This window comes from Megascapheus bottae, unplaced genomic scaffold, assembly GCF_031878675.1.
Source record: "Megascapheus bottae isolate mThoBot1 unplaced genomic scaffold, mThoBot2.hap1 HAP1_SCAFFOLD_401, whole genome shotgun sequence".
Classification (NCBI taxonomy): Eukaryota; Metazoa; Chordata; class Mammalia; order Rodentia; family Geomyidae; genus Megascapheus; species Megascapheus bottae.
The window spans coordinates 3,241-74,274 of record NW_028327806.1 but is presented as its reverse complement, the minus strand read 5'-3'; the positions used below and the strand labels follow the sequence as shown (position 1 = coordinate 74,274).

Below are 71,034 nucleotides of genomic sequence, written 5' to 3'. Positions count from 1 at the left end.
CACTATCTCATCATTTCTGTTTGGTAGGCAGGAGGCTCAAGGAAGAGCTGGAAGCATGAGGGGGCCAAGGCCAGAAGGCCCTGGAGGCATGCTGCACCGCAGGAGTCCTGGTGAGCGGGGCCCGGCACAGGAAGCCGCAGACCCAGCCCCACCCCCGCGGAGGGCGCAAGGGGCGTGGCCCGGGGAAGGGGCGTGGTCTGGGAGTCCCGGGGTGGGGGAGCCCGGGAATTCCCTCCTCCTGAAGTCGGGCTTCTGCTCCGCCTGCTGCCCCCTCTCTGTCCGGGCTGGAGCCGCGGCCACAGCGACCCGAGCGAGCGCAGCTGGAGGGCAGGTAAGGACCCCGGCATGGCCCCGCGGGCGCTGATGGCCAACCCCGCTCCCGGCGGCGCTAGGCCCGGGCGCCCTGCTCTGGGAAGGCGACTCCGCGATCACCGCACTCCACCGGCCCGGAGTCGGGAAGTTGGGGAGAAACTTCTCCCCTCCCCGGCCCGGCGGGCGCGTGTCTTCTTCCAGCGCTCCCTGCTCGCCGCGGCCAAGGTCCCCGCCCCACCCCGGGCTTCCCGGTCCCCGCCCGCGTCCTCCGGGGCGTCGTGTGCCCACCCCGCCCCCGACGAGGTGTGCGTGTGGGTGGGGGAGGGAGGTTGGGTGGGCAATGTGTGGTGTGAGTGGGGGGCGTTGAGCCTTCATTCGGATCCCCGAGCCCGATCAGGGGTCGCGGGGAGCGGCTCCTTTCTGCCCTGGAGAGTGGACGGAGGTCCGCGGGCCGCCGGGCTCAGGGGGCCGCGGAGCCGGGCTGGGAGGACCTGGGCGCGGGGACGAGCGGGGGTGGGGGGAGCTCCGGGCGGCCCGGGTTGGATAGAAAACCGCCACCTGTGTCAAGTGTTCCTTTGTTTTGCCTGGGGGTGGGGAGATCCACCCTTCCGCGGCCACTCGAGCGGCACTGGGCCGCTCTGCCGCCTCCCCTTGCGTTCGGTGTCGGTCCACATGGGCTCCAGGAAATTTTGTGTTGAAAGTGTGTGTGTTTTCTTCTTGATAACTGCTTCCAGCTTTTGCTTTATTGGGCAGAGGTGTTGTAAGGAGCTCCTGGAAAATCGTGTCTGGTGTGGAGGGATTGCTTTAGTGTGTGTGTTGTGAGTGGAGTGGACGCGGCAGTTCAGCCTGGGTCATTCTCTCAAAATCCATGGAACCAGTCATGGAATGACGTGCAGTCTGGTCACCTTGTAAGCTGCTCAGTGAAAAGTCTTCTGGTAGCACTGAAGCTAGCACATGCATGCCGTTTTAGTTCGTCTGCTGATGGGGAGGTTGTCATAGGTAATTTCAAGAATGTATGCCGTGGTCATATAGACGTGCATGGTGGTGCTCCAAGTGTTTATACCATTCACTTCCGAAGAGTTAAATTACACACTTAGGAAAATACTGCTCAATGTGTGCATGTGACTGCATTTGCGAGAAAATACGTATTAAATCTAGGATATCCACCACCACAGTGCCTTGGCACCCAGCAGACAGGAACCATTTTGAGTGGAATAGATAATAAAGGAATGTCTTGAACTAGAAGCCAGGGTTCCACTGTTCTTCACATACATTCGTACATTATACTTTGAGACAAAGTTACATTTCACCAAGGCCAAGTTTTTAAAAAAAAATTATGTGCGAACCCTGCCATATCAACATTTAGTTTTATCAGAATTTTTAGACACTAGCTGAACCTCAGTGAAAAATTGATATGCTTGTTGAGGACACAGAGGGTCCTAAATTTAGAAAAAAAATAAAACCCCAACCAATTGCTTTTGGTCGCAATTGTAAACACAAGACTGTTCATATACATGTTTCAAGGATAAAAGATGAAAGGGCTCCTAAAATATGTACTTAGTTATAACTACCGTAATGTTATAATAGCTTTAATTATCCAGTTAGTTTTGCTGCCTTCATAAACCACAAAATGGACTCCTTTCTGTTTGACCGAAAGTGAAATTACAGCTTTTATCTGTCTTCCTGGGATAGGTGGAATTTGTCTTATGGTTAGAGTATATATAATATTAATACATTGTTGGGGGAAAATGTCTAGTTCAGGAATCCTGTAACTGAAAAAAAAATCAGTGTTTATATAAATGAATTTGTATCTTATTATATGTAGTAGTAAAAGAATAAATATACTAAAAGAAAAGCAGTGACTGAATAAGAAACTTATTACCAATCCAACTTGTTTATTCATGGTTCATTTTCGTGGATCTTAAGTTATACATACTTTTTATATGAGTAATTTTTTTCCTTAAAAATATAATTAGCTCTTACGTTGGGCACTGGTAGTGTAAGCCTTTGGTCCTAGCTAGTCAGAAGGATGAGACCTGAGGATCAGAGTTCAAAGCCAGCCAAGGCAGGAAATTCTGAGCAGACTCTTATCTCCAGTTAACCAGTAAAAGCAAGAAGTGGAGGCATGGTTCAAAAGGTAGAACACTAGTCTTGAGTGAAAAAGCCAAGTGAGACCTTGCCCTGAATTCAAGCCCTAGGAAAAAAACCCAAAAAACCCACACAAATATATTTAGGTCTTAATCTAGTCAATCAGTTCCGTGGACATCCCTTATTAGTCCAGTTAAGAAAGAAGCCTAGTAAAACATTTTGAAAAGCATCGTTAAGATTTGCTGTCTAGGAATATACATCTGTCTGTTAAGAGATACAATTTCAATGAAATTATGCCTTTATAAGTTAAATATTTGCTGTCTTGGAATGCAAACTTGGGTGGCAAGACTACATTAAGAAAAAAAAATCTGCAGGAAACTTATTTCATTAAAAGATAGGTTAGGAAGAAGAAGGCTGTGATTGCTATGTTGTTTCTGAAGTGGCAGGGTGTTTTTGTTTTTCCACTGTTTGTTTTTTAACCTAGTTGTGGTGCAGTGGAGTTGGCCTTTGTGTAATGCATTAAGCCGAATACGTCTTATGTGTGCTTTTCTGTATCTGGGCTTTATTTTAGGTGGAAGTTTTCTTTAAAGAATGTGTGTAATGTATATAAGATACTTGGATTAAGAACTAAGTGTTTGGTGATTGGATTTAGAACTTTGGTGGGGCTTTATTTTGCCTTAGGGGTAGACTTAAAAAAAAATGTTGTCCTTAATGTACTATGTTGTCTCTTATCTCCTTTGCTGTCCCTTGGTTATCTCATATTGGTATAGTATCTCACTTTGTTATCTGATATATTGAATTTATTTGTATTTGCATATTTGAAATTTGATAGGGAAGGGGGGAAAACCAAGACGAGTGGGGGGTGTGGGGGGGGGGAGGGAAATGGGTACCAAGACATGTGAAAGGGTATCAATGTATGTGATTTAATGCACCTTCTATCTGGCAAATATCATGTAACCCTTTTACTAATTACAATAAAAAAACTGAAAAAAAAGATTGAATCCAAAAAAAAATGGTTGGGATGGGGTAATGTATTGAGGGGTTACAGTTATGCCCGGCAGGTAGTGGGTATATTACTTTTTGAATTTTGATACCTCTTCTCATGCTTTTCTCCCTCTTTTGCTCCCCAACCCCCTCCAAGTCATCTTGTTTTTCCCCCTTTCTTCCCTATTTCAAATAAATGCATACAGTAACAACAGGTAGGGTTAGGTTTATTTAATGTTAATTTTTATATACCATTTAATGTGTATAATTGCCTTGAAAATGCTATGTACTCACTTCCAAATGTATAATAATTAGAGAATTTCAGACAAGATATTTGCAATAAAGTTCTGGGTTCTTTTAGGATGATAATTCTTTGACTATTTTGAGAGTAGACACTAGGTTTACTTACTTTAAATGTATGTGAAAAATAAAATAAATACTGTTGTGTTGTCAAATACCCTGTTTTTCAGAAAACTGGTCAATATATCAACATGGCATTTTGGCATCACGGGAGTAATTTTTTTTTTTACTTTGGTCCATTTTTAATTTTCTAGAGCAGAATGCTTTTAGACCAATAAATCCAGCCTTACATTTGACATTTGACATTGATTGTTGGAAATTCTGTGAAAAATAAGTTGTCATTACTTAAATTTTATGAAAGTGTATATCAGCGCAAGGAAGATATGCATCTTCCTTCAAGGGATATGTTTCAGAAGGAAGCAAATGACTGGTGTTAGAGTTTCAGAAATGCAGATGGAAAGACTTAGAAAAAATCATATTAAGTGAAGTAAGCTAGACTCAAAGGAACTTAGGCTCAATGGTTTCCCTCATTCGTCATAATCAGTAGAAACCTTGGGCTCTCCTAGCAGAGATCTGCAATAGAGCAAAATCTTGATACATAAGGCCATAGAATGTGAAGCTAATTGAAAGGACCTCCAGGATAGTGAAACAAAAGCCATATAATGAATGATTGTTGTCTTTTTCTTTCTTTTTTCATATTTTTATTACAATTAATAGAAGGGTTACATTATATTCACCAGATAGAAGGTGCATTACTTCACAGACATGGATACCCTTTGTCATGTCTTGGTCCCCATTTCACTCCCCCCACCCCCATTCCTTCTCTTTTTAATGGTTGTTTAATGGTTGCTTAAGAAGTTTGGGCCTACTGTCAGGCCACAAAGATGGTTTGAGTTTATTCAAAGAGCTTGATTATCTTACTACTTCACTCTGGTACTAGGGCTTAAACTCAGGGCTAGAGCTTTCATTTGGCTTTTAAACATTTTTTTTATTGTTATTATTAAGGTCATGTACAGAGGGATATCTCACGTGTGTGTGTGTGTGTGTGTGTGTGTGTGTGTGTGTGTGTGTGTGTGCGTGTGTGCATATGCATGCGTATGCTGGTAGTGGAGTTTGAACTCAGGGTCTTGGCATGTCCACTAGCATTTTTGCTTAAGGCTGTGTAGGGAGCACAATAATGATACAGATAAGCTGAGATGCATAAAGGTGTTTATTTCTCCAGTGCTAGTTCCATAGTATCTTATTCCATTACCATCCAGTAGGCGGCGCACCTCACCCACCCAATGCAAGGCTACCTAGCCTCCTCCTACCTGCCTGTCCCAGCCAGGGCCACTCACTTGGTCCCACAGGTGGGCCTGCTACCACTTGATCCACAGCTTCACTTCTGGGTTTTTGCTGGTTAAGAGGAGATAAGAGTTTTATGGACTTTTCTGTGTGGGCTGGCTTTGACCTTGAATCCTCAGATCTCAGGCTCCTGAGTAGTTTAGGATGAGAGGCAGGAGCCATTGGTGCCCAGCTCAGAATTGAATACTTTGGAGTAGTTTTAAGTTCACAGTAAAATTAAAAGAAAATGACAGGTACTTCTTATGTCCCTACACAGGCCCAGTCTCCCCCACAACCAACATTCCCTACAGAGGGGTACACTGTGAGAATCAGTGACACACACCTCCCACTGGCACCCATGTCTCCAGAGACTGCAGAGTGTGGCTTATTTGCCCTGTTGTGTCATATGTGCACTGTGGTCCTGGGCCCAGGCACAATGTCCTGTGTCAGTCGTGTTATGTTTCATCAGGAGTAATGCCAATGTTATACAATCCTTTTCTCCAATATAGATTTGGCCTAATGTCTCTAGATTTTGTTCTATTTTAAATCTCTGCTAGGAGAGTCCAAGGTTTCTACTGATTATGACAAATGAGGGAGACTATTGGGCCTATGTTCCTTGGTGTCTGGCTTACTTCACTTAATAGGATTTTTTCTAAGTCTTTCCATTTCCTTAGAATGGGGTGATGTCGTTCTTTCTGACAGCAGCATAGGATTCCATTGTGTATAAATACCACATCTTGTTGAGCCACTCATCAACTGAGGGATATCTGGGTTGGTTCCATAGCTTTGGTACGGTACATACTGCTGCAATGAATATCATTGTGCTGTTGGATTTAGTATGCCCTTGTTTCTGGATGGTTGGGTAAATGCCAAGTAGTGGGATTGCTGGGTTATAGGGGAGCTCTATGTTTAGTCTTTTGAGGAACTGCCATACTGCTTTCCACTCCCACCAACAGTGTAGTAGTGATCCCTCCTGGCCATATCCCCTCCAGCATCTGTTGTTATTAGTTTTCTTGATCCTGGCCATTCTAACTGGAGTGAGGTGGAATCTTAGAGATGTTTTGATTTGCATTTCTTTTATGATCAGAGATTTCGAGTATTTCTTCATGTGTCTCTAGGCCATTTTTGTTTCTTCTTCAGAGAAGACTCTCTTTAAGTCTTTGGCCTATCTAATTGTTACAACTGAGGGAAACCATGGAGCTCATTTTTCTTTGGGTCTGGGTTACTTCACTTAATATGATTTTTTTCCAAGTCTTTCCATTTCCTTACAACTGGGATGATGTCATTAGTTGCTCACACTTTATGAATGAATGAATGAAGGAAGGAAACACTTTCCCCTAATGACCTACAATACATAGTACCATGAAAGAGAGGTGCATCAGAACATCCCTGTCATTCAGCTCACCTTTTTCTTAGAAACATTTCATAAAGATGTCCATGTAGTTGAGGGTTGATCCTTCTGCAATAATATTGCTGGCCTCTGCAGACCAAATCAAGGGTATTCTGGATGCTCTGCCACTGACTTGATACAGGTAGCCATGTTAGCAAAAGGGTAGCACTCCAACATGACTCAGATTTCCTGTACCTGCCCATCTTGAATTCCCTTTGCTAGTTCAAGCCTATTTACTGAGACGGGAACCTGTGGAGTGTGAGATGGTATGGTATGTGAGTGGTGGTGGGTGGAAGACTAGCGTGGGAGGAGCAGGAAATTGGAGATCCTGGGGATGAGATTGTAGCATTTTCAGTTCCAAAGGTGTGCAGCCAGGATAGCTTTGTGAGCTCTGTGGGTGAACTCTATTCTCTGGTTCTTCCTGGAAAATCCCTGTAGTTACAGAGCTGGCAGAGCAGCTCTTCCACCATTATTAAAGAGGCCAGAATTAAATCTGTGTGTATGTGTGTGTGTTCCTCACATTAGTCACTGGTGAATGCTAACGGTCTTTCCAGTCTCAGGCTTTCAGAGAGGGGGTACACATGTGTTTCTTGGTGACCCTTAGCAGTGTGGTAATCTAAGTGGTGGTGGGTCCTTTCTTGTCTCATGAGAATGTCCATCACTGGATGACTTGCAGTTGTTGGAAGCATCATTTAAATGATGATATATAAGGAATTATTACTATTTTGGGGTGTGTGTATGTGGCAATCTTGGGGCTTACTCAGGGTCAGAACAGTTTTCCTTAGTTTTATTTTTTTTTTCACCCAAAGGCTAGTGTCCTAACAACTAAGGCAGTCCTCTTCTCCTGTTTTTTTTCCATATATTTTTATTGTAATTAATAGAAGGGTTACATTATATTCTCCAGATAGAAGGTACATTACTTCACAAATATTGATACCCTTTCTCATGTCATGGTTCTCCTGGGTTTTTAATTGGAGCTAAGATTCTCATGAACTTTTCTGTCCAGACTGACTTTGAATCCTGCTTCTCAGATCTCAGACTCCTGAGGACGTAGAATTCCAGGCATGAGCCACCAGTGTGCCTGGATTAAGACTTGTTATTAACCACATTAGAAATGAGCTCCTCAGCCCTCTTCTCCAGGTGAGAATGAGTTATGGAACAGGAAGCTTTCAGAGGCTGCAGGGAATTATACCCTGGTTTGAGGTTGAGAGGTCACCAGAAAGCAGGGCTATCAGAGGTAAAGGAAGGTGGATCACATTTCTCAGCAGAAATACAAATTTAGTTACACCACATTCTTGACTTCAGTGTATTTATATATACTGGACATTTAGAGTTTCAGTTAATAACATTGATTTGACATCTCTCATGGAACAGGAGAATGGGGTTGTAAAGGCTAATGAAGCTAGAGGACAACTGAACAGTAGGCCACCTACCTCATCTAGATGATTCATTGCATTGCAGTAAGGTAAATAAGTACCTGTAAGTAAGTACTGAAGCTCCTGGGATTTCTGCACCTGGCTCTGCCTTCTGCTGGTTTGCAGCGCAGTGTCCTCTCACTGCCCTCACGTTAAGGGTTAGACTACACTGGATCCTTGCAATTCAATGCTTGGAGCATCTGATATCCTGATCAGAGGCCACTGGTGACCAATACCTGTTCTGCAATTTACTGTTTCTGGGTCTCCAGTAAAGTGAAACGGCTGAGAAGCAGGCCACGGGACAGCTGACCTGAGGTGTTGCCAGCACCAAATGACAGCTTTCTAGAGAGGGTAGTGGTAATGCTGCATCTGGAAAGTTCTCAGCTGAATTTCAGCTGAACAGATGCCAAAGACCAGCCAGTTGCTGGATGTCCTCTGGGAAAAGGGCAGGCAGTAAAATTATAAAGACGAGACAGGGCATGAATGAGCACAAACAAGAGTAAGCCATTTCCACGAAGTCAGGGGGATGCCAAGAGAATAGAAAAAATGGTGTTGGGGGCAGAAGGCATGGAACTGAGTCTCATAGGCTTTCCTTATCCTTGGCTGGCTTCGAACTGCAGTGCTCATATCACAGCTTCCTGCTTAGCAAGGATTACATGTGTGAGCCACTGGTGCCTGCTTTACTTTGTATTGTCTATTAAATGCTCTAAGTGGCTTTTCTCATGTCTTCATTTTTCCAGTTCATGCATGTTTGGCTCTGTTTATCCTATATCCTCTACTAAGGTGTCATTGATATGTTGGTCAAAGGGAGTAATAAAGACAGATGAGAGGATTTTTTTAAACCAAACTTTCAGGCACCCAAGGGTTCTCATATTTCCTCAGTCTTCATAGGTGAGAGGGGAGGACCGAGGAATAGGAAGGGATGGTGGCCTGTCCACTTCACTGTAGGCAATCATAGAAGAGACACTCTAACTCTGTGAGCAGGGTCCAGTCAGTGAGTGCTCCCATAATTGACATGGGCCAGAGGGCAGAATAGTCAAGGAGGGAGAGGATTATAGACTTTCAGCCAACTTCCTAACAAAAAAGTTCTGGATTTCCTCACCTAGGGGAGGGGCTCTGAATCATGAGAAAGCTTCTGTCCCACAAAGCTCTTCCCTATGTGTCTGTGCCCTGGCAGAAATCTTTCTCTATGCATCTGGGTGGGGAGTTCCCCAGATATACTGTAGTGGATAAGCGGGTCAAGGCATTGAGGAGTGCAATCTGTAGCCCTTCCCACTGAGGCTTCTGGAATCGTGTGTGAAGGAGCTCAGTATGTTGGAATGTAGAGGTAGATACATCTTTTCCTTTCTTGATTTGTGTGAGTGACTGTCTGAACGACTACTTCACTTGGGGGGTTTCATGGTTCAGTCTCAAGGTTTGGGCTCGCAGTCATGTCCAGCTGAGATTTCAGGGCTGAGTGAGCAGTGCCTGGCCTCCCTTGTCAAGAAAATCCCCAGCCACCTTCAGTTCCCCTGTCTAGTCATTCTCTGTGTTTGTATGGTGGTGAGCAGCATCTGATCTAGGGAGAGCACAGAGAGACACAGTTCCTTCAGGTAGACATCCTCGGCCTGAATGTTAAGATCCCAAACAAGTGTGTACTATGTCTGGTTGGCTCCAAGGACAGTTGTGAAATATCCCATGGCAGAGCAACTCACTCCTGATCAGTGCAGGTGACTTACATACCAGGTACTCAAGAGCCTGAGATCGGAGGATCCCAGTTCAAACCACAGTCACTGAGTCTGTGAATTACAATCAACTCCAAACGTGGAGTGGGCTTGTGACTGAAAATGAAGAGCACTGAGTATTAAAAACTGTGGACAACAGCCATGCCCTGAGTTCAAGATCGAGAATGGAGAAAAAAAAAACGGGAAAGCATTTCTTTTTGGAACTGGATCCCACTTTTGCCTTCTTAGCCCTGTTCTTTCTGACCCCTTTCTCTCTACCTGAAAGAGTAGCACTTTGGTCCGGAAGTAAGAGCATGAAGGAGAAACGATCTCTGAGAGTTTCTGGTATATCTGCATGCTGTCTCTGTAGGAGGGACAGAGAGAAGTGACAAATGGGAAAGTGAGAGAGAAGGGAGACAGGCTTGGTTTTGTTTTAGAGTCAGGCCTGCAAGTTGTCTGAACAGGAGGTTTTCAAATGATTGCATGAAGCTCCAAGGAGCCTGGAGCTGGAAGCAATTTCTTCTTCCTGTCCCAGTGGCGTCCAGCCCAGTTGTATTAGACAACTGTGCTTGGATTTCCATTGGACAGAAATGTAGAATTACCACAGAAACCCTGGACAGCTCCTCTGGGTCTCTGTCCAGCTTCAGTGAGACATTGAACTGAACATTTGCCGATGCATGAACAGGCATAATGCAGGCACTGTCCCTGTTTTCCTGGCTAGCAGCCCAGGTCATACAGGCTTGGCTCTGGGGCTGGTGGTGAAGCTGGCTAGTCCCTGTGTGTGCACAGCTTCTGTGGAGAGAGGGACCCACCTGGAGACCACTTGCCATGTGCTGTCTAGGCGCTGGATGGCGCTGCTGTGCAGAGCAGAGAGGATGGCATGGAGGGAGGAGAAGTTCCTGAGGACTCTGCATTCCTTCATAGGAAGGGGGTGTGAGCCTTGCATGCTACTGCTGCCACCTGATGCCTTGCTGGCTGGGCTAAGCCAGGGTCAGTACAAGGATTCTGGGGAGCTGACCAGGCCTGGGTGCAGTTGCCTCTGGGTCGTGAGTGTGAGGAAGGAGTGAGCACCATTGCATGTGTGGTATGTGGGAGTCCAGACAAGATGGCCTTGGGCAGGAGGGCCTGGAGTCCACACAGGGCTCTGAGCACATTGCCACACCTCAGAATACAAGAGCCTGAAGGGAGAGTCTCTAGGCAGCAGCTGTGTCTTACTATGGCCACCAAGATCCAATGCTCTAGCACTCTTGCCCTGGAGCAGGGCTGCATGCTGTGGTCCCCTAAGCAGGTGGTGAGCACACAGGAGAACACCTGGTCAAGCTGTGTGAAGGTGGCCCGGATGGTGGGGGCCAAGTTCTCCATGTCGTGTCTGTCCTACTGGGAAATGGCAGAATGCAGGCAGTGGTTGGGCACCACCTTCAGGAACAGCTCCTGCCAAAGGAAGGAGTGTTTCCTTGCCTGGCACACAGCACAGTGCCCCGCCCCAGATTGGGTCCCTTAGATGCTCTGAGAACTCAGGCTGTGTAGGGGTGGGTGAGGGTTTGTAGGCATGTCATGCCACTTTGCAACCCTGGAGTACACCTGAGTGTCCCTACCTCATGTCAGGGTCTGCTGTGCAATGTGACTCTTCCTCCTTGACCTAGCCCGAATTTCTGCCCTCCCCAAGTCACCCCATGCCTGTCCTTTGGTTCATATCCACAGATGCTGCTTCTGTAGCACTTTCTGTTTTCTAAACTAGGCTCTGGCACACACACCAGAATCCTCATAATTGCTTGGGCTCATGTGGTCCTTGCCGAATGCGGAGGAGCTGGGATTCTGGCTGCACCTCTCCACGCATAGCTCCTGGGACACACAGAGGTGTCATGTGCACTTTAGTGTCTGCACTTAAGAGAGTGATGCTAGGAAGCGTGAGCCAAGGTGAAGCTCAGGCTGGATGAAAGCTTGGGCTCTAGGGGAAGGAGAAGGATGAGAATGCAGCCATGCACAGAAGGAAGCCTCATGCACACTTCACTGCCCAGGGCCCCACCAAGTCCATCCTGGTGAGCTGCTCGGCCACCAACAGGGGAGGGAAATCCAAGACCTCCTTCTTCTCCTGGTTCAGTCCCTCCCCTGTGCTTCCTGAAGAAGGATGGGAAGATCCTGTGAGGAAAGCATGCCGGGTCCTATTTCGATTCTCCATAAATTAAGGGATCCCACCCAAGCTGTGGACCAGGTGCCAGGTTGTTGGTTCCCTTGGGAGTCTGCCATGAGGCCAAGTTTCGAACTGGCTCCCAATCGACAGAGCAAAGGAGGCTGGTACTGCATGTGACATAGCCTCAGTGTCCCGGGAAGACATGGCTGCCCCCCACACCTGATGCTGCTGCTCCCATCTCATGGTACAGTAGAGTCAAGGCTGACTTTGGGTGTTGGTCTAATCCTGGTAATGTTCCTGTAATTAGGCTGCATGCCAGAGCTTGGAGCTCAATGCTGCCCTCTTCTTCTACTTAGACAAACACTGGGTTAATGCTAGAGCTACAGGAGAAGACAAGGCCCTCTCCATGGAGGATTTGTCCTGAGTCTTTGAAAAGAGAATAAAGACCCTCTTCCCTTTGACTTCCCAACCTGGATCCCTCTACACATCCTCATTTTCAAATTCTCTGCAGAGTCTCTATGTTCCAGCATCTTTCTTCTTCATGGCAGAAGGCCTATCTTAGAGCCTTCGCCACCCTCTGATGGCCCACATTCATCCCACCTCTTTCCTTGGCCTTCCCACCCAGTTTCCACACCATCAGGCTGTGTCTGGCTGGGCTCTTGGGCCTCCATCTGAGCCAGGAGCAGTTGTGCACGGCTCTCCACGTGTGATCCAGTCATGTGCCTCTTCAGGTGAGCCAGCAACTGCTTGAGGCAGGCAAAGTGTGCAGGCTGGCAGAAGTCCTCCCAGTACTCGTCCAGCCACATGTCCAGGATAGAAGAGATGGCACTAGGGGCAGATGGGGGGCAGCAGAGTCAGAAACCTGGCCAGCGGCTACCCCAGACACTCTCAGCACTCATTTGAAACATGGACATCAGTATCTCCCCAAGCCAAGCTTCTTTGGTGGTGGAGGTAGTGACAGTCCTCAGGAACCAAGGAGGGATTGAAGAGAATTCCAGGGAGCCAGCACCCAATCAAGGGATGAGCAACTCTGCCCTCTCCAGGGAGCTCCCCATACTCCTGCAGCTCTCCAATCCCTCCCCACTGCATGGAGTCTCCATGGGGTCTGTTGTATGCCTGGCATGAACTGGCTGCTGGTTCACATCCACTGGTGACTCTGCTGCCTCAATTCCAAGAGCCACACGTGGGCTATCTCCCCACCTCACTGTTCTCTTGGTGACCCAGCCAGACCTTCTACTCTGCCAGCCTTCCTAGGGTCAGTAGAATCCTAAAACACTACATCAATGCTCTACTCCTGTTTGCAAGGCCATGGTAAGGACAGGCAAGGCTGGGCATCAGGGGCTGTGGAGAGGATGGGTTGGCACAGGTATTTTTTAGGCTATTTGTATAATCTAGCAGTGGATCATTGTTGGAGAATGTTCTGTGTGCAGCTTCTTGAATGTGAGGTTCATGGTCATCTGGTGACATACTCCTTTGAGGCCTATTAGCCTCATTGGCATTATTTGAATTCAGAAATATGTTTGTCCATTTTCTGCAGTGAAATCACTTTTCTAGCAATTATTGGACTGCATAGAAGTCAGCATTACAGGACATCATGAGACATGGAACATCTGTACAAGAATGAAGCTTCTTTAACAGTGGAAGGGCCTACACACTGAGGAGAGTCATTAGATCTAGGGATGCTGGAACTCTCGACTACATAGAGCAGTTGCTTTCTATCTCCACTATGTTACATCATACCCTTGAGTTTCTTGAGAGATCACACACACTCACACACACACAAACACACACACACACACACTTCTATATACTTATATGTTTGTGCATCTCTCTCTTCTATGGATATATGCAAGTAATTCTCAGAAGCCTTGACTGAATTGCCAAATATAATTTTGCTTTTCTTTTACCAGTCTGGATATCTTTAAATCTATGCTTGAGAGCTGTCCTTAAACTTCATTTTTTCCTATACTAGTGCAGTAGCATTTGAGCCACAGGGTCACTGCCTACTTTTTTGGAGTAGTTGTTTGTGGGTTGGTGTTTCCTAGAGATTCTGGCCAAGGCTCTACCTCTTGTTTCTCAGCGCCTCTTGCAGGTTTTCCTGTTTCTGTTGTACTGAGGAGTTGAACCTAGGGATTTGTGCATGCATGGCAAGCACTCTACCCCTGGGCCACATTCCCGGCCCTGTGCATTTAAATGGAATAACCTGTGATATAAGTCCAGTGTATGTTCTCTGCAATTCCAGTCACATTTTCTATGAGAGGCTGCAGTCCTGCGTGGGTGGGTGACCACGGGTCTCTTGAACCTCATGCCTATGGGATGACCACCGTTCATAGGGAGGATTGGATCAAGGTACTCTTTTCCCATTTAGTATCTTCCATACTCAAACAATGCACTAACGAGGAGTCCACGTATTGAAAAATGAACGGTGATTAAGGTTTACAGGCCCATGGGCTTGTCTCTCTTACAAATAAGGTCTCAAGTTCGATGCATAACTGGAAAACAAACAAGCAAACAAACAATCCAAAAATCAACCGTCCTGTCATGCTTTGATTCATTCCTTTTCTAAGATGAAAGAAACAAGCTCAGTGACAGTGGCTCATGCCTGAACTCTAGCTACTCTGGACTCTGAGATGTGAAGGAGATTCAAAGGCAGCCTATGGAGGAAATCCTGTGAGAGTTAAATGTCCAAGTAACCAAGTGCCATAGGAACGTGTGTCGCATGCACTATAGTACTAACCTGAGAAAGGAAAGCTGAGGGGACTCTAGCAAAAAGAACTTAGCCCTTGGCAATGTTTGTGTTTTCTTACGATGACTTTCACCTGGCCTTCCCTTTTGAGAGCAAGCATATTCCTTATGTTTCATCCTGAGTAGTGTGTCATCACATGTTTACAGGAGTGTGGATTAGCCAGAGAGTCAACGAATATGAGTACACATCTCTGATTTTTGGTTGTCATTCATTTAGTACGCATGCACATGACTATTGACAAAGCATACTTAATAGCTCTATGCTAAAAAAAAGGTACATGGAATACACAAACATAGGGTCAGGTGAATTACTTAAAGAATTATTAACCACACATACACACAAGCACACACACACACACACAGACACACAGACACACACAAACACGCACACACACACACACACACATAAGGAGAAGAGACCCGTTAATGAACATGAAATTACGTATGTTCAGCTACCCAGACTCTCACTGCCCTGAACCTCCCCATGTCACTTGTTGGGTCCAATAACAACATCTCCAGAAGTGTCCATGGCCAGGTCTGGCCTGCACCCTCTGTGCTGGGCCAGGCACCCTCTGTGCTCTTCCATGAGGCCCGAGCCTGAACGTCTGCAAGCCACACAAGTGAGCAGTTGGGGGCTTGTGTTGACTGTGGGTGCCGGGATACCAAGGTTCTAAGTTCCACTGTGAAGGAAGTGAGGTTATCTCTGGAGGTCCTTTCAGTTGAGCCCTTCCTTCTGACACACCCTCCCCAGATGACCCCTTTTCTCACCACTTGCTCGTCCTGAGCATGACCTCATCCATTCATTGTTTCAGCAACAGTTCAATACTACTCTCCCCAGGTAGACCTGGGTGCCTCAGCCATACCACCTTAGAGGAGATACAGATGGGCTCTGTGCCTCCTGGTGCCCAGTCCTGTATACCTCTTACTACAATTTCCAGTGTACTAAGCTGGTGACTCCGCAGAGATAGAACAGGGCAATGGAAATTTGAGGAACCATAAAGATTCTATGGGATGCCCAGTGGACAGGCCTCAGGGCTAAAGCTCCACCATGTCCCAAGCTGCAAACCGAAAAGCACTGAGGCTCAGCCCAATATATTCTGGCCACTGACATAGATTCTCTCACTCTACAACCACAAGCCAGTTCTCATATGGCCCTGAGATTGAGGCCTGGCTAAAGCATGTCTGTCTGATGGAGTTAGGAAAATTTTATTTCCTCCAAATGAGTGGCTATCCCCAGTGGGTTAGGGGACACTGTATTTCAGCTTGGAAAGGTGATGTCATTTCCAGGCCCTATGATACACCTTGGACACCTGTCCCTTCATGTCCCCTCATCCACATTGACCTCTGGACTGGGATGCTCCTATTTATGCCTCCAATGGAGCTTGGAAGACAGATATGAAGTGGTTAATGTTTGTGTTCTTTCCTGGTGCCAGTTCTGAGGCTTACATTCTGGATCTGGGCACTGTCCTTGAGCTTCTTTGCTCCAGGCTGGTACTCTGTCACTTCAGCCACTCTTCCACTTTTGACCTTTGGGTGTCAGGAACTTTTCTTCTGGAGACAGCATGGAATCTCTGTCTCCACATATCAGCCCCTGAGAAGCTATTAGTACAGTGGTTCCTCATTGGCGCCTGGTTTCTATAATGAATTTTCACTGTTGTGTATCACATCTCCTTTTCCTTTCAACTGCTGGACCCACTGTTGTTGTCGTGACCTTCCTGACAGGCCAATATCTGAAGGTCCTTTCTCGGACTCTATGTCACAGACCTTCGCATGGCCTGCCGAGGAAAATGCAAGCAGTGATGATGCCATTCCACTCCCTAGGATTCGCCTCTCTGTTGTTGTTATGAGCCTGAGTCAGGTCTGGAATACTTTTCCTCTCTACGTCCATGACGGGACCTGATATAGCCCATCAGCAGATGGTATTAAGTTTTTCCAATGCTTTCTTGGATGTTTGAACTCAGGTCTATGTTCTTCCACTGGTCCTCAGTACTGGGGTAATTGAGGAGTGAGGGAAGAAATTAGGTCACTGGGAGTGTGCCCTTAAACGGGATATTGGGATGAGGGGGTCTTGTGTGTCTGTCTCTGTCTCTGTCCCTGTCTCACTTTCTCCCCCCCCTCTCTCTCTGTCTCTCTCTCTCTTTCTCTGTGTCTCTCTCTTTCTCTCTCTCTGTATCTCTTCCAGACCCTGTGAGGTACATAGGCCTCCACTTTTAATTGTATTCTAATGTCTGGGAGATGGATGGGGGATTGCAGTTACGTTCATCACACATTGGGTACATAACTTCTCGAACACTGATTCCCCTTCCTATGTTGTTTTCTCATTTTTCTTCCCGCAACCCCTACTCAATCATTTGTGTTTCCCCATTCCTTCTCTATTTCAATTAAACAAGTAAAGTATATACCATATACCATAGGCCTCTTTTTCAACTCTCTTGATGTACTGTGCCAGAGCAATATAGCCAACAGATATGTTTGGACAGGAAACATGAGGCAATATAAACCACTTTTCCTTTTCAGTGGGTGTTCTCCATTGTTTGGGGACAGGTATCTGATCTCCAGGTGAAGTGAGTTTTCCATTGACATTCCTACAGGAAGCTTTCAGGATACCAATCAGACAAGATCAGGAAAAAGAAGGACTAGATACTCTATATTTCAAACACTGAATATATACAATATGGAATATGAAAATTACAAGAGACAAACTGAAAGAAACATGGGAACATCATTTCATATTAATAAAGAAAATGATTTCTTAAGAAGAGGTAACAATTTTCACACATGTAGCTCTCCTGTTGGCGCATCTAAACTAATGAAGCAAACAGCACTGCATTTGCTAGTGCAGATGGAGTCCAACCTAGTGTTACTGGGGTGCTGTGATACCTCAGTCTCCAACAGGAAGGATACCCATACCATTCCTGCCCTCAAAAACATGAACCAAGAATCATCAGAATTGAATGGCACTATCAACCAAATGGACTTAATGGACAAATACAGGCTATTTTATGCAGCATCTGCACAATACAATCTTCCCAGGTATTCATGGAACATTTTCAAAATTGATAGGGTTTTGGGATAAGAAGGAAGCATGAACAAATAGACTGGAATAGAAATAATTTCCTTTTTCCTTCTGATCATAAAGCAATAAAACTTGATGTCAATGAAAGAAAAGTACAGAAACTACTCAAGTTCATAGAAATTCAGCATGTATCCTTAAATATGAAGAAGAAATAGTGTGGCAATCACGAAATTTCAAGAATCCGATGAAAATGAAAGCATCACTTACAAGGACCTCTGGGATACAGCAAAGGCGGTGGGAAGAGAAATGTTTCTAGTGATGAGGACCTTCATATATAAAGAGGGATTTCAATGAAATAACATAGGATAGGAGAATAGGCAGAAATTGATGATGAAGATTAGGGCAGACATTAATGAATGACTAAAATAATATAAAAAATCAATGAAACTAAAACTTGGTTCCTTGCAGAATAAGTAAGATAGACAAATCTTGTCAAGCACCCACCAAAACGAGGAAAAAGACTCTAGTTAAAATACATGTAAAAATGGAGAAAATGAATACCAGTGTACATTGAATGCTATGTTCTAAGACACTGAAAAATAAAGACAAATGTGATACATTTCTAGATTTCCATTGAACTTCCAAGGCTAAATTAACGGCAGAGAAACCATTTAAGCAGAGAGAACAATGAAATTGTAATAGCGATACTCATTCAAGCAATCAAAGCACAGGTTTAGAAAAATTCAACACCTAAATCAACCAGAACATTAAAGAAGAGCTAATATGAATGCTTTTCAAAGTATTCCAAAAAATGGAAGAGCAGAATCAAGCTCACTCTAGAAGTCAATCTTTCCCTGATGTATAAGTTTCAGAAGATTGGAACAGATAAAGGAATCATGTCCAATTTCCTTGCTGAATATAGAAAAAATGTTCTCAATAAAATATGTACAAACAGAATCCAACAGTACATTCAATAGACTACATACCACAATCTAGTTGGATTCCTACGACAGATTCCAGGATCGGTCAACATATTCAATTTAATAAATATAATACAGCCGACCAACAGATTCAACAACTATCATCTAGTGATGATTTTCAGAATGCAGCAAAAGCTTAGGAAGGAATTCAACAAAACTGTATGATAAACGAATGATGCGCAGAAATTAGCGATAGATGATGTATACCTAAAGACAACCAAAGCTAGGTATGTCAAGCCTATGACTGATATAATCCTAAATGAGGAAATTGGGAATTCTGACCTTAGAAGTCATGAATGAGATACATATCCATGCTGCTTCCTTTCATACAACACAGTACTAAATTTCCAGGTTAGAGAAATAGGTCAAGAAAAAACAATATTTCAATAGAAATAGGGAAGCAAAACATCAAATGATCCCTTTTACCTGGTATTATGCCCTTCTCCTTACAAGGTCCTAAAGAGTACACCAAAATGCTCCCAGCTCTGAAAGACTCGGCTGGCATTGTAGCTGTCAATAAGTTCACATGTGTGTCCAGCCTTGGTGCTCAGGACTATAATGGAGGACATTCACTAGAGTGGGTGGCATCAACTTATGTTTGTCTAGTGTCCTTCATTCCCTCAATAGCTGCATCTTGCATAATATCTGCTCTTGTCTTGTGTCCAGTGATTGTTACACACAGATCAATGACAGGGAGTCCACATCTGTCCTTCAGTGTGTTATTCTATTTAGACACATGCGCTTGAGATTCTCCAAAGCACAATTCTTGACAATATAGTGAAAGGAAAGCCACATGGAATACACAAATATCCCTGAATAGTGTGTAAATTGATGCTTCCCAATCTGCTTCTCTGTACTGCAAATGTTCTTTGGGAAGTTATTCAAATTTGAGAATGTGCTTCCTGTGTTAACACAATGGAGGAGAATGGAAGAAGAAGAGCTGGACTTGATGAACAACAGGTCAAGACTGTTGGTTGAGGAACAGTCCTTCCTGAGGGATTGGAGGTTGTGCTGGAGACATGTTTGGGCTATATATAGGGCTTCACAAGGAAGCTAAAACTAAACACGGCAATGGTCTGTTGGAGGCCCAGGGCGATGTGCTTGTCCAGGCCCTCAGTGGAATATTCCACCTGTAGTGTGGGGGCAATTATCCCCTGGGGACCTAGGTCAGAATCACCAGCCTGCAGACAAGCACCTGAGCATGCACCTAGTGCTTTTCTTGACCCTGAGGAATTAAGCAGGACTCAATCCTTCACCAAGTTCTGTGAGATCACCTCAACCTCCAGTCCCACACATGAGAGTGATGTTAGCAAACCCCAGTGTAGTGAAACTAAACTGAATGCTTGCTTAGTGGAAGGAGGACAGGCCCTTCCTTCATTAGAGTGCAGAAGGGGCCAGCCTTCCTTGTGCATGCCGAGTCCACTGAGAATCCTCCCAACTTTTCTAGATCATAACACATAGAAGGTTACTCTCATAGTAGAGGTGAAAGAAGAAAATCATAACGACCAGAGTATGGAACCACAAGAATTTTAATCGAGTGTGAATATTCAAACCTAACAGTTCCTTCTGAAACATCTCCCCAGGCTAATTCGTAAGCATTGTACGTTTTGGCATGTGTCCACATATTCACTGAAGAACTGGGACACACACCAGGGCCCACACTCCTGGATTCCAATCTTCAGTGGTCTCCATTGTCTGGGGTGCTGCTCTGTGAAATGGTGATGGGATTGGCATGGCCTAGAAAGATCAATGGGCCAATCAATTCTTACCACTTGTGGGTAAGGATGAGTTCTAGCAGAGGCCTTGTTATATCTAGAGTTGAGCCCAGCCTCTCCTCCCATCCAGACTGCCACAAATCTGTCCTACTGATCTGTGACAGTGATGACTGGAGTGAACTTCAAGCAGTGGAGCATCTGCCTGGCAAGCACAAAGTCTTAAGTTCAAACCCCAGTGCTGCTCCATCAACACACTGGTAGAGGATGCTCCACCATCTTCATGTGACACAGCAACTAGAAAATGCTGGGGATATCACAGAGATCTTGATATCGGTGGGTGGAAGAGATGGTGGGGCTTTTGCTTCAACAGAAAAGGGCATGCAGCTTCCTGGGTGAAGAGCACAGAGAGAGAAGAAAGAGAAGAGACAGATGAACTTGATCAGTGGAGAGAACAGAAGCAAAGCCTGCTGGTCAGGTCCTCATAACTATGTCCAGGTGAAGAGAGACTCAAGTGGATGGCAGATCAGTGTCATCAAGAGAGAGAGGATGGCTGACCTCAGTCAGGAGAAGGAGGGAGAGAGGGCATGCTGGGCATTAGTTATCATGCCAACCTGGACTGGAAACAGGAAGAGAGGAAAGGACAGTAGAAGAGGACCTCTCATGCTCATGAATGACTAGGATGACCTTGAGACCTCCAGATAGTTATCCAAAGACTTCACAGGGTGAAAACTAACCTATTTTCTAGAGGATGGACTGTGAGCTTATAGCTTCAGAAGCACAATCATTTAGTATTAAATTCTAAATCCTCTCTACTCACTTTAGAGACATCACGTTCTAGGAGCTAAATGTCTTTTTTGTTTCCTAGAATTTGTTAAACATGTGGAAGCTAGTTTGGATTTTCCATAGTATCACTCCATGCTCCCCTAAAAGTTTCCTACAGTTCCTTTCAGAGGCAGATGCATTCTAGGAGCCACTTCCTGGCCCCTGGGCTGTGTTGTGTCTCTGTAGTCATCTTCACTTTTCCATCCACGGAGATGGCTCCAGTGGGCATGTGTTTTTTTATTTTTATTTTACATGAAGCACTAATAATATGAAATGTTTTTTTGTGTAGAATTGAATGAATTCTGAAAGAATCTGTTGTCACTTTATCTAGGTTCTTCAGTATTTATGTTTATTGAGTAGTCAAACAGAAGGCTTGCAAATTCTGTAAGTCAGATTATGAGTACAATGTTTCTTGGTCACCCATTTGTTCTCCATTTTCCCGTCTCCTGTCCCTACCTTAAAGTCGATTCTTTAGTCTTTAGTTATTTGTGGTTTGGGTTATTATTATTGTCGTTTTTTTTTCTTTTTTGGTCTGTATCCTGGGGACCTTTACAGAATTAGCACACATTCTGATAAGTAAAATCATCACCGTAGGTAGTTGTGGTCATAGTTTCCTCTTAGTACCTTGCTAAGGAATGTATGAAGAGAGACATGAACGTACAGGCTGTTCAAATCCTGCTTCAGTTCATGTGACTGTGTCTACACGATGACAGACCTTTACGGGGAATGAGCCTTGTGCAGCGGGCCCCAGGGTTTCAGTGTCAGCGCAGCTCTAGCTTTCCTTCTATGTCTGGAGTGAAGAGACGGCGGTCAGCCACAATTGCCAACCAATGGGATCTTCTTAGAGGTGGTTTGATTGGCCACTGGCCTTTCCACTTTACAGCTTGGCCACTTGGATCTTGTAGAGATAGCCTCAATCTGCAGTCCCACCCCATCCGTGTTTCACTTCCTGTCAGAGGTCATCCGGCCTTCTAGTTGCCTGTGTGGAGAGGGACAGGCTGTGAAGGGGGCCAGGCCCTCGGAGCTGCCACTGTGGTTTGGAAGCCCCAGGCCCTTGTAGAACTGGCCTTCCTGTGTTCCTGACATCCTCAGAAGAGCAGACTCTGCACAAAGTGGCTAGCAGTTCATGTGAGTGGCATGCAAAAGGTTCATTCATAATTTTAAAACACTTTCTTACTATTGTAAAACAGAAACTGAACAGATCTTAATAAGCAGGCCACAGACAAAATAATGAGAATAGCTTTACCAAAGATACTAGCACATGCTGTCTGCATTTCTCCATTGGAGTACATCCTTAGCAAACCACATATAATAAAAACCCAGGACCATTTTTTGCTGGGGGGAGGAGGATTATATGCTCTCTAGCAACCATGTATAAAATTTTACACAAGCACTGTTTTATGAGTTATATAAAATATTATAAAAATAGGAAAAGAAGACTGTACAAGGAAAGTATGGAGAATCATTTCTTCTCAGAGGCAGATCTGGCTTGGAAGTGGAAAACCTCACGTTTGGTCAGCGCCTGGAGAATGACCACAACTGTGATATCAGTACTCTCTCTTTCTCTCTTTTTGGTGGGTGTCATGAGGCTTGAACTCGGCTGGGCTTTCTCTGAACTCTTCAGTTCAAGAATACCACCCTACCCCAGGGTCTGGGCAATGTCCCTGAGCTTTTCAGCTCAAGGCTACTGCCCTACCCTTGAGACAAACCCCACTTTCCATTTTCTAGAGGTTAATTGGAGATAAAGTGTCTCAGGTCCTTTTGTGCCTGGGCTGGCTTTGAGCCTTGATCCTCAGATCTCAGCCTTCCTGTGTAGCTAGGATTACAGGCATGAGCCACCGCACCCAGCTCATGATGTCAATATTCTCGACGAGAGGCTGTGGACCTGAGACAACCAAACATTAGTTCATTGAAGGCTTCTAGAAATGATAGCTAATGCATGTGGTGGCCCCAATGGAGTGTTCAACCGAGAGCCTGGGCGGTGTCCTTACTCTGCTCTCGGCCTCCAGCCTGTTCTATCCTCCTTTTCCATTCCCTTTCTCCTCTCATTTCCTGATAGGTTCCCTATTTCCTGTGCATCCCACAGAGACTTCCCACCCAGAGCTCTTCTTCTTCCTGTTCTACCTCCTCTTCTTCCCGCCCAGCAAGCTTCCCACCAAGGGCTGCTTGGCTTCCTCTATGTGTCTGCCCAGAGAACAGGAGTGACCTCTTAGAATTTTTGAGCCCTTTTAACTATTCCAGTAACACAGGTATGCATCCATCTTGCAGTGCATGCGAGTCGCATAAAAAGGGTCCATTCATAATTTTAAAACATGTTCTTAATATTGTAAAACAGAAATTGAATAGCATTTAATAACCAGGCCAAAGATGTCCCCCACCCCATACCCTAGGAAGTCCTCACCCCACTACCCAGCATGGTTGTGTAATGATCACTCACTGTCAGGCCAGTGACTCTGGCGCTTGATTGTAAAGCCAGGTCTCAATGATGTGAATCATTAGTTCTAATATGAAAGAGATTAAAAAACCAGAATTGCTGATTTCCTCTAGACAAATTAATTAGGAGTGCAGGCCACGTTGGTAGGCTACCACATTTGGTGTTATGATGTAATTTGGCAAGAATGTGTGCAATTAATGTGAAAACAAATGTGAACATATATCCTCAGAATGTGCCCGAGTCAAAGAAGAAGAGGAAGCATGCTTGCTATCACATACAATAAATCCTACACAAGGGCATCCTGCTGCTATTGGCTCCAGCTTATAGTCCATATTCCATCTGCCAGGAGCTATGGTAAGCACTGTAGGTACATCATTGTGTGGGGCCAGTCACATCAAGGGTAAAAGGCCTACCTCGTGGCCCAGTGCTCACTTCCTGGTTTTGGAGATCCAACCTGCCTGTCTCCTGGTTGGGAGATTTGGCCATGGTTTGTGATGTAAAATAAGGCTACCTGGAACCCATGGATTGGCCCTGCCGCCCTCTCTGACCTCACCTACCTCCCCCTGTCCTGCCTACTTCTATGTTAATAGATTCCTGCATCTTACTTTAGCTCCTGGTTTTTTCCCATTAAATGAGTCTGCCTTGACATTCTCCCTGGCACTTCTGTGTCTTCCCTCTGGAGAGGGAGGGCTGGGTGAAGGCGGCCAGCTGGCCCTATCCTTTCTTGGTCTGGTCTTGGTCGGGGCGTGTTCTCTCTGCCCTTCCTGCTGGTCAGGAGGCAAAGAGTGCTAAAAACCCCGACCTCATTGGGCTCCAAGGCACTAAATAATTAATTTGCTCATGGGCATCTTCCTGGCCTTCCCCTACCTGGGCTTTCTATCTCTCATGCACAGTGACACCATCGTTAGAAAAGTGAAAAAAAGAGAGCCAGGAGTTTGGCCTAGTGGTAGAGTGCTTTGCCTAGCATGCACGAACACTCGGGTTTGTTTCCTCAGCACCACATACAGAGAAATAAGCTAGAAGTGGTGTTGTGGCTCAAGGGTAGAGCTCTAGCCTTGAGAAAAGTCCAAGGACAGTGCTCAGGCCCTCAGTTCAAGCCCCATAACTGGCCAAAAAAAAAAGAATTCTGATGTCTGGACACACACTCCTCTGAAGAAAACATCATTGAGAACCATGATTAATTTCACAAGCTCTCAAAGCTCACAGTAGGTTTAATGAGCACAGTTGGACACTTATGGAGAGCTATATCTGCTGATTTGGTCAGATTTGGAATTTGGGTTGGTTGTTAGTTTTTGTTTGGTTTGGATAGGAGACAGTGAAGAAAAATTGCCACGTGGTGGTAGCAGAGGACAAGAAAGTAGCAGGGCTCTAACTACATCGAAAGGCAAATAATTGAATTCTTTCTCCATGTTCCAGACTGTCTCTGGAATCAAAGAAACTACGATTTCAAAGCCCCTAGCCATAGCACTTGGCGAATTACTTTTCTAAGCCATTCTTCAGGGCTTATCTGATGTTGACCTTCTTCCTTTGTCTGGTAGTCCTGGTGTTTGATGTGGTGAATGATGTGGGTTTCGAATCTACTGAGCACTGGTGACTCAGAGCTGTAATCCCAGCTACTCAGGAGCTGCGATCTGAGGATCGTGGTTCAAAACTAGCCGAGGCAGGAAAGTCTACAAACCCCTTATCTCTAACCATCAAAATCAGGAGTAGATGTGTGGTTCAAGTGGTTGAGCACTCAAGCAAAACAGCCAAGAGAGATCATGAGGCTCTAAATTCCAGCCACAGTACTTGCACAAACAGAAATGGGAATCTATGTGACATCCATAGCACTTACTACAGTTTTATGTTTCTTAAGGGCAGAAAAGTTATTTCTGCAGATCTGCTGGTCATCTGGTGATTATAGCCACCTCCTTGTTCTCGGCACTCAAGATCCCTCCGACACGCCAATCTTCCTTCCACTTCAGGGCTCCTATTTCTCCCTCCTCCCCCCTTCTCCTGTACAATGTCTGGGACACTCTACAAATTTTTATACAGATTTCTGAAAAGAGCTGAGAAGGTCAAACAGAGAAAAATTCCAATGATGAAGATTCTTTTTTTTTTTTAAATTAGGGAACAAGTCAAAAAGATCCTCATTCCAGCTGCACACTGCAGTCTGTTTCCCAGGTGCACCTGTACTATCCAACAGGGAGATATTTGCATTTTCTGCTTGAACATGAAAGTTCATGGGTCCTGGAGACTTGAGGCGGGACCTGGTGCCAGCTCATTGGTGGTGACACCATTCCTGAGCATGTACTGTGCTCACTCAGGGCAGCTAGTCTGGATGGTAGTGGTCTTAAAGGTTATTAAAAATATACTTGGATAGAGAAATCTGTGCCTAACTTTGAGGTGTGCAGACTTGCAAATCAGCATGTGGGTCCAGCAAAGGCAGAAGACAGAACTTTCTCAGATAGGCACACACCCTTCCGCAGCTCCCCTTCATTCTTTCCCTGCTCCAACTTTGTCTGGATCTGTCAAGAATGATGTCATCTTGCTATCAGCAACATGCACAATTTACTTACCAACTTTTGCCATTAATTCTGGACACTGGGGAGGGAAGGACTCAGGGTGATTTTGAGTTTGAATGAGTCAGAGCTTTCATTTGAACTTCTCTTTTCTCATTCTGTATAAAACGCACTAGATTTTTATTTTTTTAATAACCTTCTATGTATACATCAAAGGCAAAAGCCACTTTTATTAGAATCCTTTCTCCCTTTGTATCCAGAATCTACCAATTGAAAGTGGGGCTACTCAGAGGCCCCATCAGGTAGTAGGAAAAGAAAGTTAGGCCCATGGTGAGTGAACTGAGGGGTCAGCCACAAGTTCTGCCTTTCATTTTATCTGATGAAGCTCATCTCCTGGAGACGATTGGTCCCATCATGTGGCAAGTTTTCCTTCATCATCTTCCCAGGAGCACAGACCTACATATCTGAACTCTTCCAGGCCCAGCCACACAGAAACTAAGGTAAGGCCTGCCTGTAACATCTGTTTATTGTGTGGAAGTCTGCAGGTTTTCAGTAGTTGTTGTGCAAGACACACTCAGAGCAATCCATTGGTCGAGGAGTCTCTGCCTGGGCTGGTGTGGTCTGTGAAAGCACAGCCATGGGGAGGGAGCATGAGCAGTCATGAGACACAGGATGTGGAGGAGAATGCACTTCACTCAACTGCATGCCTCCCCCAATCAGATCCTGCCACAATTCTACCATATTTTCTGTCCTCATGCACCAGCATCTCCTTCACAGAGGGACTTACCAATCTCTAGGCTCAAGATCTGGCAATATGGCTTGAGTGGCTGCTATCTGCCACAGATGTCTCATGCTCAAGTCTTCAGCTTTCCTAATTGGAAGAACTGCTGGCCTTGACAAGAACCCTACAGCTACAGGGCACCCTGCTGGAGAGACTCCATTGCCAACCACTAGGCTCTGCCTTGTTGATCCACTTGTGGATCAAGAGTGAATACTGTGGACAGAGTGAAAACAGTTTTTTATTTTGTTTCGTTGGTCATGGGGCTTGAACTTTGGACCTGAGTGTTGTCCCTGAGCTCTTCTGCACAAGGCTACTGCCCTACCGCTTAAGTCACAGGGACACTTTGTGTTTTCTAGTGGTTAATTGGAGATGAGAGTGTAAGGAATTTCAGTGCTTGCTGGCTTTGAACCTCCGCCCTCAGATTTCAGCCTCCTGAATAGGTAGGATTACAGCCATGAGGGAATGGGCCTGGCTTACTATTTTTTTAATAGTTGTATATAAGTGTTAATGATCTTACACATTGAATTTGCTTCATCCTATATTAATTTCAATATGATGATAGATTTGCTTCTCCTTCAAACTTAATATTCAGAGAGAGAGAGAGAGTGAGAGAGAGAGAGAGAGATTTGCCAGAATTTCCTTATAAAGAAGAAAGAAGAGCAACACTTTAGAAGAAAAAAAAATTTGTAGTATTACAGATCGGGTTTTAAGTTGTGACAATGAATTTGCCTAGTCTCATAAAATTCCCCTGTAGTTATACAAGAGAGAGTGATTTTTAATAGTCTAGTTCTGAGCAGGGTATGGTGGTACATTTTAATTTTCCCAAAAACCTTGGAAACCTGCAATGGGAATATCAGTTGAGCCTAGGTGTTTCAAACAGTCTGGATAACACAGCCAGAGTGTAAAATACATGCACATACACACAACTGAGCCAGCAAGTGAGAGATAGAGAGGGAGGAGGTGGGGGAGAGAAAATATCGTAATTCTTACTGTATTTGTGGGCTATCTTTTTGAGTTGTTCAAAGTCAACTATAGTCTAACAATAGTAATAAAAACACCAGAAAATTCATAAATTTTATTTTTTAATTATTTCTTTTTGTGTGGTGCTGAGGATCAATTGTGAAGCCTTTAGATGCAAGGTGAATGCTCTCATACTGAGTTATCCATAATTTAAAGCTCCCGTAATTTTTTTTCTATTTTTTTGGCAATCCTGGAGGTTAGGACTTGAGCCCTGACCTTGGACTTTTCTCAAGGCTAGAGCTCTACCACTTGAGCCTCAGCACCTCTTGCAGCTTTTTTCTATGTGTGTGGTACTGAGGAATTAAACACCGGTCATCCTTCATGCTAGGCAAGCACTCTACCACTAGGCCCACTTCCCAGCCCTCCCATAAATTTTTACTTACTCACTACTCTGAGTAGGAGGAGGATGAAATCTAACACCTGCCTTTCACCTTGTCTATGTCCAGCTGTGGGCCTCACCAACCACTGACTGCCTCTTAGAGATAAATTTCATACTTGTTCATTTTCAAGACCAACCGTTGGATTCTGAGTGAAAATTTCCTAGCAGCTTGCTTACATTCGGACTTTTGGATGTGAAAAAATTCATGCATTGGAAAACCCGTAGATAAACAGGAGTGTGATTAGCATAGGGAAGAACAGATTTCAATAAAATGAGGAAATAGATGAAATGGGATGTGTCAGAAGGCAAAGGATCCTTCCTGCTACAAAGGAAAAAGGGGGAGGGGCTGTGGAGGCTGCCCAAAGCCCATGGCTGACATTCAACTTCAAGAGGGGCATGCATTTGAATTGCTCAATAAAACTGAATGTAAGGGACCTGGAGCATGGCCTAATGGTAGAGTGCTTGCCTCCCATGCACAAACTCATGTGTTCTATTCCTTAGCACCACATACACAGAAAAAGCTGGAAGTGTTATTGTGGCTCAAGGGTAAGCCTTGATAAAGCCCAAGGATAGTGCCCAGGCCCTGAGTTCAAGCCCAGGACTGGCAAAAAAAAAAGAATGTAAATTAGGCAGCATCCAAGAGAGAATGGGAACTCTATATGTCTTGGCTCAGTGATGGAGTAGGGAGAGAGATGTCCATGTGTGAAGTGCCCCTGTGGCTCAAGTGGCAGATCACTAGCCTTGAGCAAAATGTGTCCAAGGAGGCACCCAGGCTAGAGCTCTACCACTCTCTAGCTCTACTCCTGGGTCTTCGTGCATGCTAGGCAAGCACTCCACCACTAGGCCACAATTCTAACTCACCAAATAATGGATTTTATTATGATATTTCCACCCGTGCACAAGAGAACTGTGTTCTTATTCACATTCTCATCCTGGTTCCTATACACCTTCCTATCCTTCCCTCTGCTTAGGCCTTTTTTATTTAGATGTTTGATTACTTGTACATATGGGTCTAGACTCCAAATGTAAGAGAAAACATGTGGTGTTCACAAGTCTGACATATTCTCCTTGGCTTTTCTGATGTCCACTTCCTCTCATTTTTTTGGAACTAACACACTTTTATTCTCATAGATGACTGAACAAGACTCCATTGTGTGTGTGTGTGTGTGTGTGTGTGTGTGTGTGTGTGTGTGTGTGTGTGTATTTTTTCCTCCCTCCGTTCATCTGTTGACAGAAACTTGAGTGGCCACATAAATCTTTACTGTTATAATAGTGCCACAGTAAACATGAGTGTCCAGTTCTCAACAATACTGAATTTATACTGTCTGTGACATGTTTCAGTAATTAGGTAGGAAATTTGAACAGGTGCACCATACCTCTCTCATTTGGGAAGCTCCAACATTACGTTGTTGGAAAGACATGTTGTTGATTTCTCAGGAACCATTCCGAATCCCAAACTGCTCCTCATAGGAGGAAATGGAATGAATTCCCTGCCATCCAGTTTTGGCTTTTAAATATTAATTTTTTCCACTTTTTAAAACTTACAAAATAGTTCCTGTCGCTCTCTCCATTCCCCCCTCCCTCCCTCCATCCTTCCTTCCTTCCTTCCTTCCTTCCTTCCTTCTTCCCTACTTCCCTCCCTCCCTCTCTCTTCTCTCCCTCCCCTCTTTTTCTCGCTCTTACTCTCTGACTCCTCCCTTACTCTTTTGCTGTCAGTACTTGGGCTTGAACTCACAGCTACTGGCTCTTACTTATCTCAGAGTTGGCCCTTCTCACTTGAGTTGTGTCTCTACTTCCGACTTGTTGGTGGTTACATTTAGACTTTCCTGCCTGGGCTGTCTTGAGCCATGATCCTGAGGTATCAGCCTCCTCAGTAGCTAGGATTTCCCGTGTAAGCCTCCAGCAATTGTTGATACCAGTATGAGGGCCTGACAGTGGCAAGGGCCTGACAGTGGCATGTACTTTCACCAGCCCTCCTCACCTCCCATTCCACTTTGTGCTTTCTCTGCCTTCCTGTGAGCTCACTTGGACCATGTGAGAAAGGCCAGTTCATCTCTTAGGTTGGGTTACTGTGGCTGAGATTGACGGTGTGGCAAGCTGGCCTAGAGGTGTCCTGTGCTGTTCTTCATCATTGCACTGAATGGTGTTGGGTCATCTGCTTGAGCACTAATTTCTGTAGTTTCCCAAACCCCAATCCCACCGAGGTATGATATTGCTCTCCTATTAAAAGGAATCACTCATAACCCTGGCCACTGATGATGGTGTGAATGGAACCTGAATGTCAATTTAGACAGGAAAGTTTGAGGGTCCATCTCCAATTCATCAGCAAAATGCTGGACTGGAGTCATAACTTAAGTGGGAGAGTACCTGCTATGAGCACAGAACACTCTCTCTCTCTCTCTCTCTCTCTCTCTCTCTCTCTCTCTCTCTCTCTCTCTCCCTCCCTCCCTCCCTCCCTCCCTCCCTCTCTCTCTCTCTCTCACACACACTCACGCAAACAAAAGAGGGAAGAAGGAAAGGTCTGGTGTGGTGGACTCCTCTGTGAGAGGCCTGTAGACATTCTGGTCAGCTTTCTCTGGGGATGAAGCACTGGAGATGACTGGTATCCCATGATGCCATCTTGCCTTCTCCGTGCTGGGATCACCTACTTAGCCCTCTCAGAAAGCACCATTTGATCTCCAAGTACACTGCTCATCTGTCTCTGACCACAACTCCTGGAGCTCACAGCATAGGTTTGATCTTCCTGAAAGGCCAGATCCATGATCCTTCCCCTGGGACTCAAAGAAGACATTTAATTATTTGCAAACCTCAAGTTTCCTCTATGAAACGAAGCTAATAATATCTCATACATTATAGAGATGATCTGAGAGATGAGATGAAATCAAACATTCTAAACATGTAGCTAGGTCCTAGAACTTGTATGCTCTGCCTCCCAAGTGCTGGTATAACAGACCTGTACAATCACACTTGCAACTAAGTTATTCCTTTGCTTTCTTCACCTTCCAGGTACTGAACTCAGGACCTTGGGCATGTTCCTCTACCAATCCTCAGTACTGGGGTATTTTAGGAGGAAGGGAGGAAATTAGGTCACTGTGAGCATGCCCTTAAATGGCATATTGGGGATGAGAGTCTCTGTGTGCCCTCTCTCCCTCTCTCCCTCCACCCCCCAGCCACTGAGTTACACAGGCCTCCTCTTCTATCACATGTTCCTGTTGATATACATTGCTCAAAATAATATAGCCAAGAGATATGTTTGGATGAGGCAATGTAAACCCTTTTCTTCTTTTCAGTGGATTGTCTCAATTATTTTGTAACAGACAGCTGACTCTCCAGGTGAAGTGAGATTTTCTTTGTATTGTGTAACCCAGGTACACAGTGATGAGAAACCCAAAGGAAAAACTCTGACTGTAAATCTGTCACATTTTCTGTTGATGCCATAGTTTTAGATGTTGAAATATTCATGTGTTTGGCAAATACATTAGAACCCGAGTGATAAATGGAACTGTATAGAAGGTTACCTGTGATGTTAAAAGGGTCCCCAGTGATTAACAACTGTGCATTAGTAATTCTGACGATGACATGCCCTTAAGTTTCACACTGTTTCTCTCTTCCCTCTTGTTCGACTATAACAGTAGGTCCATGGCATTAAAAAGAGCAGAGGAGAATGCAGATCAATAATGATTGGCTTACAGGGAATTGGAAGTCCAGAAACTATATATCTTTAACATTTGATTTTTCTTTTAGCAGGAAATGTGTGGTAGCAGCTAAGATTTTCTAGTTTTTTTTTTGCCAGTCCTAGGTCTTGAACTCAGGGCCTGAGCACTGCCCTTGGGCTTTTTCCTCAAGTCTAGCATTCAAACACTTGAGCCACAGCACCACTTCTGGCTTTTTCTTATGTATGTGGTACAAGAGGAATCGAATCCGGGTCTTCATGCATGTTAGGCAAGCACTCTACCACTAAGCCAAACACCCAGCCGAGTTTCTAGTTTTTAAAAACACATATATAGCCAGGTGCTGGTGGCTGCTGCTCCAATCCTAGCTACTCAGGAGGCTGGAGCTTGAACTCAGGGCCTGTGTACTGTCCTTGGGTTTTCTTAAGGCTAGAGCTCTACCACTTGAACCACAACACCACTTAGAGATTTTCTTTTTCTTCTCTCTCTCTCTCTCTCTCTCTCTCTCTCTCTCTTTCTTTCTTTCTTTCTTCTTTCTTTTTTTCTTTCCTTCTTTCCTTCTTTCTTTCCTTCTTTTGTGGTGTGTCATTAGACTTGAAGTCTGGGCCTGGGCATTGCCCCTGAGCTCTTTTTCAGCTCCAGGCTATCACCCTACCGCTTGAGCCTCAGCACCATTTCTGATTTTCTAGTTGTTAACTGGAGATAAGAGTCTCATGGACTTTACTGCCCGGGCTTGCTTTTATCTGCAGTCCTTAGATCTCAGCCTCCCGAGTGGATGGTATTACAGCTGTGAGCCACTGTGCTGGGCTATTATGACTGTCTGTGTAGGTGGTTCAAGGAATCAAAACTGGGGCCTTCGTGCATGCTAGGCAAGTACTCTACTAATAGTCCAGACTCCTGGCCACACAAATCATTTTTATGGGGAAATCTTGGTTTTTGAATAGAAAGAAAAGATGTTATAGGATTTTCTAATCCAATGTTTCATTTATCATTGATGGATTTTTTCCAGTAGAATATTTCACTCGTGATGTTTTTCTGTACTTCATTGTGTTGATATAGTATGGCTTATTTTCTGTCTTCTTTCACCCATCATTATGCCATAAGCACTCAATGCATATGATAGTATTAATAACCCTATTAACGGCTAATATTTGTCAAGTGTTTCCTCTCTATGGATCAGGCGGTATTTAACCAGTCACGTAATATGCTATAGCTTACAACAGCCAATGAGGTAAATCTATTACAATTGCCATGTATCACACAATAATGGAAAGAAAAGTTTCAAGAACTTACCAAGTTCTAGGCAGAAGTGAGTAACAAAGCAGGGATTTGCACCCAGGCAACTTAAACCCAGACTCTAAGTCTCATAGTTGCTGTAAATCCTGCTCAGCCCAATTATTCCTAAGCCATGCAACTTCATATTTGTTCTCATAGGAGGCACTGAGGATTTTGGGGAATAGAATATTGTCCTATTAATCTTTACATATCCATAACTTAGTGAAATGTACAGCTCATATCAAGAATTTAGTACGTATTTTTCAAAAGTGAATTAATTTCTGATTTGGGCATAAAACATTGGGAAAACATCACAGAATGCTGTACTGACTCAATAAAATTTAAGTGGAGTCCACAGTATTTTCTACGAGTTTTCTCACTCTACTAGTAACTTGCCATTCCCCATCAAATAGTGGAATTAGGAAGTCACATGCTGTGGTTCATGTGATAATCTACTAAGCAGGAGGCTGGGATATGGAGGATGAGAGATTCAAGGTCAGGCAGAAAGTTCTGTGAGTTTGTCTCCAAAATAGCCAGCAAAAATTAGGATATATGGCTCAAGTATTAGAGTGTCAGCAAAGCAAGCAGGTCAAGAGAGCATGAGGCCCTGAGTTTAAACATTAATGAAATAGCCAGCAAAAATGAGGATATATGAGTGGCCGTGAGGCCGCGCTGCTCCCGGCCTGGTGACGGCGGCCGCCGGAAGCGGACATGGTGGCGCTGGTGAGCGAGGAGCTCGAGGCTTTGGCGGCGATTCTCTGCGGGCCCCACGAGTGGGAGGTGTTGAGCCGCTCAGGTGAAGACCCCGAGGCTGTCAGCCTCCAGTGTTCTCCCCGTGGCCTGGCCGGGGGCCCCGCCCCGCGCCCCTCCACCCCCTGGCCCTGGCGCCCGAGACCTGGGCCCCTTCCCTGAGGCCTTGAAACAGATGGGACTGTGTTCAGAATCCACACAAAGACTGAAGGACTTGGAGATGTGGATATACCCTGAGAGTCGGTATTCCAGTTACCTGCCACCTACCCCTTGTGCCTGCCCAGGATCTCAATTAACTCTGAACTCCTGACCAGGGCCCAGTGTGAGACTGGGAAAGACATGCTACTCGAGCAAGCAGAGACCCTCCTGTCAGAACCTATGGGTCATGAGCTGGTCCTCTGGCTTCAGCAGAATCTCCGGCATATCCTCAACCAGCCAGAACCCAGAAAGGGCAGCAGCCAGGATGCTTTTGCAGTCAGCCCGACCATGGATGATGGATTGTGGCTGGCTCTTTTGCATCTAGATCCTATGAGAGCAAAGACTAAATACATCAGAACTGTGCAGAAATGGGCTTCTGATTTAAGGCTCACAGGAAGACTGGTGTTCATGGGTAAAATAATACTGATTTTACTGCAAGGACACAGAAGCAACATCAAGGAGTACCTGATGCTGCAGAAAACCTCCAAAGTCGATGTGGACTCAAGTGGAAAGAAATGCAAAGAGAAAATGATTAGTGTACTATTGGAAACAAAAGTACAGATAGAACACACAAGGTTTCTGGCATTTGAAATCAAAGAATATTGAGTGTGGGATGACTTACAAAAGGAATTTGAAGCTGCAGGACTTCAGAAGCTTTTCTCCGAATTCGAGCTTGGGCTGGTGAAATAAAATGAATGACAGGAGTCTGGATCAAACAGCAGGGTTTTGTTGTTGCCCTGGCTTGGTGGAGGGGCTATTGAAAGAATTCTAAGGAGGCAATGTTAAGGTTTCTCTCAAGTACAGTCTTTCTCATTTCTGGGACAAAAGCTGTGTTTCATAGAATATACGCAGGAAAATACCTTCCATGTCCTAATTTTTGCCAGGGAAAACTGGGCTTAATAGATGGAACTTTATTTAGAAGATAAAGAGATGAAAGCAAAAAAGCCTTTGTTTTTTTTCATATATTTTTATTGTAATTAATAGAAGGGTTACATTATATTCGCCAGATAGAAGGTGCATTAATTCCCATACATTGATACCCTTTCTTATGTCTTGGTCCCCATTTCCCTCCCCCCCCCTCATCCCACCCCTCATCTTGTTTTTCCCCTTCCCTATCCAGTTTCAAATAACCAAATACAAATATATCCAATATATCAGATAACAAAGTGAGATACTGTAACAATATGAGATAACCAAGGGACAGCAAAAGAGATGAGAGATAGCATAGTACATTAAGGACAACAATCACTCATTATATGGCTAAAAAAGCCTTTGTTTTATTTTTTAAACTTTTAAAATTTTTTTACAGTGTCTTTATTTAACTCTGTGAAGTAGATCTGTGCTTCCTATGTTCTTTTTCAAAATTTACTTTTAATATATTTTATTGTTATTGTAGAAGTGATGTACAGAGGGTTACTGTAACATAACTCAGATAATTGTACATTTCTCTTTGGATATTGTTACCTGAGCCTTTGGTTTAAATAGACTGTTTGGAACTATGCAGTTTTTAAATTGTTAAAAAAATTAGGATATATGGTTCAAGTATTAGAGTGTCAACAAAGCAAGCAAGCCAAGAGAGCATGAGGCCCTATTTGTAGACTTTCCTGCCTGGGCTAGTTTTGAACCACGATCCTCAGATCTCAGCTCCTGAGTAGCTGGGATTACAGCTCTGAGTCACCAGTGCTCAGTAGATTCGAAACCCACATCAAACACCAGGACTACCAGACAAAGGAAGAAGGTCAACATCAGATAAGCCCTGAAGAATGGCTTAGAAAAGTAATTCGCCAAGTGCTATGGCTAGGGGCTTTGAAATCGTAGTTTCTTTGATTCCAGAGACAGTCTGGAACATGGAGAAAGAATTCAATTATTTGCCTTTCGATGTAGTTAGAGCCCTGCTACTTTCTTGTCCTCTGCTACCACCACGTGGCAATTTTTCTTCACTGTCTCCTATCCAAACCAAACAAAAACTAACAACCAACCCAAATTCTAAATCTGACCAAATCAGCAGATATAGCTCTCCATAAGTGTCCAACTGTGCTCATTAAACCTACTGTGAGCTTTGAGAGCTTGTGAAATTAATCATGGTTCTCAATGATGTTTTCTTCAGAGGAGTGTGTGTCCAGACATCAGAATTCTTTTTTTTTTTGGCCAGTTATGGGGCTTGAACTGAGGGCCTGAGCACTGTCCTTGGACTTTTCTCAAGGCTAGAGCTCTACCCTTGAGCCACAACACCACTTCTAGCTTATTTCTCTGTATGTGGTACTGAGGAAACAAACCCGAGTGTTCGTGCATGCTAGGCAAAGCACTCTACCACTAGGCCAAACTCCTGGCTCTCTTTTTTTCACTTTTCTAACGATGGTGTCACTGTGCATGAGAGATAGAAAGCCCAGGTAGGGGAAGGCCAGGAGGATGCCCATGAGCAAATTGATTATTTAGTGCCTTGGAGCCCCATGAGGTCGGGGTATTTAGCTCTGATCATCACAGTTCTAAGCCAGCCTTGACTCTTATCTCCAATGACCTAACCAAACAAAACCAAAATGGAGAAATGGCTCAAGTAGTAGAGCACCAGCCTTGAAAAAAAAAGTTTGGCTTAGTGGTAGAATGCTTGCCTAGCATTCACAAAGACCTTGGTTCAATTCCTCAGTACCACACTCATAGAAAAGCCAGAAGTGGTGCTGTGGCTCTACTGGTAGAGCCTTGATAAAACCAAGGACAGTGCTCAGATCCTGAGTTCAGTCCCCAGACTAGCAAAATAAAAGAACAATAAAGGCTCAAGTTTCACATCTCAATGTTGGAACCAAAAGAAAATAAATAAATAAATAAAATCCTTGGCTACAGAGTAAGCACGTTGTAGGTCTGAATCTTGTCTCTGTCTGGTCTCTTCTTGATGACCTTTAGCAGTTTTCTCATCTGTAAAATGGGGATCTTGAGGTAAGATGACAAAAAGTGATTAAACCTGGTGTTAGGCATGGAAAATTAGTCTACAAATGCTCACGATTATGATTATTACAGGCTAGGTTGTATTATTCCTCAAGAGCAGATGAACAGTGTCTTATCCCAGGACATAGATGAGCACAGCAAAATCAATACCACAGAACTGGTGTAGAGCAATAGTATGAATGGAGATGCTGGCAAGAGCTCCTTCCTGCAGCATGGCACTGCCCACAGCAAGACCCTGCCTGTCCTGAATGCACTTCCCTTTCAACAACCAGCATGGCAGGCCCCCTACTGACACGTAAATATGATCCTGGGAGCTGTGGGCTTGACCTGGGAGTTGGAAATGTAGATAGAAGGCAGAAATGGTCAGAGGGGATCTGGAGAGATCTACTCAAAGGCTTCTGGAGTTCAAAGCCAACTCCAGTAGAGACACAGTTAGGATCTGGACCTTAAGCTTGAGGAATAGATCATATCTTGGGCAGAGACATTTTCCAGGGAAAGACAATTTCAAAGCAAAGGCTATCCACTCACCTGGCAGTAGAGACTAGAAATAAGCTAGAACCAAAAAACAATCTTGAAAAGGAGTCCCAAGGGATTGAGCAGCCTTTGACTTTTGCCTGGCATAGGTCTGCATTTTCCCAGAAGGCTGTTTGTTCACTGTGAGGGCTTGGTTGTGAAGGCCTAGAGAGAAATGGTCTCAGAACTGAAAATGCATCAAGGAAATGGGGCCCATTCTCTCCTTCACTGAGAAGTTTCACAGAACTTTGAACTCTTTACAGGTGGGGTCCATGTAGCTCAGCTAAGCTAGAACAATGCCTTTCCTTTCATCTTCCATGTGAGGAAATTTGGACTTTCTGCAGCAAATGCTAGCTGTGCAAAGTGGTGTGTGTGTATGTGTGCATGTGTGTGTGTGTGTGTGTGTGTGTGTATGTGTAAAATAATAGATAAATAAACAGGATTCAACATGGCACTTTCAAAAATGTATCTTCCCCTTTACCTACTCTGATTCTTCTTTGTCCCTCCCTCTGTACTTCAATTTCCATTAATCCTATTTAATTAGTGATCCTTTCTGATGCCTTGAAGGTATGATTCCAGATGCTGTCCTGTCTCTCCTTAGAATCATTGTGGTGGGTAGACACTGAAGCAGAGTGTCTCTGTGGGCTCAGCCTCCCTGTGTAAATAGCTTCTTGTCAGGATGGATCTCTCACTGTCCATAGGTTCTGCTTTCTTCTCAGGCAGAATCCACTCAATGGTGCTTTGTCCAAGCCCTATCTTCTTTATCCTTTCCTTTGGTCATTTGATTGACAATCCTGCCATGTATGATAGGAAATGGAGTTTGCCAAAGAGGAATCCCGCCTCCCCCCCACACACACCCTTTATATTGCTCTCAAGGTGTGATGAGAAAAACCTGTCTTGGTAGTTTCTCTACCTGCAGGACATGCTAATCATAAATGACTGCCAGAGACTGGAGCTCTGGAATGTCATTCCGACATTGTCCCTGGAGAGGGGGAGGAGAAGAAATCAGGGCAACCTCTAAAGACAGCCAGCCCTCACAAATGCAGAGTGGCCAAACTTGCCTCTTTCATGAATGGGGCTGGATTTGGAGGCATGCCAAGCTGGGCTTCAAGACCAAGCTGTGTGTAACCTTTGGTGATCCATCTTTCAGCTCTGAGCCTAGTTTCTTTGCCAACAAAATAGAGATTTTTTTAAAAGTACCATCCCCCCCACCCAGGAATGAGGAAGATGAAAGAAGATAACCTAGATAAATTATCTTTCCAGCAGTCCATACCCAGTAAGGTTTCCTCTCTCCTTCTGGCACTCCCTACCCTGATCCTATGGCCATGGAAACAAATCCTTCCTTTTTCCTACTGAAAGGTGCCATGGAACTTGAATTTTAAGCAGTAATTTCAGCCCATGCCAGCCAGTATTTCACTGCTTTAGCTATTCATCTGGTTCCACACGGATTACCCATCCACCCCTTCTCCTTTCCAATATTTAGCAGAATATTCCTCTCTCATACAGGTTGTTTATATAGAGCCCCACAAGGGAATCTTTCCTCTCTTAGCCCTCCTAAGCCACAAACTGAAAAGAACTACTGCTTTCTTCACTTTTCATGACCACCTCTGGATGTACAAGTCACTTAGCACCAGCAGAAATAATGAATTCTTCCCTTTGCTGCAGAGGTTATCCACTACAGGCCATTAAAAAGATACTCATTTTTAAAATATACTTGACAGCCTAGAAGATATATTTGATAGATCAGAAAACTGAGCCCATTATATGACATTTAGAATATATAGTGTGATGATATACTTCTAAAATGTGCAATATACCTTATGAATTTATATCGCATGGGTGGCACTTCGTTATTTGTATTATTTTCCTACTGTGAATTCAAAGTTTCTAGATGATTTCCCTGTTTGAGCTTTCCCTATTACTTAGGCCCCCAGCCAAGCAGGAAAAAATTAAAAAGACATAAATGCAGAGTTCAAGGTTGTTGATTTTGCACCAAATACTAGAACTCCCAGAGAATGCACAGAACAGCGAGGGGTCTCAGTTCAGCAGGCATATTTACACACATTCTCAATCTCTCTCTCTCTCAATATCTCTCTCTCTCTCTCTCTCTCTCTCTCTCTCTCTCTCTCTCTCTGTGAGTGTGTGTGTGTGCCTTCCTCTCTCCTCTCTCTTCTGTCTCTGTCTTCCTGTCTTTCTCTCTCTGTCTCTGTCTCTATCTCTCTGCTCTCTCTGTCTATGTCTCTATGTCTCTGTCTTCCTATCTCTGTCTCTGACTTTGTCTCTCTGTCTCTGTCTCTCTGTCTCTGTCTCTTTCTCTGTGTCTCTGTCTGTCTGTCTCTCTCTCTGTCTCTCTCTCTGTCTCTCTCTCTCTCTCTCTCTGTCTCTCTCTCTCTCTCTCTCTCTCTCTCTCTCTCACACACACACACACACACACACACCACAGTTATAGGGGCAAATGGGAGATTATCTCCACATTACAAAGTTGAAAGCAAGAATTCTAGAGCAATGGAGCCTCCTCTTACAGTCAAGCAGCTAAGGGAGGCCATAGCCCCAGCCTGTATTTCTGAATGTTATCACCTTGTTGCCTTCAAGGATGAACTTGAGGTCTGAAGGTCACTGTGTTGGGAAGGTAGTAATTGTGGAAGAAGACTCAAGTTTCAGTAGAAGAGCACGTGCAGGAACTTCATTCCAGAGCTCTGTGCTACACCCCCCAGAGCCTTCCTCATCTGACCTCAGTTCTCTTGCCATACCTCCTCTCTCCCTCACATCCATTATGTACAGACACAGCCTTGCTATTTGGAGAAATGCTCTCCAAAACCCATCAACTAAGCTTTCTCCAGTACCATGTCTTCCTTTTGAAAGGTTTTGTTTTCTCTTCCTCTGTGGATTCTGCCTGCCATCCTCACTCTTCCTCTAGGTCTTTGCTAAACCCATCATCTGCCTGACTAACATGGCCTCTCATCCTATTCCTGCTGTCAGTACTTACTCTTCGCGACTCTTTCCATGTGTCATAACCCAGGACTCCCACTCACCAGTCTTAAGACAAGGTTATTCTGCAATCCAAGGGGCACAGACCAACCAGAGGCCACATCATCAAAAAGCATATATAAGTTAATAGAATAAGCCGTGGAGCCAGAAAACACTACTTTGTTTGAGTTTCTCTGGGGTTTTTTTGTTTGCTTGTTTTTGTGGCTGTCATGGGGCTTGAACTCAGGGCCTTAGGTGCTGTCCCTGGGCTTTTTGCTCAAAGCTAGTATTACCACATTTGGTGATTCGCTAGGGATAAAAATATGACAGATGCTCCTGCCCAGGCTGGCTTTCATTGGCAATCCTCAGGCCTCAGCCTTCTGAGTAGCTATGATGACAGGTTTGAGTCACCCCACAAGTTTCTCTGCTTTGTGTCTGTGGTTCAGAGTCATTCTCCACAGCTGCCGAAAGAATGGAGATTTTTGAGACCTTTCTTCCTTAGCTGTCGCAAAGACTTTTCCTATCATAATATAGGTACCAGAAGCAGAAGAGGTATAATGAAGTGAGTATAACTTTCTGACTGTCCTGTGGCTAGAGGGAGCAGCCTGCTGACAATGAACTTGAGCACCAGGTTCAGAGCTGAGTCTAGGGCTTGCCTCCAGCAGTTCACCTCCTTTTGGCTTTGTGTCTTCAACCCACTTCACTTCACCCTTTTGTTCCCCACACAGACCTGTGTTGTTAGGGTTCCAGGATACCAGTGGGATCCCTTGGCTGACTAATTTGTACCAAATGAGCTATGATGAGTGGCAATTGGGTGGATACCGAGAATGTCATGGGAACATAATGACAGAGAAAATAAAGTTTTAGTGGGGTCCCTGAGACTTGCCTAGAACGTTTCTGGTTGTGTAGAATCAAGCTTGGTACTTAAACTCTTCTCAAGAAATGTATGCTCCATAACTGCAGTGATTAACACCAAGAGGCTTTAGACAGGACACGATCACTTCCCTCATGTCTTTCTTCTTCCTTCCACTGGAGCTCCTGCATTACTCCTGTAACTTAGCCAACACATCATCATGCCCACCTTCACTCTTGTATTAATCTTCTCAATTAGATTTGGCTAGACTGGCTTTCATCTATAAGTATATTCTGTAAACCTATAGCCTGGACTTAGTCAAAGTCCCTCATTTTCCCCAGCCCTTGCCTCCTGTAGCATTGAGATTTCAGTAACATGAGCCTCTCCTACTCACTCCTCTCCACCAGCAGGACTGAGTCCATGCCCTTCAAATTCCATGATCAGACAACTTGCTCCAAAGCTCAATACTAAGCCAGGTGCTGGTGGTTCAAGCCTATAATCCTAGCTATTCAAGAGGCTGAGATTTGAGAACTGCAGTTCAAAGCCAGCCTGGGCAAGAGACCGTGAAACTCTCATCTCTAACCCTCCCACAAAAAACTGAAAGTGGCCCTCGCTATGGTGCTAGCCTTGAACAACATTTTTATGGGGCTTGAACTCAGGGCCTAGGACATGTTAAACCACAATCCCCTTGTACAACAACAACAAAAAGTTCAGTTACTGCCACCCCCTCCATACTAACTTTCATGTCCTGCGAATATAGTCCATCTTTAAATCCAGCATATCAGTGCCAACTCTCATATCTGAAACATCTATACCTGTGAGGCCAAAGACAAAGCTACAAAAATATTGACCTCACCATGAGTCCTCGGAAGCACTGCTAGCCCCAGGGTTCGGCACTGTAAGAGTGTTCCCAGGCTCCAAGCTGCTTCCACCAGGTCCTGACCATCTACTTGGTTTCCTGCCAACAAACATGTGGCCATAGTTTTCACACCAGGCCCTACACAGGGGACTTTAGAAGCCCAAATATAATGAGGCTCAACTTTTGGCCACAAACTGATTCAGTTGTTATTTTCTGCTGGCTCCAACAATTCACTGACTTCCAGGGATGACACGGATCAAAATGCATCATACCCACAAATTGACATGTTGAAATGGAAACTCTTATGCGAGATCATTTGAAGATGAGTAAAAAAGAAATTATAGCCAGGAGTGGTGGCTCATGCCTGTAATCCTACATACTCAGGAGACTGAGATCTGTGGATCACAGTTCAAAGCCAGCTCTAGGGAAGAAAGTCCATGAGACTTATCTCCAATTATCACCAAAAAGGTGGAAAGTGGAACTGTGACTCAAGTGGTAGAGTACTGTCTTGGAGTAAAAAGAAGCTCAAGAGTAGTACCCAGTCCCCTCACTCAAGCCCCAGAACCAGCCAAAGAAGAAGAGAAAGAAAGAGGAGAAGGAGGAAGAGGAAGAGGAGGAGGAGGAGGAAGAGGAGGAGGACGAAGGGGAGGAAATATATTTTATTTTATTTATTTTTTTATTTTCTTTTTGCATTTTTTATTGTAATTAGTAAAAATAATTAGTAATTAGTAATTAGTAAAAATAATTGAGATTGGTTATTCATGGATGCTATAAAATTTGCACTGTTTCACAGTTTGACAATCACCTATTTTGTAAGTCCTGCCCTTTCAACAAAAGTTCTTAATCTTCCCTACCAAATCACAACTGCTTATTATCAGAGAACTGGTATCTGACTTTGATCCCATAAGATCAGTAAGAGCCTTGATGGCACTTGTAGGATCTTGGACACCCACTTTGAATGCTTTTGGCCTTGGAGCTGTCCCTGAGTTATTTATCTTTATGTTTTTTTTTTCTTCATGGCTATTGCTCTACCACTTGAACTACAGTTCCAATTCCTTGGGCACCATGGAATAAAATGGGAATAAGATCATAGGTATCATGATCATGGGTTTTTACAACAGCTGCTTCCTCACCAGAACCAGTGTGGTTCTGGGCAACATTACTGAAAGCTTAGCTTCAGACCTTTGATCTGCACCTTTTCAATGAGCCCATAAGTTTCCTAAAATCAGAGCAAAAGCTTCCCACTGTGTACAACTCAGAATCTTAACTGAGAGTGATTGGGGGCTGACCTTCATTTCTCCAGCGCTTGTTGCAATGAAGAAGAGGCATTTACCTGATTCTACTGCTTCTGTGGCCTCCTCTTGGCCATCTCAGATGGAAAGAATCCAGCCCTCTTGCCAATGTCACCATCCTACCTGGCAAGTGGCAGAGTTTTATGCTGAGAATCCCAGGAAATTTTTGTTAATTCCTTTCCTGGGCTCTGTGTGTGTGTGTGTGTGTGTGTGTGTGTGTGTGTGTGTGTGTGTGTGTGTCTCCCTACTAGACCTGAATTCAGGGCCTGGGCTGTGTTTATGAGCTTTTTCATTCAAGGTTTAATCATGCTACATAGAATGGTGCATAATTTAAAACCTATGCATTCTTTAACTCTGAGATTTTTCATTTACAGCTTTTGGAGGATAGCTGACTTTGGATAAATGGAATACTGTTCTGCAATGAACTCCTGTGGGATCTTTTGCAATTTAATGGCTTCTCTTGTTCCATCCTCATACAGTGAATTAAGGCCACCAAATCTGGGAGGCAAGACAAACCTTGGCCACAACGTTCTGAGTGAGCCTTAATGTTTAAAATGGACCACTTTGGGTGCCTGAATTTTCTAGTTGGCTGTTGTCTCTTTAATTCTTATTTTATATATTTTATATTAATAGAATATTTATTGATTGGAGGAAAAAAAAGACTGTGATCACATTTCTTTTCAGAACCTTTTAATTTCTTAGGTAGACAGCCTAATAGTTTTTTACCTGAAGACTCTAGCCAAATTTTTGCCATTTGGAAAGGTGCCATAAGTAAAACAATAAGTCAGTATGCAAAGTAGTAATTTCTTTAAAAAAATGTTTCCAATTTATCTATAATTTTGTAGCCCATTAGATTTTTTGCTTATTATGTCAGTTTTTACATTTAATGGTCTAAAGGGAAATTATCCTTTCCACTGGATTTTTTTTGGTGGCATTATTTAACAAGTGTGTAGGTTATTCACTTAAAACTTAAAAAAAATCTGGTATATAGATGTCTTTTTTTCCTTTCTTCTTTCTAATTTTATTGATTTATGTCTTTTGTCTTTTGCCTTGATTAGTTCAACAGGTATTTGTCTCTTGAATTCCTCTTCCCAGAGAACCAGGTTTTGTTTTGTATTTTTAATGTTCCCTGTTTTGTTTGTCTGTGTTTACATTGTTTTCTGTTGTTTTACCTTTTCTCTTTAGATTTAAAGTGAGATATCTATCTTTTTTGCTTTCATAATTTTATATTCTAGAGCCATCTAATATTTTGTCAGTACTGGGGCTTGCACTCAGGGCCTGGGAACTGTCCTTGTGCTTTATCAAGGTGAGCGCTCTATCACGTAAACCACAGCACCACTTGCAGCTTCTTCTGTGTATGTAGTACCAAGGAATTGAACCCAGGGCTTCATGCATACTAAGCAAGCACTCTACCCCTAGGCCACACTCCCAGTGCCCATCTAATATTTCAACTAAACAAAACATATCTGCTATGCTAGCATACCCTAGAGTAATTATGTTAAACTATGTTGTAACTTTATTATTTACCTGAGTCTGATTTTTATTATTATCACAAAATAGCCACAGATTTTTTTTCTTTTTGGTAAATAGAATTTTAACTGTTCAGAGAAGTTACACTTTTGGGTTCCTCCTCTAAGGGTATCCTTTGTGAGTACTAGAGTCCTGTATAGTTTATCATGTTCAGTTATATTTTAGATCTGGCTTCTACATATAAGAAAAAAACATAAATAATTTGACCCTCTAAGCTTAACATACCTCACTTAGTATGGTTTATTCTAGGTCCATCTATTTCCCTGCAAATGACATAATCTTACTATTTTTAATAGATGAATAAAATTCCATTGTCTGTATGTGCATATATGTATATATATACATACATACATACATATATTTAGAGAGAGAGAGAGAAGGAGAGAGATCGTATTTTATTTATCCATTCATCTGTTGATGGGCATCTGGGCTGTTTCCATAATTTGGCTACTGTGAATAGTGTGGCAAGGGTAATGAGTGTTTTTTTTTTGTCTTTACCATAGCCTTACTTGTTATGTTCTGGGTAGGTGGCCAGGAGTGGTATAGCCATGTCAGAATTGGAGATAAGAGTCTCATGTTCTTTAGTGCCATGGTGGCTTTGAACCTTGCTCCTCAGATATCAGGCTCCTGAGTAGCTGGGATTATAGGCATGAGCCAACATGCCTGGCTTTGATGTTTAGTTTTTGTGAGGAAACTCCAATCCAAATTTAATTCCCACTAAAATAATTTATTCAGCTGTGTTGAAAGCCCAAAAGCATGGTACACCTGGTGAGCAGCTATCTTGCTGCATTACAACATATTGAGGGTATCCTATGATGTACATTTGCTCAGGTCTCTCTTTTTGTAAAGAGACACTGATGACATCATAGGGTCCCTATTCTCATGTCCTACTCCAAATCTAATCATCTCCAAATACACTTCACATATGAACTAGGGGATTCATTTTCTAAAATTTAAATTTTGAGGGGGGACAATTTAAACATTAACACTTTGGGGCATTCTTTTCTCCACACACATAATATAGTGAAGCATGAAAGTGAAAAATGTATATTTCTCATAACACTGGGTGTGTTAGAATCCCAATTTATATGTTAACTCACATGTGATGTCATGAAGACTGGATAAAGTACCCTGGGGAAAGATTTGTTTATATCACTCTAAATGTGTTTGCAGAAAAGTTGTTTGTAGAAAAGTTCCTTGGGGAAGTATTCTAACATGGTGGAATATTGGTGGAGTAGTGGTTTAACCATTGGATATTTGGGTGTTGTAAATCTTTCAGCAAGGGGATATGAGATGAAGCTGATACATACTTTGTGCTGTGTTGCATAGTCCTTGCTCTTGGCTGTGGTGGTTATGTTTTGTGTTTGCTCTAATGTCTTCCTTTATAAAGCATGACCTTCCCTATCTATGAATTTCTTCTCTCTAGACATGGTATAAATAATGCATTCTATAAACTGTCTTATATCTTCCTGGATGTTTTCCCTTTCTTCTATTCTCTTTTTGTTGTTGGGTGTGCCATGTTTTTAATGGTGTAGTACAAACATTCTTGTTTTAACCATTAAGATTATCATTTTAAGACACTGAGAAAAGTTTTCATGCAACAACTTAGTTGAAATTTGGTAATATTAAGTTCTTTTTGCATATGAGAAGTTCTTTTTAACTCTTCCTTTTTATTCTTTATTAATGTAGCCTGTGACTTAAGTTGTTGAATATTTTCTTGGATGATGTATTTTCTTTCGAGATTAGGCTAGTTATAGTTACTAACAAAACCCCTTGTTCTCTGTTCATTCTCATTTTGAGTTTGTTCTCTGTTAGTTTCTTTGTTTATTCGTCATTACTAAGTAGTTGTACAAAGTGTTTACAATTCCATAAGTCATGAGTATAATTCCTTTTGGTAAAAATCACTCCCCCTAGCCTCAAATTACATAGTTCACATTTTTACATAATGTATATCAAATATAATGACTGCATTTTTTAATATTTCCTCCATTTGTGTGCTCATCCTTTCCCTTCCCCTCCATAAAACATGTTTCTTCTTCCTGATACTCACTCTGATAAAGAGCACTTCAGTTGTTCAGAGGAGTTGCACCTTTGGATCTCTCCCAGAAATATATGTTTCTGTAGTCAGTTTGCTTCTGTATAAATGCACAAAACCCTGTATATGTTATCATGCATGAGATACTTCCAATGTAAGTCCTTTGAACAACTTAACTTAAGTCTATCAAAACGTTTATCAGGAAGCTGGAATTTGAGTTTTGGGGGATGAGGTCAAGGGAAAGGGTGAGCCAAATGCAGAGGGGGCATAGCAGATATAGTCATAATATTTAATGTATGGAACTAGGAAATTAAGAGGATGCATGGAGTTGAGAGAGATGGGTAAGAATGATGAAAGGAATGATACTGATCAAGGTGCATCATATTCATAAAATGACCTGCTGAATTGAAACCCTTTTGTAAAACTACTTAAAGATAATTCAAACAAATAAAAGAGCATATTAGCCTTTGGACAGAAGTTCTAAGTAAATAAGATGTCCTTCCCAATATGGGGAGCATGATCTTGATGTGAACCTTGAATAGAAAATAAATGGAATCCAGTGGGCCTCGAACTGCAGTCTCTCATTCTGTGTCCAGTTTTTTTTTTTAAAAAAAGGCTACATATTTTTATTGTTAGGAACGTATGAGGAAAAATTCCTTTGTGCAGCCAGAGTCATATAGTACCACTAGATAGGGATATCGCCGTTTCTCAAGAATGGAGTAGAACAAGATGAGGGGTGCAGGTAGGGGGGGGGGGGAGCGAAATGGGGACCAAGACATGAGAAAGGGTATCAATGGAGGTGAATTAATGGACCTTCTATCTGGCAAATATAATGTAACCCTTCTATTAATTACAATAAAAATATATGAAAAAATTTAAAGATTTAAAAAAAGAAATAAAAAGAAATTATTTAGAAAAAAAGAATGGAATATATTAAATGTGTTGATGGCACTCTTTGTTCATCCTTGGAAGTTATTGTGGTTGTAACAAGGGAAAAGTTTGTGTGATCTGCGATATACCTTTTTGCTTGTGGTGATTACTTCGATTTTTATTGCCCAATGAAGGAATAGGAAGAAACTTGTAGCCTATCTTTCATGACTGGAGGATATGAGATTAAAAAAAAAAAGGTTTGTAACATATTCCATCCAGTCTCTGTGCCTAGTCTAATGCTTGAGTCCTTAGGCTATGATAATAGAGGCTCCTCTGTTGGCAACTGTTCTTCCAGCTTTTCCTGTCATGAGGAGAGCTTCAGTGTGGGGACTCTGGCTTTTTCCACAGAAGAGAAAGTGGATTCTATGCATAAGCACTGCATACTAATATCTGACATTCATGTAGACTTTGAGTGGGAATAAGAGGAGAAGGGATTGGAAGAAGTGTGTCTCAAGCGGTAGAGTGCCAATCTTAAGCAAAAATCTGAGCAAGAATGTAAGGCCCTTAGTTGAAATCTCAGTACAAGTTTTCTAAAAGGAAGAATGCGGCTTTATGACTACCCCTCTCATAGAGGAATGCCTTATATATGAGTGGTGCTGGTCTATGAAATCCTCTCCAAAATTCATAGATCTCTTTCTCGAAGGGGTGAGAGTCTCCCCGGGAAAACTCAGTGAGCCACAATGTCTGCCTTGTATTAATGTGCTTGGCCTTTGACATTTTTTCTTCTCCCTGGCTTGCTGTGATGTACCCTACATCAGGAGCCACTCACTGCTCCCCATGTAACAATGTTCCATATCTGTTTGTTTGTTTTCCTTATGCTGGGGTTTGAACTCAGGGCTGGGCACTGCTTAAGGCTAGCCCTCTGCTTGTGCTATGGCTCTACTTCTGCCTTTTTGGTAGTTATTTGGAGATAAGAGTTCCATAAACCTTTCTGTCAGGGCTGACTTTGAATCTGGATTCTCAGATCTCAACCTCCTGAATACTAAGATTGCAGGATTGAGCTGCCAGCAGCTGGCTGCTTCATGCGGTCTTATTTATTTACTTATCATCTACTTGGTGAACCTCACCTTTCCTGAACTCCACCATGATCTATGATCCAAGCTGTCTGGAAACCTTCAAAGAAACTCTAATGCTCTGCATTCTACTCATCCCAGCATACAATAAGTTTCTTTGAATCTTTGATTTGTCTGAATCAAAGAGCTTTTCTTGTTTTTCCAGATGTGACTGGGGTTTCTACTGGTGTCCTCTTGGTTTAGATAAGCTGTCTGCTTCCTCCTCCATCTTTATTTGTATTTGTGTGTGTGTGTGTGTGTGTGTGTGTGTGTGTGTGTGTGTGTTGAAAGCAGTGCTTCTTCATTACCATGGCATTGTTTTGTTGTTGTTGTTTTGTTTTGTTTTCTTGTTTGCAATTTTGGTTACCTGTACTGGTAATGTTCTCTCCCTTTCTCTCCCTCTCTTTCTCTTTCCCTCTATTTCTCACTCCCACCCTCTCTCTGTGTCTCTTGTGCACAGTATGTGCTTTTCCTCACTTTTTCTTTTTCTTCCTTTTCTTTCTTTCCCTCTCTCTCTCTCTCACTTCCTTGCTTCCATGCTTCCTTTCTCTTGAATTGTTACTAAGGCTTTAACTCAGGACTTAGGCTCTGTCTCTGACCTTTTTTTGCTTAAGGCTAGCACTCTATCACTTGAGCCATGGTTCCACTTACAGCTTTTTTGGTAGTTGGTTGGAAATGAGTTTCCAATTAACTTTGCTACCTGGGCTGGCTTCAAATTGTGATCCTCATATCTTGGCCTCCTGTAGCTAGGATTGCAGGTGTGAGCCTGTGGCACCCAGCGGGTGCGATTTGTAACCTTCCAGCTGTACCCTGAACCTCAACAGTCTATTCTGAAGCCAAAGAGTTATTTTTTTTGTTTTTGAAATTTTAATTGTTGAGCAGGGCATGGAGTCTAGCTACTCAGGAAGCTGAGAACTGAGGATTGCAGTTCAAAGCCATCCTGGGCACTAAAGATTGATTTTTTTTTACTTGTAAACTAAAGTTTTATTTCTATACATGTTCAAAATATTACTCCCCAAATGTTCACAGAATACATTGTGTTTAGTCATTTATATAAAAAAGGAACATGATGGATTTGGTAAATATAACATTTTATTTTTCTTTGTAAAAATTGATTATTTGTGAAAACTATATCAAGGGCCCTCCTTCCCCGGCAACCAGTGGCTGTTTAGATGACTTAGAGTTAGGGCCACCTCCCGCAGTCTCTGTCCTATCTGGCCTGAGGTTGAAGTCCAGTCATCACCCGTTAGGTGCAGGCCTAAAAGATTGCCATGGTGGCTAACAAGTCTTTAAAGAACCATTATCGCCAGCACATCATTTTCCTCAGCCTGGAGAAGAAAGGAGAGGATTGCTCATTGCCCTGGCCCGAAAGCTCTTCAGGGGGCTGGGTATCAGGCATCAGCATCACAGTGGGCTCTGGGGTGGAGGCCTTTCGGGGACAAGGCCCCCCTGCCTCTACCTGGGCAGGCTGCACACTGTCTTTGAGTTGGGCATCTGCAAAGATTTTCTGCTCCTTGCTGTCTTCAATGTTTGAGGGGCTTGGCAGGTGTGAAGTGACCTCAGAAGCTGTGCTCTGGGTGGGAGTAAGCATAGCTTCTGTGGGGGTACTCATGTTTTCCCTTGTGTTTTGGATTATATGCTACGTGACGAGTTTTCTCTGAGTCCATCTGTGGCCAGCAGGCAATGATCTTCTACTCCTAGTCATCTGGTTCCCACTGGAGGTGACTGACAAGCTGGGTGCACTCTGTCTCTGGTGCCTTTGTCTTGGCTATCTCTGGCCTCTGCGGTAGCCAGTGCCACTGAACTGTGCTCAGTTCTTTCTGTTTTTTTTTCTTTTTTCTTTTTTTTTTTGGTCGTGGGACTTGAACTCTGGGCCTGGGCCCTTGAGCTCTTCAGCTCAAGGTACCATCCTACCCCTTGAGCCACAGCTCCACTTCCCATTTTCTGTGGTGGTTAATTGGAGAAAAGAATCTCATGGACTTTAGTGCCTGGGTTAGCTTTGAACTGCATGCCTTCTGAGTAGCTAGGATTACAAATGTGAGCCACCCTGCCCAGATTCAGAAGTATCTTCTTAAATAAAGTGCCTGTAATTTTGCTTTCTGGTAAAAGTCTCTGTATAGGGCTGAGTGTGTGGCTTAGTGGTAGAGTGCTTGCCTTGCATGCCTAAAGTAGTACCACATCACAGAAAAAGCAGGAAGTGATGCTGTGGCTCAAGTGGTAGAATGTTAGCCTCGAGCAAAAGAAGCTTAGTGACAGTGCTGAGCCCTGAATTCAAGCCCAAGGACTGGAGAAAACAAAGGTCTCTGAACAATTGGCTTTTTTGGTTGTTAATTGAAGCTGAGTTTTATGCACTTAACTTCCTGTAGCTGGCTTTGAATTTAAATCCTCTGATATCAGTTTCTTGAGTAGGTAGAATTATGTCTGTACAATCACTTAGTGTGACTTTCTAGTTGCAGCCAATTGGTCAGCTTCTAAAACTCTGGTTTCTCAGAGACAGCTGTGTAGGTTCTGTACTTACCCTGCCATCTTCCTGAGTTCATCCTTAGGATACCATTTTAATCTTCACTGCCAGCTAATTGGTTCTACCTATCCACTGATTGAGTGCTTATCTTAGAATTTAAAGCAAGTGGCTGGGATGTTTATATGTGATTGCAAGCTTGATGGATCCAGAAGCCCCTGGATTTGTAATGCACCTCTGTAGGGGTGTCTGTGAGAGTTTTCCAGAGAGGATTATGGAAGGGGGAGGATCTCTGAATCTGGATGTCAACATTCCGTAGGTGTGGAACCTATGCAGAATAGGAGAAAGCTAGATAGCACAAGCCTTCTTTGTCTCTGCTTCTTGGCTACTGCAATGAAAGTATGCATTACAAATCATTATATGTGTATATAAATCTCTCTATATATTTGTGAGCATGTAATAAATTGCCATTCGTTCACTCCATGATGTGCAGAAAACTCAGGAAATGCAAACTTCCCTTCCTTAACTTACTATGCCAGATATTTAGTTATGGCAATGGAAATCTATCACATCTATAAGCTGTCACCTCCTCATAACACTGTATTTTCCATATTCCCTTCTAATAATGGTAATTTAGCTGTCAAAGACTATATAACACTACATATGTGCAAGATACCTATGGCATTGATTTTATTTTATACAACTAGTAATCTTTTGGGGAGATATAAAACAAAAGAATTTTCTTTATATTTCCCTACATTATTTTCATTTCCAGTGCTCTTCGGTTGGTTGTCTAGATTCAGATTTCTATCTGGAATCACATTTCTTTCACCTGAAAAACATTCTTGAACATTTACTATACTCTAGTTCTGTGGATAATGGATTTTCTAAGCTTTTGTGTGTCTAATGTATTTTTCTTTTGCCTTCATTTAAGGGATGTTTGCAATGGCCATAGAGTGTTAGGTTGACATTTTAGGTTTTGCTTTTCTCTTAGTACTGTGAAGATGTTGCTTCCTTGATTTCTGAGTTGAAAATCTGTTGTCTCCTTATTTTTCTTTGCTTTATGGATCTTTAACTCTCTTGGTGATTTTAAGATTTTTGTCTTTCGCAGTTGTTTTGGGTAGTTTATGTCTTTTATTGTAGTTCTCATGTTTTTTGTGCCAGATGGTCTCTGGGTTTCTTCTCTTTCTTTCTTTCTTTCTTCCTTCCTTCCTTCCTTCCTTTCTTTCTTTCTTTCTTTTTCTTTCTTTTATCCTTCCTTCCTTCCTTCCTTCCTTCCTTCCTTCCTTCCTTCCTTCCTTCCTTTCTTCCTTTCTCTCTCTTTCTTTCTTTTTTTTGTCAGTCATGGGGCTTGAACTCTGGACCTGGGTGCTGTCCCTGAGCATTTCAGCTCAAGGCTACTACCCTACCCTTTGAGCCACAGCCCCACTTCCTCTTTCTTAGTGATTAATTGGAGTTTAGAGTCTCATATTCTTTAGTGCCGAAGCTGGCTTTGAACCATGATCCCCAGAAATTAGCCTTCTTCATAGCTAGGATTAAAGGCATGAGACACCGTACCTGAATAGCTTCTTGTATTTCTAAGCTAGTGTGTGTGTGTGTGTGTGTGTGTGTGTGTGTGTGTGTGTGTGTGTGTGTGTCTTGGACTGGCAGTTGACTATCAGTGCTTAGCCACTCTCTCTGAGCTGCTACTGCTGCTGCTTCCTCTTCTTCCTCCTCCTCCTCCTCCTCCTCCTCCTCCTTCTCTAATATTGATGCTCTCCAACTTGAGCTACAGCTCTATTTCTGGCTTTTTGGTTGTTAATTGAAGCTGAGTCTTGTACATTTATCGTTCTCTAGCTGGCTTTGAGCTTAAATCCTCTGATATCAGTCTCCTGAGTAGATAGAATTATAGGCATGAGCTACTGGTGCCTAATTCTAGGCATATAATTTTGGTAATTCAGAAAGTTTACTTGTTTTTTCAAATATATATATGTATATTTAGATATTACCTACCATTTCCCCCTTTCTTCAGATATTCTAATTACATGAAGATTATTAATCCTGTGTGAAATAGTCACATAACATAATTAACATGGTATTCAGTTTTCCAATGTTTTTATGCTTTAAATATAACTTTTGGACATTTTATGTTTTCAAATCACTAATCTTTTTCCTCCTCCCAGTGGCTAATCTGCTGTTAAGCTCATCTAGTGGATTTTTAACTCTATCATTTTAATGATTATATCTACATGTTTTATTTGACCCTTGGTAGTTTTTCATTTCTCTTTACTATGATGAATCCTTCTTCTAGGTTACTGACTATATGAAACACAATCATAATCTTTCTTTTCCTCTCTTGCCATTTATTCTATCATCCATGTCATGTCTAGGCTTCCATATTTTAAATTGAGTCTCTTTTGGGGGGTTATATTTCATTCATTTTTACATACACATACATTTTTGATTGGCTATCAGGCTTTGGGATTTTATTTATTCAAGTGGAATGTTTTGTGTATATGTATATTTTCTTATGTTATCTTAAGTTTTGTTTAAACAGGAAAGCCAAAGTTTTCCTGTGGTGTGTGTGTGTGTGTGTGTGTGTGTGTGTGTGTGTGTGTGTGTGTGTTTCCTTTTCTTTTTCTTTTTCTTTTTTGCTAGGCAGGACCAGACAGATAGGCATTTATTTAATTTAGAGCTAATTTTCCTCATAATTGAAATACTCTACTGATGCCCTATCAATTATAAAGGTGGTTGATGTTAGGCACGATAAGGCACAGTACCCTTCAGGAGCTTAACCAGAAGGCAAGGAGTTTGGAATTTATATATCTTTCTTCCTTCTTCCCTTTCCTCCTTCCTTTCTTCCCTCTCATCTGCTTTTGTTTTTGACATCACTAGCTTTCGAATTCACAGCCTCATAGTTGTTTGCTAGGCTGGCATTATACCACTTGAACCATGCCTCCAGCTTGTCCTTTTTGCTAGTTATTTGGAAATGGAATATAGTGAACTTTTCTACCTGTGCTTTCCTCAAGCCATATTTCTTCAGATTTTTGTCTCCTGAATAGTTAAGATAAGAATAAGCTCCCAATTCCTGGTTGACAAATTTATATATGTTACAAGCATCTTTTGTCTTACACCTATCTTCAATTGATTTTTTTCTGGGCATGAATTCTGCTACCAATTGGAACAAAACTCCCTTTAGGATCTAAAGACATCATTCTATTGCTTCTGGCAACTTGTGCTACTGCTAAAAATTTCTAACTCATCCTCTTCCTGACACCTTGTGTGTGAATTGGTATTTCTTTCTGGAAACTTCTATAAGATTCTCTTTACTTTCACTTTACTGAAGTTTTATGATGCTGAATCTGAGTACATCAGAGTTCATTATCCTGGACATTTGATGAGCCTTTTCAGTACCAAAATCACATGCTTTAATTCCAGGAAACTTGTTTTGAAATAAACAAGTTGTTGTGGGCCTTGGATTCAGGGCCTGTGTGCTTTCTTTGAGCCTCTTTGTGCTTAAAGCTAGCACTTTATCACTTGAGCCATAGAGCCAGTTCCAATTTTTGAGTGGTCTATTATAGATAAGAGTCTCACAGGGACTTTTTTGCCCCAGCTGGCTTCAAATTGGCATCATCAGATCATGCCTCCTGAGTAGACAGGATTACAGGTGTGAGCCACCAGAATACGGTCCTTTAAATGGTACCATTAAAATTCATTATCCAAGTAATTTGTTTCATTTAAATTTTCAATTTGACTTCATTTTATTTTCTAATTTTATTTTTCCTCCTGTTCTTTTCTTTTTTTTAATTAAGTGGTATCCAAACTTCAAACTCTATTACAAAGCTGTAGTAATTAAAAAAAATTCAGCTTGGTATTGGCACAAGAATGGGCCTGAAGATGAGTGAAATAGAATAGAAGATACGGAAATGAACCTACAGACCTATGGCCACCTAATCTTTGATACAGGAGCCAGAAACACAGAATGGAAGGAAAACAGGCTCTTCAACAAATGGTACTCTCAGAATTGGCTAACCTCATGCAGAAAATTGAAGTTAGATTTTATATATCAACCTGTACTAGAATAAACTTCAAATGAATCAAAGACCTCAATGTAAGACCAGATACCCTGAAAATACTATAGGAATGGATAGAGGAATCACAAGTGTTTGGCAGAGGTTGTAATTTCCTAAGTAAAAGATCAAAAATCACAACAAATCAAAGAAAGACTAGATAAATGGAAATTATCAAACTGAAGAGTTTTTGCATAGCAAAGGACATAGCTAGAAAGATAAATAGAACACCCACAGAATGGTGTGGGGAATATATTTGCTACTTGTATCAGACAAGGATCTCATATCTAAAATATACTCAGGGGGCCAGGAGTTTGGCCTAGTGGTTAAAGTGCTTGCCTAGCATGCACGAAGACCCGGGTTCGATTCCTCGGTACCACATACATAGAAAAAAGCTGGAAGTGGTGCTGAGGCCCAAGTGGTAGAGCTCTAGCCTTGAGAAAGTCCAAGGATAGTGCTCAGGCCCTGAGCTCAAGCCCAGGACTGGCAAAAAAATAAAATAAAATAAAATATACTCAGAGCTCAAAAAATTAAACCTGTCTAGAACAAATTCTCAAATAAATAAATAAATAAATAAAGTAGCCCAGTTTATAAATGGGCTAAAGATTTTAGAGGGACTTCTCCAAAGAAGAAAAAAATGCATGGTCAATAGACAAGAATAGACAGAGATGTTCGAAATCTCTGGCCATAGAAGAAATGCAATAAAAACAACATTGAAATTCTACCCAACTCCAGTTAGAATGGCCATTATCAGGAAAAAATATTATAACAGATGTTGGCTAAGATGTGGCCCAAAGGGATCAACTACTACACTGTAGGAATGCAAACTTCTTTAGCCACTCTGGAAAGCAGTATAGAGGTTTCTCAGAAGACTACAGATAGAGTTTCCCTATGACCCATTAATTGCACTCCTGGGTCACAAACTAGCCTACCCTAAAGCCACCAGCAAAGCCATGTTTATTGCTGCATTGTTTACCATTGCCAAGATATGAAATCAGTCCAGATGCCACTCAGTGGATGAATGGATCAAGAAAATATGGTATATATACACAATGGAATTCTATATTTCCATCATGAAGAATGAATGACAATGCCCTATTTGTAAAGGAAATGGAAAGATTTGGAAAAAAATTATATTAAATGAAGCAAGCCAGACCCAAAGAAACTTAGGCTGCTTGGTTTCCCTCATTTTTAATAATTAGTATGTGCTTATAAATCTGCAAGTAAACCCAATGGATAGTAAAAGACAGATAATTACACCTGGACATAATTAATTAAACAGCAGTCCGAATACTCACACAGTAAGAACAAAGGAGAATATTCTTAGGAGAGGAGGACAAGGGTTCCACAATTATTGCATATAATCATATAAATGATACCTATCAGACTGAACTCCAAGAAATGGAAGCAAGAGGTTTTATTTCACTGCTTGTGCACACTGCACATGAGCAATCGCCAGCTGCAGAGTAGAATGTCAATAAGCAGTTGTAATTGAAGTTGAATTGAGTACACAACCTGCCAAGGCTTTGGCCTACTGGACAATGAGATGATCTATGAGCTGAGGAGGACCTGTGACTATAGCCAGCAAATAAAGGAGACACCAAGACATGTGAAAGGGTATCAAGAATTGACTGAATGATTGGGGGATGGTCTATAATTCAGTCCCCTAGACAAAGGTGACAGAAGTATGGTGAAAAAGAAGTATGGCAACATATGGAGCAGCAGGGAAAGTGAGAGTAGAGAGAAAATCAGGAACATGCAAAGCCTATAGCACAAATTGATGTAGTATTACGTCAGTCATAAAGTAGAATGGAATCATGTCATGTTCAGGAAAACGGGTGGAATGGGAGATCATTATGTTAAGTGAATTAAACCACATTTTCTTTCTGTATCTTGGATCTAGAAAATAAATACTATGAAACCTGGATGTAGGAGAAAACCATTAGGAAAAATGAAAGAGATCAGAGAGATATTGGAAAAGGGAAATGTGAGGGTGGTAGAAGATTGAATATAATCAGTTCATTTACACATATTTGAAAATTTCATGGTGAAACCCGTTATTTTATATGAGTAATAGATGTTAAAAAATGAATGAACATAAAGTAACAGAAAGCATAGTTACAAGGTATCATGCAAGTCATTGGCATTAGTTGCTTTGGATTTCTTAATGGAGTATGTCAGTTCCATTTTCAGTCCAGAAACCTGAAGCTCACAGAAGCTGAGAAACTTGATCAAGCTCCTTCAGCGAGTGGCTCTGCATGGGTCTCTGCCCTTGAGATGTGTTTGATTTCTACTATGCTCATTGTCTTCTTGGTGGGAGATTGATATTGAGAAGAGGTCACTGGCTTAGAAGAGGTCCAGGAAGGGTCAGTGATGTACAGTAATAAAGAAGCCCAAGCTGCAGGCTGTGCCTTGCATATTCTCTGGTGAACACAAACTGCTATAAGGAATGTTGTTTCCCTTTGACATGTGGATCATTTATCATTTATGTGATTTCCTGGTCAAATAATTCTAGAAAACACAAGCACTCTTTGTTCTCTACTATCAGGATATGTGTCTAATTTCAGAGCTCTCTTCCTATCCTTCCCCCTGGTTCCAGGTCCATCTCTGGCCAATAGCTCTGCATGGGCTCTACTGGAAGCAGTCACACCTATACTCGACACTGCCTGTCACTATGGATGCCTTCTATGAGCCTGCGCAGGTTGGTGGAGTCCCTCTCCATTTTCCTCCCACACCAGACACATTGCTGAGGTAGTGTTTATAGGAACAAGCCTGGCAATTCAGGCTCATTTCCCCTCTTTTCTTTCTGGCTTTTCCCCTTGTCCCTCTGGCATGTTCCATGTACTTTTTAATAAGGTAATAGCACATACAGCGCCTGCCCCAGACTCATTTTCTTTTGAAAGTGAGGCTAAGACACCCAGACCACAATATTTCTCCTCTGGAGACTCTGTATATATATAAACCTATTAATGATTTTTTGTGGATGCTTCCAGAAACTTCTTTGTAAATCTTGATAACCTTAAGCTTTATAACTTTAAGACTATTTTTTTCAAAATATAAGATTTCATTAACTAAACTCCCAGGATTATAGTGCTTTGTGGAGCATAGACTAGGGATTGGCTTATGTAGATTATTTTCAAGGGCAGAAATCAACAAACATTGTCCTGTAAATGGCCAGAGAGTAAATATTTGAGGTTTGGTAGGCAGTAAGATTTCTATAACCACCATTAAACTCTGTCACACTCAGTACAGACATAATGAAGCATGACTGCATCCTGATAAAACTTTACTTCCAAAAGCCTTGAAGCCATAGCTTGCTGACCTCTGCTAACAAAGATTTAGGAAACTCAAGGACAGAGGACTCTCGTGGTCTATCAGGGAGAGGCCGCCAAGTTTCAGTGGGGGTGGGGAAATACAAGGAAATTGAAGAAAGAGTTCTCATTGGATGCCTAATATATGTCTCTCATCGTTAGTTTTCAGAATTCTTTAATCTGGTGAGGATAACAAGAATGAAACACAGCCTCTGACTTTACCCCTAGTCTGTTTCAAATGATCAAGGTAGGGCAGGTGTTTAGAATCATCACTTGCATTTCTTCTCCTAGTACACAGACCACAGAAACCTCAGCCTAGGACATCAGGGATTAATGAAATCCTATCATGCCTATGAGTTGTTGATACCGATTTCATGACTCTGCCATCATGGGCATGCCTTTTTGTCAGTGTAATACATCCTGGGGAGCTCCATGGTGCCAGACCAGATGGGAAAGGAGAGAAAGTATCTCTTGTCATCCCCCACTGGGGTCACAAATGTCTATAAACTTGCTTAATGCACAACTTCAAGTGTGCCCAGCAGGTCTGAACTCTTGCCATTTCTCTTTCCATAGCTGACAAAAACAGGAATACATCATTTGGGTGATTCTGGCTGAGATATATGAGGATGAGAGAGGAGGAAGATATCAGGGGAGAAGAATTCACAGCCAGCAAGCACCTGCTGATGTTAGAAAGCCCCTTGGCAGGCATTTTAATTTATATCCCACATTAACCTAAAGCGTTGAGTAAGTACTATTACATTTACTTTTCTAAAGAACCAGAGAATATGTGTATTTTGCCTAAAGTTAGACAACTAGCACAGGAGGTATCCAGAAGCAAAATCTCAGATACATAACATTAAATCCTGATCAGTTCTTTCTATTCTATCCCAAGATACCTTCCTCTACTTGGAAAAGCTGCAAATAGAATCCTGTGGCATTACAGTCTCTTCCATGGGGCAGGATTCGGGAGGAACAGCACAACTCGCTGACACCAAGCGTAGACACATGCAGAAATTTAATTGTGAAACCAAGTCTCCTTTCAGTGGTTATCCTAGGACACTGAAGAAGCTATCATCTCACTTAGTATGCCTAAGTGCTTGGGGTTCTAATACTCCTTGTTCCCATACATCCACTGGAAGAACTAAAGATTTAATATAGTTCGGAAGTGTTTGGATTAAGTAACTGGGCAGAAGTCCTGTGAATTACCTAGAATCTTTGAACATCCATTGTAGGTAGCCAGTAAGTTGCAATTCGCCATTACAAGATGGCACCGGCTTCCGCCGCTTGGTTTGTTACTTTTAGCTGTTGATCTGTTACAATGTTCACGTGCTTCCTGCGTGATCGGAAGTCTGCCTGCAGCCATGTTGGAGCCTGCCTATGTTGTGTATGTGTCAGACTGTGATTGGCTTAGTTGTTTAAGGAAGTTAATCTGATTGGTTAAGAGAGCTTTACGAGGCCGGAAGGGGAGGAGGACGGAAGGGGAGGAGAACAGAGAGAGAGGAGAACGGAGAGAGAACCGCGGGTGAACGGCCAGAGAAGAGTAAGCTCGCTGAATAAACGTGGCTTGAGAAGAAGTTGCTGCTGTTGCATCTTCCTTACCGGCGGAAGGGGACGCGACAATCCATTAATGACAGAACCAAAATAGAGGTGTGTCAAACTCAGTTCTTATTTGTTTCTTTTGGACCCATGCTCCTTCACTAAGGTAGTTGAGCTGGCTTATATGCTTTAGGCAGCTCATCTGTAGACCTCTGAACCAATGATAGCTTCAGAGAGGGATCTGTAGAAGACCAGTCAGCAATGCCACGAAATCCAAGGAACCAATTTTCAAAGAAATGCTTATGAGCACTGTTTCCCTCATATACCATTCTGGGTCATTTGCATGATTTATTTTTAAATCAATTACATTCTTTTATGTGTTGTAGTCAAGGTAAAGGTGGACCATGTACAAAAATGGAAACCATGTATAGGGTGTAATGATGGTTGAATTGTGTTTCTGACAGTGTTGGAGTTGTAGGTATTAGATCCAATCGAACCCACTGTCTTACACTCATTGTGAATTAACCACATGAGAGAATTTTATTGTAATTTATGTTCTTATCTTTGACCATTTGAAATCTCTTTCTGCCTCCCCAAATTGCCTACTAGATAAATTGGAGTAACAGGAAAACTGGGCCAGGACGAGAGGCTCTGGTTGAAGAGGTGATTTCCTCTGCTCTTTGTGATAAACTTCTGTGCTGGAGATGATTGCAGTGGGCCTGCTCACTGCTTATCCAGGACATTTGACAGGATGGGGTGAATATAGGGCACACACTGAGCCTATAAGCCACTGCACATTCCATTAGAGTCAGTGCTGAGGCCCCTGGATGAGGCCTGAGACACCTGTTGCCGGCTCTGCCATACTTTGATGGACATTTTGCTTAGGTTTTAGTCCATGAGTAAAGTAATGACTGATGCTTCTGTCTACAATAGGCACTGAATGCTGGCTATGCTTGACTTGGGATCGTGGTCCTTTTGGGAAATGTCCATAAGTATCCTTGTAAGAGAGGGATAAGAAACTGTGACACGTGTCTGGGTATAATCGTGTTTGTTAGTTTATCCCCAGTGAAACAGAGTCAAGAAGACAGATATATATGGAGATTTATAGATTATGGAGGCTGAGAAGTCCCAAGATCTAGTTTCTGCTAACTGGAAACCCAGGAAAACAAATGAAATACTTTTAGTCTGAGGCTGAAGGCTTAAGAATCAAGTGTTGATGGCCAGAGTACATGGATGTCTTAAGCAGAGCAAATGAACCTTCCCTTATTCCATCAGTTTGTTCTATTCAGATTTGCAACAGGGTGGACAAAGACCCCTCAGATTCCTGAGTGCAGATATTCTTTACCTAATCAACCAACTCAGATGCTACGGTATTCTGGAAACCCTCTCAGATACAAAGGATGTTTTGCCACCTACCTGGGCATCCTTTAATCCAATCAAAATGGTACATGAAATTAGCCATCACATTATGAGGATCAGTGACTGTCTTAATGAGCAGAGCATCCACAACAACAGGAAGCAGACAGAAATAATAACGGTGGCCAGGCCTCTTTCTGTCTATGGCTCTTTAGGAGAGAGAAGCCTGACATAATCATGAACATCTGGCACATGGGTTTATCTCATTTCAGTGTACATGAATGTCCAATAGGAATGCAGATGAATGTGCAAACAAAATTTGGTCCAGGCATACAATGGAATACTATTCAGCAATAACAGTGAGCGCACAACTGTTCTATGGAACAAAATGGACAAGTCTCAAAGTAATTATTCTTAGTGAAGAAAGTCAGACACAGAAAATGTCAATCAAGCTGCTGTAACAGAAGCAAATATTTTGTTGCCCGAGGATCTATAGGGTTAAGCGAAGGAGTCCTGAAAGGAATTATGAAAGGAAGAGAAGAAACTGAGGGATGTTGAAATGTTGAATGGATTCATAATCTCAATAGTGGCAAAGGCTTTCTGGAAGTAGACATTTGTAAAATATTAGCAAATTGTGTACATTGGAACTGTATAATTTATGATGCAATAATAACTCAACTTCATGCCAAGTGTCAGTGACTCATGACTGTCATTCTAGATACTGAGGAGGGTGAGATCTGAAGATTGTGTTTGAAAGCCAGCCTGCACAGGAAAAGTCCATGAGACTCTTATCTTGAATTAACCATTGAAAAGATGGACGTGTAAGTGTGGCTCAGGTGGTGGAGCACCACCCTTGAGCAAGGGTAGGAAAGAAGGGATGAGCCCAGCCCCAAATTCCAGCCCCAGGGCCAGTGAAAAACAAAAACAAAAGCATCCAACTTGAGAGAGAATTTCCCTGGCTTCTAGTCCTTCTATCCAAATAATACTATCCTACTTTTTCTTCCATTCTTTAGCTACCTTCATAAACTCTTTCTTTCTTTTTTTTGCCAGTCCTGGGCTTGGGCTCAGGGCCTGAGCGCTGTTCTTGGACTTTCTCAAGGCTAGAACTCTTGAGCCACAGCACCACTCCTGGCTTTTTGCTATATATGTGGTACTGAGGAGTCAAACCTGGGTCTTTGTGCATGCTAGGCAAGCATTTTACCACTAGGCCAAACTCCTGGCCCTTCAAAAACTCATTTTAAGTGCTAGATTCACCTCTGCATTCTAATGGCTGGAGTATAAATATTTGTTAGATGGTAATGGTGAAGGCATAAGCTTTCGTATTGGATATAGTTGTGCCAGTATAAACAGCTCTGCTTCCCATACAGGTACTGAGGCTCAGTACTCAAGTCTTTTGTTTATTTATAAAGTAAGGATCATTTGTGTCTCAGGACCATTGTGGGGGATTGAGCATGGAAATGTCAGTAGTCAACTTGGCAAATTTCCAACCCATCAGCTCTCTTTGCTGCTCTATTCTGCCTTAACTGGAGGTTCATAACCATCAGGTCCTCAGACAAAGCTTGAGGACAAAGCTCAGGACCAGTGCATGAGAGAAAGAGAGAGAGAGAGAGAGAGAGAGAGAGAGAGAGAGAGAGAGAGAGAGAGAGAGAGAGAGAGAGAGGGAGAGAGAGACAGAGAGAGAGAGAGACAGAGAGAGACAGACAAAGAGAGAGACAGAGAGACAGAGAAAGAGAGAGACAGAGAGACAGAGAAAGAGAGAGACAGAGAGACAGAGAAAGAGAGAGACAGAGCGAGAGAGACAGAGAGAGAGACAGAGACAGAGAGACAGAGACAGAGAGACAGAGAGGGAGAGGGAGGGAGGGAGGGAGAGAGGAAGGATGGGAGCTGATGCCAAGAAAATGTCCTTGAGGAACAAGAAGCAGGTATTTGGCAGTCACTGAACCTTCCAGTGCCATGGTTTTAGAATCAGGAGAAATAAATTAAAAATATTTTTATTACCTTTAAAGTAGTTGTACACAGAAGTTACTATCAACAAAGGAGTTTATGAATACAATGCCTCTTGGCTTTGTTACTTATAGACCACCCAATTTTATAGTATTGCTGTTATAACACCCTGAGAAGACTAAGATCTTCAACCTTGAATGACCCCATACCTTCCTGGGAGGTGGGTCATGCTTCTATTAGTGGCTACAGACAAAGAAATCACCTTGCCTGGTATCCAGTCTTGAAAACAAGCTGGGTTCTGGGTAACATGAATATCTTTGGAAGCTGGGGATTGGTAAAGGACAGTGCAGAATGCCTTCTAAGGCTCGAGTTTTGATGAAACTGATGTTTGGTTCTTTCCTTCTAAGTCAGACATGTAGGGATGTTTCCTCATTTCTTCTGGTGAACTTTCAGGAAACCAGGGCATTCAATTCAATATGTTTTCCTATATCTGAGATCAATACATACGAACATACCCCAAATTATATAGGTACTCTATACCAATGAAGGGAAATGCAGGATAAATATGAGCCCCCAAGTTATTTATGGATATTCTAATAAGAAAATTTTCTGAGACTCAGGTAATTACTGGATAACTGTATTAAGGAATAAGGAAGGGAGGCCAAGTTGAGGGGAAAATACTATATGACTTAATCTTTCAGTTACTCTGTTTATGTGCCCTTATGTCTTAATAACTCCCAGATATTCCTGAGAATTATATTGCTGAATAGAGGAACAGAGGGTTTTGTTGGAGATGGTTGAACCCTTTATTATTTCTTTTAATAATATATAAGACTTCTGGTTTCTCCATATTCTAGTCAATATTCAATATTATTATCTAATTAAAAATAATCTTATTCATTTCAGTAGATATGTAATATCTAACAAAATCTTAGTGTGGTTTTAATTTTCATTTCCTTTAATGACTAATAAAAACTTGCAATGGTTATTGGCCATTCACATATATTCTGACACTAAATATGAAAGACTTTAAAATAATTTAAAATGAATTTCCTATTATTAAAAACTATCTATATATCTGTATTGCTTTGATCTAAGCTGTTTATCAACCATACATCGTGCAATATTTTTTCTCAGTGTGTCAGTTTCCTATTCTTTATTGGTGTTTTTCTTTTCTGATGAATAGGAACTTTAAATCCAACCTAGTATAATTTATTAAAAATTTCCTTCATAGTTAATTTTATTCTGGTTCTTGTCTAGGAAATCATTGCCATTTCTCATGCTGCAGAGATATTCTGTAAAGCTTTCTTCCTGAAACTATAGCTTTAGATTTTACATTCAGATTTTTGGTACAATTTAAAGTAATTTAGTATAAGGTGTGAGGTAGAGGTTAGGATTTATTTTCTTTCAATGCATATCCACTGTACCACAACCATGAGTTGGAAAGGGTTTCCTCTCTTTTCTGCAATTATTTAATGCTTTTACTTAGACATTAATTGAGGGCATTGGTGTGTTCTGGGGCTCTACTTTGTTGCATTCCTGTATTTGGCTTTCATTTTGATCCCATACTGTTATTTTATAGCTTTTTTATAGCTCTTGATATTCAATGTCCAAAGTTTTCTAACTTTGTTCTTAATTTTCACATTAAAATACTTTTTTAGGCTATGATAGACATAGATGCATGGTGTGCAGATCCTCCTTAAAAAATGTATTGCTTAGCTGTAAGGAGGATGGCTAGTGGGTACCCTCCAGCTATTAGCTACTGGCCAGTCTACTTCAGCTTCTGAACTGGGGTCATGCTTTTCTCAAGACAGCCACAGTTAATAAATAAAGAAGGCAGAGGTACCAGAGGTCACATTACTCTTGCTGAAGGCCTAAGCAAAGCAATTATACAATGGCATAGAAAGTTGTACTCAACCCGAGCCTCCTCTTCTACATTTTTCCTCTGGTGTTTCCTACCATGCTAGAAGGGCTTTCACTCTTTGACACTTCTACCTGACTGTTCTAGCTTGATCTGCCTTCCTCTTTTTTTCCTCCCACAAGAGTTATTACCCAATACATCTTTGAATTTCCACCTCTAGCTCAGCGAGTCTCTGTATTCTCACTGGCTTTGTCCTTAAGGAGCAAGCAGTTACAGCAGGGATTTGTGACTGGGTCCACAGAGACCCACTGGGTCCACTGGGTGATTAGGGTGGCACCTGTACAGATTAACACTTGGGGTGTCCCAGCTGTTAAAGTGAAATGCAGCAACTGTTCTGGGATAGGACTATTCACAGATCAGCACTCTAATTCAGGCCTTGGAATATGCAGACGCCATCATCAGAATCAGGATAATGAAACTGAATATTGGTGACTAAATTTCTTGGACATCCTACCAACAGATAATGCAAAGCTGAGAGGAATTAACAAGGAATGGAATATTAACAGTTAGAAAATATAGTCCTTTTGGTAGTTTACAATACCCTGTCATCTCATGAAATGAGCAATATACTACATTATTGCTCTTCTCTTTTGTTGTCCTCTTGTTAATCTCATGTTGCTACTGTATCTGACTTTGTTACCTAGCATATTATATATACATGTATTTGTTTATTTGAAATAGGGAAGGGAAGGGGGGGAAACAAGATGATTGGGTGGGGGTGGAAGAGGAAAATGGGGACAAAAACATGAGAAGGGGTTTCAATGTGTGAGAAGTAGCTGGTGTGAGAAGTAACTATAACTCCTCTATACATTACAATTTAAAAAATGAAAATAATAAAGAACATATATAAGATATAACAGAGCACCCTCATTTCAAAGGTGGTTGAGGGATCAATGGGAGTGGATCATTTTTAATTCCAACATCAAAGTCTCAATTTAAAGTCTCTGACCCATAACAAGGGCTAATATGTGTGGATGCTACTGAAAGATTGGATTCCTCATATTCTATTCATTATCTTTAAGTAGTTGCATAAAGGGGATTTAATTCAACATGCCAGCTAAAGCATCCTGTTCAGTGTTACCCCTTTCATTATTTTCCCCCAGCTATCCTAATCCTACTCATTACCCTGGTTACATTTTACCCGTGTATATAGAGCATTGTATTGTGACTGTAAGGATTCATCATATTTCTATAAATATCTCAGTGTCTCCCATTGATAGCGTCCACCTCCCAACCCAATGTGGGATGTGATGTAGGGATCTTTCCTTACAAGGGAAAGTTATTTGCAGGAACAGATCCCAAAGCACCTACACTTAAGGAATTATATGAACTTGGTGGAAATACCTATGGGACTAATTTCTGCTTGTGCTTAGTGAAAGGGACTACAGTAAAAAAAATAGCAAGCAATTTAACCTCTTGGGAGTGAAAATGGGAATTGGGGCAAATTCCTGTTAAGAGAACTCTTAAAAGTCTTGGGAACATAAAGTATCCTGTAGCAGAAGCTGTTGACAATGCCTAAATTTCTGTGTCAGATGGTTCAGAGAAGGGTTAAAGGGATCCAGAAAGTGGACATACTTGAATGTCTTTGAAGGTGAAAGACCACCAACGCATTATGTTCTGTGAGGCCTTCAGGGAACTCATGTGCTAAAGGCACCAGGGATGTGCTAGTGAAAGGAACCTAGCATCACTCAGTGTTCCAAACACAGCTGTCCTATTCCAGTCAGGGGTGGCTTTCACAGAGCCCAGCCCCAAATAGCCATAGGGATTATCTCATTTCCTCTCCTCATAAAGCAGCAGAGCCTAGGAGGTGGTGATTAGCTATGAGAGCAGGTGTGGGGGCTGAGAGAGAGCTGTAATTCACATTATAGTTGGCAAGATCTCACCTGCAGAAATCTGTGCACATGGCACCTCTTTGCCAAAACAGTTTGATAGGCTAGGAGGACCGCTGCTTTGACTGTATAGTCATGTCAAAAATTGAGAAAGCAGGAGATGAATGGTAGTTGTCACACTGAAGAACCCACAACTTTTCTTTTCAGGATCTGGAGTAGTTTTCATATCTGAGATCTCACCATTGAAGCACTGAAAGTGGAGCTGTAGCTCAAATGGTAGAGCGGCAGCCTCCAGCTAAAGAATTAGAAGACATAACCCAGGCCCTGAGTTCAAGCTTCACTACTGGCACTCAAACCCAAACCCCCCAAAACCCCCAAACACACACACACACAAAACATTGTAAAAGCAACTTTATTCATTCTGTGCATTTCCAAAAGTCTATCATTTGGATAATGAGAATAAAATAATATTTCGAAGAATCAATTTTAAAAGTACTCTAAGGAGATAAAATATGATAACTTCCTAATCAATTTGATCCAAATAAGGAGAAAAAAACAATAAACTTAGACATGGAAAAGGGAATATTGCAATAAATATTTATACAATATCCAGGGGATTCTGAGGGAATAATTTCAAAACTTGTAATTAAATATACTTGAAAACCTAGAAGAACTTCATGAAGATGCACTTGATCTACCAAAATTAGAAACTAGGGAATATAAACCACTTACAAAGATCCATAATAGAAGGGTTACATGATATTTGCCAGATAGATGGTGCATTAATTAATCCTTCTATTAATTACAATAAAAATATATGAAAAAAAAGATCCATAATAAACAGTGTGTTTGAAGTAGTCATAAGGAGTCTTTTAACAAAGAAAAGCCAAGACCAGATAGATCCATACCTGAAGCTCAGCAGACCTTTAAAGTGGAACTAATACTAGTATTCATAAAATAGACAGGGATAAAGTTTCTAAATGAACCTTATAAATCTACTATACTCTCCTTCCAAAACTGGATAAGAATGCAACAACATACAAAAGCTCTGCAGTTTAATGCAGTCCCAGTTATCCAGCCTTTCTGATTTGTTGTGATTCTTGGTCCTTATTAAGAAAGTTTCAACCTGTGCCAAGGAGGCCTAGTGTATCTCCTATTCCTTCTTGTAAAGTTTTCAGTGTGTCAGCTTTTACCTCCAGGTCTTTGATCCATTTGGAGTTAATTCTAGTGCAGGGTGACAAAGAAGGATCCAACTTTAGTTTTCTGCAGGGGCTTAACCAGTTCTGCCAGCACCACTTGTTGAAGAGGCTGTCTTTCTTCCATTCTATTTTTTTGGCTCCCTTGTCAAAGATTAGGTGGCCATAGGTCCATGGTTTAATATCTGGGTCCTCAGTTCTATTTCATTGGACTTTAGGCCTGTTCTTGTGCCAGCACCAAGATGTTTTGATGATTATAGCTCTGTAATAGAGTCTAAAGTTTGGAATTGAAATTCCTCCTGTGCTGTTCTTTCTGCTAAGAAGTATTTTGCTATACGGGGTCTTTTATTATTCCATATGAAATTTTGGATTGCCTCTTCTATTTCTTTAAAGAATGACATTAGGATATTGATGGGTATTGCGTTGGATTTGTAGATAGCCCTTGGCAAGACTGTCGTTTTCGCGATGTTGATTCTTCCAATCCAGGAGCATGGGAGGTTTTTCCATTTCCTCCGTTCTGCTTTAATTTCCTTTTTCAGGGTTTTAAAGTTTTCATCAAAAAGGTCCTTTACATTCTTGTTAAGGTAATTCCTAAGTACTTTATTTTCTTTGAAGCTATTGCAAAAGGAGTTGCTTTCCTGATTGTTGCCTCATTCCTCTTAATTGTTGGCGTAGAGGAAGGCGATTGATTTTTTTTAAGGTTAATTTTATACCCTGCTAACCTTCCAAAGTTTTGAACCAGCTCAAGGAGCTTGGGAGTGGAGTCTATAGGATTCTTTAAATACAGAATCATGTCATCTGCAAAGAGGGAAAGGACATAGCTAGTAAATTAATTAGGAAGCCTACAGAATGGAAGAAGATCTTCACCGACCACACAATGGATAAAGGCCTCTTACCTAAAATATATCAACAGCTCAAAAACTAATCTCCAAAGAAACAACCATCCCATTAAAAGATGGGCCAAAGACTTAAAGAAAGTCTTCTCTGAAGAAGAAACAAAAATGGCCTATAGACACATGAAGAAATGCTCAACATCTCTGGTCATAAAAGAAATGCAAACCAAAACAACTCTAAGATTCCACCTCACTCCAGTTAGAATGGCCAGGATCAAGAAAACTAATAACAACAGATGTTGGAGGGGATGGGGCCAGGAAGGATCACTACTACACTGCTGGTAGGAGTGCAAACTTGTTCAACTACTATGGAAAGCAGTAAGACTAAATATAGAGCTCTCCTATGACCCAGCAATTCCACTTCTAGGCATTTACCGAATTGTCCAGAAACAAGGTCAGACTAAATCCACTAGCACAACGATGTTTCATTGTAGCACTATTTACCATAGCAAAGATACCAACCCAGATGTCCCTCAGTTGATGAGTAGATCAACAAGATGTGGTATTTGTACACAATGGAATTCTATGCTGGTGTCAGAAAGAATGACATCACCCCATTTGTTAGGGAATGGAAAGACTTAGAAAAAATCATATTAAGTGAAGTAAGCCAGACTCAAAGGAACTTAGGTTCAATGGTTTCCCTCATTTGTCATAATCAGTAGAAACCTTGGGCTCTCCTAGCAGAGATTTGAATAGAGCAAAACCTAGATACATAAGGCCATATAGTAGGACACTAAATGAAAGGACCCCTAGGATATAGAAACAAAAGTCATATAATGAGTGATTGTTGTCCTTAACGTACTATGTTATCTCTCATCTCTTTTGCTATCCCTTGATTATCTCATATTGTTACAGTATCTTACTTTGTTATCTGATATGTTGGATGTATTTGTATTTGGTTATTTGAAATTGGATAGGGAAGGGGGGGAAACAAGATGAGGGGTGGGGGTGGGGGGTATGGAAATGGGGACCAAGACATGAGAAAGGGTATCAATGTATGTGAATTAATGTACCTTCTATCTGGCAAATATAATGTAACCCTTCTATTAATTACAATAAAATATATGGAAAAAAAGAATGCAACAACAACAGAGAGGGGGAAAGGGAGGGGAGAGAGGGAGAGGAAGAGAGAAAGGGAGAGGGAGGAGAGGGGCAGGGAGAGGGAGAGGGAGAGCGAGAAGGAGAGGGAGAGTGAGAAGGAGAGAGAATAACCTATTTGATGAACACTGATGAAATTTTCTCAGTAAAATTCAAACTGAATTTATCATGTAAAGATCAAACAACATGATCAAATTGGTTTTATTTCACAGATGCATGCATTCTTTAACATATGTAAATCAATGAACATAATTCAGCACTTAAGTAGAATCAAGGACAAAAATCTTTTGATAATCTCAATCAATAATCTCAGATGCAGGAAAAGCTTTTGACAAAATGCAACTTTTATGACAAAATATTTGAATTAATTATATAGAAGACAAATTTAACTAATAGGTTTGTTCAGCTAAAATTTCCCTAATTAAAATCAAGCATTTTAGTGGAAACTCCTATTTGTTTGATAAATGTATGTATATTCATGACACCACTAATAAAAAATCAAGGTATAGAACATTTCTGTTGCCTGGGACAACAATTAT

At 42.2% G+C, this 71,034-nt stretch overlaps 1 pseudogene; it reads left to right on the top strand.

Annotated features, from left to right (window-relative positions):
• The first annotated feature begins 33,696 nt into the window (after positions 1-33,696).
• On the top strand, positions 33,697-34,623 carry LOC150039160 (RWD domain-containing protein 3-like; annotated as a pseudogene).
• The last annotated feature ends 36,411 nt before the right edge of the window (positions 34,624-71,034 follow it).